Here is a 53,436-nt window from a genome sequence, read left to right as displayed (position 1 = left end):
CTGCCGTCAATCTCAGTCAGAACAAAGGAGAAGGTCTCACTAGAAAAAGACCAAGAAAACAAAAAACAGGGGATGTGGGCTGATATACAAGAGAGAATCATTAATACTTGGTGAGGCCTGTGCTACAAAGCAGGTTCAACACACCCAGGATATCCAAGCTAAAAGAAGTACAGTTGCAAAATGCAGGAAATGTGCTGGCAAAACAAATCGCAGTTGTCTCTGTTGTGGGAGGATATCAGTAATGAAATGGAATCTATAGCTCATATAAAAAAGAATGCTGGGGAAATTCCCTAAACACTCTGCCTTCTGCAGAGGACTGAGTACCACCGCTCGTTAAGCTCCACGGGATATGATATGGTTGGTGATGTCATTATTCACAGAGAATTAATTGGTCAGCAGGTGGTACATTTAATGTATTCTAATCTGTTAGTTACCAGTGATCTAGCCAAGTTAATAAAGAGCCACCTAACCCACTAATCTGGCTTTGTAGTACAGGCTTCAGGTTAGTGAACAGCTGATTGACATCCTGTACCTGTGGTATTCTGTCAAAGGAGCCCAGTTGATCCCCTCGGGGAAACAAAAGAGAGTGATCGCCTTTAGCGTCTTCTCCTCCTCCTCCTTCTGAAATCTTGCCATTCCATCTCTCTGAGGGGTAACACACGCACACGCACACGCACACACACACACACACACACACACACACACACACACACACACACACACACACACACACACACACCGCTCTTATTAAAAACATCTATGTTTTCTTAGATACACGCCACATACAAACAGTTCATCATTTTATGTCTCCTGGTTATTTCTATGAGCAAACACCAATGTTGAAACTATGCAGGTGATGTTAGCAGTGATACTCGATGATGTCAGCTGCAGCTGACTATGATTAATTCAGGTTAACAATGTAACTCCTCCTGTGAAACTTTATTTTCCTGTGTATGTTTTGGTTTGTGTGGATGGTTCCTTTACCAACATACCCTCACATCATTGGGTTCATCACAGTATAATAGAAATTATTGCAAATTTTCATATCTCTATCAAGTGCAGGCAGAAAATAAAGAAATACAAAAAAACACATTATAATCAACAGACTCTGTAACACTGCATGGACTGCCACTAGCTGCAATAACATGAGCATTATCACCAGTTTGTCACCATAAACCTACAAGCTATTGAGTGGAAATAAAAAAAATAAAACATCATTGTTAATTGTTGAAGTTTCAACCACAATTTTCAAACACCAAATTCCTTTACCCAGTGCAGCTGAGAGTAATGTAAACTCGACCAAACACAGCTGTAGTTTTCTGAACGACCAGTCCTTAACTGTAACATGTCTTACACAACAACAACAAAGGTTTATACCTTTGGCTTTCACCATCAGACTGACCTTGGGAAACTGGTAAGTGATCTGGGGTTGATAGTTGTTGCTGTCCTTGGTTTTCTTGAGGCTGACCACAACCAGATACTCAAAGAAGTACTGACCACTGGCGTAGCGATGCTGCTTGGTTGTGTCGTTTGTCGCTGCATTGACCAGCGGCTCTGTAGGTTCAAGGTCTTTGACTCCTACACAAAAAAAACAAAAAAAAACCACAAAATACATCATGCTTCAGTGTGCAGTTACTACTGTGATCCAGATGGAAAGGTTGATATGCCTCAAGATCAGCACTTGGTTTGAGACTTGTGTTGGCTCACATCACTGAAGAACCACGCATTTCATATTGGCTCCCAGCAGACCTGTTTACAGAAGAAAGTCTAACAGCCAATAAATCTCATTAGGGGGAAAGGAAAAAACAAACAAACATGAGATCTAAATGAGCTAGCACAGCTTTGAATGGACTAGACTCTTTAAACATCAAAACTATATCTTCCAACACTTCTAATGGTCACTGATAAAACAAGCTGTATCTTGTTTAATCTGTACACAAACAGAAAAGAAGAACCAACAGTTGGAAATTTTAGAAAAAGTTTAACGTCAGATAGTCTATCTACAATCCCGTTTCCCAAAAAGTTGGGACGCTGTGTAAAATGTAAATAAAACAGAGAATGCAATGATCCTATAGAGGTTGTGTCTGCACCCAGACCACCTATATTAAAAAAAAACTCAAAATTGTTATATTATAAAAATTGATCCTACCAAATTAATGGATAAAAAAAAAATTTGACAATTAAGAGCAGACTATTAAATATCAGATCTCTCTCATCTAAATCTGTTAGTAAATGACTTGATAACTGATCATCAAATTGATTTACTCTGTCTCACAGAGACCTGGCTCCAACAGGAAGAATATGTTAGTATTAATGAAGCAACTCCTCCCAGTCATATTAAATATCATATTCCTAGAGATTCAGGCTGAGGAGGAGGAGTGGCAGCAATCTTTCACTCAAGCTTATCAATTAATCCGAGACCGAAACTTAGTTATAAGTCATTTGAGAGTCTGACTCTTTGTCTCTCACCCCAAACTGGAAAGCAGAGAAACCGATTATATTTGTTGTTGTTTATCGCCCACCTGGTCCTTATTCAGAGTTTCTAACTGAATTCTCTGACTTTTGATCAGATTTAGTGCTGAGTTCAGATAAAGTGATGATAGTGGGAGACTTTAACATTCATATTGACATGGACAACGACAGCTTCAGTTCTACTGTTAGCTCATTATTAGATTCAATAGGCTTTTCTCTGAATGTAAATAAACACCGTCACCGTGGTAACCACACCCTCCATCTGGTTCTGTCGTATGGTATGGAAACTGAAAATGTAATTGTATTTCCTCAAAACCCTGTTTTGTCGGACCACTTCTTATTAACATTTGAAGTTACAATAATGGACTACACAGCATGTGGGAATAAATCCCACGACAGTAGATGTCTATCAGATGATGCCATGGCCAAGTTTAAATAAGCAGTTACATGCTTATCCTCTTCTTATGCCGTGTGTTAAAGCATCTACGTTGATCTTAGTCCCACACAAGTGGATCATCTGGTAGAAAACACTGCAGTATCTCTGCTACAACTCTAGATGATGTCGCCCCTCTGAAGAAGAGAGTAATGAACCAGAGGAAGTTGTCTCCGTGGTACAACTCAGAACTACACTCTGCTCGGCAGGCGACTAGAAAGCTGGAAAGGAAATGGCGTTCCACTAATTTAGAAGAATTTCACCTGCCTGGAAGGATAGTCTAATATTATATAAGAAAGCTCTTCGTAAGGCCAGGACTTTATATTAGTCATCATTAATAGAGGACAACAAGAACAACCCCAGGTTTATTTTCAGCACTGTAGCAGGCTGACAAAGCGTCACAGCTCTGCCGAGCCCTCTATTCCTTCAGCTCTCAGCAGTAATGACTTCATTAACTTCTTTACCAATAAAATTCTCACTATTTGGGAGAGAATCGGGCAGACCCTTCCTGCCACCATCACTGATGTGATGTTACATTACATTACATTTAATTTATGTTAAGCACAGCAGCCCTGAAAGCAACTGTAGGACCAGATGTATACTTGGAAAATGTCTCTCCTGTTGAGCTCTCTGAGTTAACTAGAATTATTTCTTCATCTGGATATTCTAGCTGTCTGTTAGATCCCATCCCAACTAAACTTTTTAAGGAAGTCTTCCCTTTAATTAATACTTCCATATTAGATCAGATCAACCTATCTATTGTAACCGGCTTTTAAAGTGGCTGTAATTAAACATTTACTTAAAAAGCCGACTCTTGATCCAGCTGTTTTAGGAAGCTACAGACCAATTTCCAACCTGACATTTATTTCAAAATTCCTGGAAATAGTTGTTGCAAATCAACTTTTTGATCATTTACAAAGGAATGATCTGTTTGAAGATTTTCAGTCAGGCTTTGGAGTTCATCATAGCACAGAAACAGCTCTGGTGAAAGTTACAAACGATCTTTTATTAGCCTCAGATAATGGACTCGTCTCTGTACTTGTTCTGGACCTCAGTGCTGCTTTTGATACGATTGATCATACAATCTTATTACAGAGATTAGAAGACCTTACGGGGATTAAAGGAACTGCATTAGACTGGTTCAAATCCTACTTATCAGATAGATTCCAGTTTGTCCATGTCAACAATGAGACTTCCAGACAAACAAGAGTTAGTTATGGAGTTCCACAAGGCTCAGTGTTAGGCCCAATACTTTTTACTTTGTACATGCTTCCATTAAGAGATGTCATCAGGAAGCACTGCATAAACTTCTATTGTTATGCAGATGACACTCAGCTATATCTTTCTATAAAACCAGATGAAACTAATCAGTTAGTAAAACTTGAAGCCTGTCTAAAAGACAAAGGCCTGGATGACCAAAAACTTACTGCTTCTAAATTCAGACAAAACGGAAGTTATTTTACTTGGTCTTAAACACCTCAGAAACTCTTTCTCTAACCATTTAGTTACTCTAGATGACATTGTCTTGGCCTCCAGCAAAACTGTGAGGAACCTTGGAGTCATCTTTGATGAGGATTTGTCCTTTAGCCACCATATAAAGCAGGTCTCCACGACTGCCTTCTTTTATTTACGTAATATTAATAAAATCAGGAAAATCCTTCCTCAGCATGATGCAGAAAAACGTATTCATGCGTTTGTTACTTCTAGGTTAGATTATTGTAATTCCTTGTTGTTAGGATGTCCAAATTACTCATTAAAAACCCTTCAGCTGATCCAAAATGCTGCAGCAAAAGTACTGACGGGATTTAGCAAGAGAGATCATATTTCTCCAGTTCTCTTCACTGGCTTCCTGTGAAATCAAGAATAGAATTTAAAATTCTCTTGATGACTTACAAAGCTCTACATGACCAGGCTCCATCATATCGTAGAGATCTTATAGAACCATATAATCCTAGCAGAGCACTTCGCTCTCAGTACGCTGGTCTACTTATGGTTCCTAGAGTTTACAGAAGTAGAATGGGAGGCAGAACGTTCAGTTTTCAGGCTCCTCTCCTGTGGAACCAGCTCCCAGTTTGTGTTCGAGGGGCAGAAACTCTCTCTAGCTTTAATATTAGACTCAAAACGTTCCTTTTTGATAAAGCATAAAGTTAGGGCTGGCTCAGGTAGACCTGAACCAACCCTTAGTTATGCTGTTATAGGCCGAGGCTGCTGGGGGACCTCGTTACACACTGAGCTTCTTTTCTTTCCTCCTACTCTTTAACTGACTCATACCTCACCATCTTTTTCTCTCCCATAGGTTTTTCTTATTGTCTGTTGTCTCTTCATTCAGTTCCCTCGCTCACATAGTTTCTCTTCTTTCTTTTGCAGATGTCCCGTCATGGAGCTGTATGTCTCTGCCCTGCGCTTGTCGTCTCCACCAACAGTTCTTCTCTTGTATCTCTATACTGTCCTTTTCTCTCTCTGCTCTCCTCTCACCCCAACCGGTCGAGGCAGATGGCAGCCCATCTCTGAGCCTGGTTCTGTCGGAGGTTTCTTCCTGTTCAGAGGGAGTTTTTCCTTCCCTCTGTTGAGGTTTTTCTCCCTTAAAGAGGAGTTTTTCCCTCCTAGCTTATGTGGGAATTATTGAATTGTTGGGTTTCTCTGTTTAATGTTGTAAAGTCTTGCTGTAAGAACTTTAATGTGTTAAGTGCCATGAAATAACCTGTGTTGTGATTTGGCGCTATATAAATAAAATTGAAATTAATTGAATGATTTGCAAATCACATAAACACATATTTAATTGAAAATAGACCAAACACAACATATTAAATGTTAAAGCTGACAAATTGTAGTTTTTTTTATTAAAGATATATGCTCATTTTGAATATGATGCTGTCAACGCATTCCCAAAAAGTTGGAACAGGGGCAACAAAAGACTGGAAACGTCGTGTAACGCAAAAAAAAACACCTGGTTGAACATCAAGTGACAATAGGTCAGTAACATGATTGGGTACAAATAGAACATCCCAGAGAGGCAATCTGTCTCTGCAGTGAAGACAGGGAGAGGTCCCCCACTCTGTGAAAGAACGTGTGGTAAAAAAGTGCAACAGTTCAAAAATATTGTTCCTCAGTGTAAAATTACAAAGGACTTTTGGGATTTCATCATCTATGGCAGTGGTCCCCAACCCCCGGGCTGCGGACCGGTACCGGTCCGTGGATCAATTGGTACCGGGCCGCCCAAGAAATAATTAATTATTTCCGTTGTATTTATTATCTGAGTCTGAACAATCTTGCCGCCTGTCTTTGCTTTTAAAAGAGTTCGAGCGCTACTTCCCAACCAAAAAGGACCCACGAACTGCCAAGGAATGGATCCGCGACCCATTTATCAACAAACCAGGGGAATCCAGCATGTCTGTGCAAGAAGAGGATCAACTGCTGGAGATCGCAAACAACGGCGGCTTCAAAAGTATTTTCGAGACAACAACTCTGCCGGTGTTCTGGATTAAAGTAATGGCAGAATACCCGGAGATCGCAACCACAGCACTGAAAACCCTGTTGCCATTTCCGACATCCTATCTGTGTGAAGCGGGTTTTCTGCCGTGACAGCAACCAAAACAAAACAACGGAGTAGACTGGACATCAGCAACACACTTCGGGTGTCAGTCTCTCCCATTACCCCAAGATGGGACCATCTCGTTGCAGAGAAACAAGCTCAGGGCTCATTGATTTAGCGTTATGGTGAGTAAAAATTTTCATGCACTTTAAATTCATTTTTGTGGTGTATCTGTATCTTGTGAAGGCATGTTTAAATGTTACCATAGCGACCAGAGTCCGAGAGCATTAGGGCTGTGGTCGCCAACAGAGGGGGATGAGGGAGAGGGGAGAGGAGACGGTTCAAACTGACAACTTTATTTCAGCTGTTGAAAAATAACATTCATGGAGTGTTTAATAATAAAAATGTGAAATTGCTGGTTCTTCGTATTTTCTATAACGTTGATTATTTTATTATTTGTTTTATTATTATATATATTTCTTCATTATTTATTATCACGTTTATTATATTCGCAATATAAACAATCTACGTACCCCCCCCCCTCTGGTCCGCAGTACAATTGTCAAGCATTGACCGGTCCGTGGTGATAAAAAGGTTGGTCTATGATCTATGGTACATAATAATCATAAAAAGATTCAGAGAATCTGGAGAAATCTCTATATGCATGGGACGAGGCCGAAAACCAATATTAAATGGCTGTGATCATCGGGCCCTCAGGCAACACTGCATTAAAAACAGACACAATTCTTTCCTTTAGGAATGTGAGAGAAGACACGGTCCAGTGTGCTCTCCCCCCTAGTTAAACATTTAACTTGCTGGGAGAGAGTCTTTAGATTGGCAGGATTGAAATCTCCAGCAACAATAAAGACAGCCTTGGGGTATGCATTCTGTTGTTTGTTTATGGCTGTTAGCATGTAGCCAAGTTAGCATCTGGTATATGGCTGTTACTACAACAACAACAACAGCAAAAACAGCAACAACAGAGAACTCCCGTGGTAGGTTAGAAGAGTCTGCACTTTACTGCTACAAACTCCAGGTCAGGTGAGCCGTGCTTATCGATGATGTCATTGTTTATGCCCCCGTCTCCATTGATTTAGACATACAGGCCACGCCCTCGGCTGTTACCGGAGTCCTTGGTCCTGTCGCTTTGGTAGCTTGAGCAGCCTGCTAGCGCAATAGCTGCTTCGGGTACTCCTGAATTAAGCCAAGTTCCTGTGATAATCATCACACGGCTATCCCGAGTGGCTGTCTGGGCGTGCAGTCCAGGCCTGTCACCCCTTTAAAAAAATTTGCCGCATCATGAAACAAAAATTATGGCAAAGGGGACCCTGAACTGTTCTGCCTGGTTCTGTTGGAGGTTTTTTCCTGTTAAGGGGGAATTTTCCCTTCCCTCTGTGGAGGTTATTCTCCCTTAATTGAATTGAATTGAATGATTGAGCAGCTGAAATCCTACATCATGGTAGTATGGGACAATGTTTCCTTTTTAGAATTCCAGCAATTGGTCTTATAAGTTCCCAAACGTTTGACAGGGTGCTGTTCAAAATGATTTTTTTCTTCTTTTTTTCATAAAACAAGATATGTTGTAAAGAGCGATGTCTCAGTTTTTAACATTTGATGTCATCTTTGGTCTATTTGCACTTAAATATGGGTTTATGTGATTTAAAAATCATTGCATTCTGTTTTCTCATTTACATTTTACACAGTGTCCCAACTTTTTTTGGAAACCAGTTTGTATCTGCTCAGCATTTCACAGGCATATTTTTTTTGTTTTGGTTTTATGAGCCAACAATAAACAGATTTAGAAATCTGGGACAGCAACAGCTACTACTCATTGAGTGAATGAGCTCTTTCTTTGCAGGTTGAACCCCAGTGTACTATACAGAAGTGCCCAGTCACACTACATAGGGGGGAGCAGTGAAAGGCTCTCAGTTTCAGTTAAATATTGTTTGATGCAAATACAGAGCTGAAATGGCAGTCAGACCTTTTTATGGTATTAACCCGAAAATGCATATCTTGGGTCATTTTTGACTTTGCAGTGGCAGAGTTGTCTCACTGTTCTGATGCCAGAAGCTTGACACTTTGATACAGAATTGAGTCTGTTTACAGAAAGTGTGTCTGTTTGTAAAAGTAACAGCTGCAGCTGATTATAAGTTTAGATGGGAGGAGCCTTTTCTTTGATATTGAATGGCTTTGATGACAACAGCTCTGCAGATGAAGATGTATGATACAATAAAACTTCTAATCTACCCCATTTAATATGTTGTCTTTGGTATATTTTCAATGAAATATTGGTTTACATGATTTGCAAATCTGTTTTCATTGACATTTTATGGAAACGGGGTTTTATATTTTATGTAGTCATGTCAGCCATTGCCGTCAGCAGCCGTCTGAAGCTCGACACTGCTTGTGAGGCACGTTCAGAACAATTCGCCATCCTCAATACTCTAGTAGCACAGAACAATGGTTGTGTGACCCGTGATCACAACAGAAACACTTTCTTAAAAAAAATTGTTTTCATAAGATAGTACTCACTGTCTCTTTTGCCTTTGCGGAAGGAGGACCACATGGCACTAAACCTCTTGAACGCCCCTTGTCGGCCATCGTCCTCCCCCGATTGGACGGTACCTGTGGGAGTAACAAACACCAGCGGCTGTTGATTCCCGAAAAAGCACACGGAACTTTTTAGCTTCCACACATTTCCACAGCTATTTTAAAGCCCATGCACATCCACCGCAATTCTTTGTAATTCTTTGGCTGATTAAAATTCTGCTCGGGTTGGAGTCAAGTGACATTGGCAGGCCCGGAGTTAAGTCACCGACATCCGTATCCGGCATACAGATCAAACATGGAGTGGATAACGCTGCAAAAATTAGTTCTGTGGTAACTGTGGTAACATTTTGGTCTGATATTCCTTTAAGGCCAATTATACATAAAACAGCATTATTGGATTATGCAAAGTTATATGGTTAAAAAAAAAAAATCCTCTTTACTTACTGTGTTTCCCAGCAACATCAGAGATGAGGTTCCCCTTAGGCTGCTCGCCTGGACAACACAGAAAACAGTGGGGTGAATAAGCAGCTCTGTGTCTTCCTCTTTTCCCGTACAATCCAAGTTTGTCAAATACTCCCACCTGCATCATTCTTGTCACGTTCCTATTTGTGCCAGCTTGTAATAACTAGTTGCAGTTATACTTTACATTTAGAATTTTAGTAAATGGTAAGAATGCAAGACACTTCATTGTTTCCTGTAGTGTACTGAAATAGGAACACTGCTGCAGCATTTAAAAAAAATAAATTGTAATGCCTCCGTACTAGCAGTGGCCATAGCCGGAGGTGTTATGTTTTTAAGTTGTCCGTCCGTCTGTCCATCTGCCCAATTCTTGTGAACAAGATATCTCAAGAACACCTTGAGTGAATTTCTTCAAACTTGGTAAAGAGATCAACTTGTTAACAATGATAAACTGATTGGAATTTTGTGGGTCAAAAGGTCGTGGTCACTGTGACCTCAATTTTTTGAGGCAAATAGAATTTGTTGATCAAAGGTCAGAGGTGAAGGTCAATATTATCTCATGGCCATCCTATCTGCCCGTTCAATTATTGTAAACGCATTATCTCAGGAACGCATTGAGGGGTTTTCTTGAAATTAGGCACAAACACTCATACGGACTCAAAGGCGAACTGTTTTTTGGAGGTCAGAGGTCAAAGTCACAGTCACCTCACACTGACTATGTTCATGAGCGTGTTATCTGGGGAACATCGAGAGGGTAGGTCTTCAAATTTGGCACAAATGCGCCCCAACAATAAAGTGATTACATTTTGGTGGTCAAAGATCGGAGGTCACGGTCACTGTGCCCTCACATTCACAACATCTTGTGAGACCTTCAGCATTGGCACAAATATTCACTTGGGCTGTGTTTGAACTGTACACATGCTCTCTTGTTGGTCTACTATGTGCGTCAGCCATTTTGTGGTGCTGTTCAAAATCTCAACAGAAAGGCCCACTTCTTCCAAACCGGCTCCTCCACTCTCACACATTAAGTGTCGTTCCAAACCAACTGCCCCGAAGTGGGTTAAAAGACCTCAAACATCGAGTGTGCATCAATGAAGGCTTTCAAAACTCTCTCCCTGTGAAGTGCAGCATCGATGTAGAGACCGTGATGAAACGCCAAACACCTACAAATGTTAGTTCCGTGCGGTTATGTCTAAAGGATAACTGACATGACAGAATTAGAGGTTTGTATTTTAAAAATATACATTCCATCGTACCTCAGAAAACTGTTTTAGTTATTTGACTTGATTGTCTGTGCTGTAAAATTTCAAGAACTTGTGTGGAAAACACAAGGATCTGATGAGATTAATAACAGCAAAAGAACAAATTAAAAAAAGAGAGAAACGTGGACAAAGTAGCCTCAGCTACATCTTTATTTAATGATGTTTGGTGAGTAAAATATACGGTATTTATTAAATTACGGTATCTTACTGATACTGATCAATATCTTGGGACTCTTCTGGCATATCTCACCCTGCATCCTCTTGTTTCAGTTGAAGAAAGGAAACTTGTCTGTGTATTTAAACCGTTCCCCCGTGACTCCACACAGAGTCACACTCCATGCCAGAGTGGGAGAGTGTAGGTAGGTAGGTAGGTAGGTAGGTATATACTTTATTAATCCCCGAGGGGAAATTTTTTCGCCACAGCAGCATACATACAGAAGCAATAATAGAAACAATAGAATAAAATAATAGAATAGAATAATATAATAGAAAAGCAATAAAATAGCAGTAAATAGCAGTAAAAAATATAAATATAAAATATAAAATGCACAGTATATACAGTATATATACAGTACATTATATATCTATATATATTATATACAACAAACCAATAAACACAGTCAACATATATATATATATATATATGTATATATATATATACATACAGTACAGTATATATAATATACAAGCAACCAAGAAACACAGTCAACAGTGTTATTGTACTGTGATGGATTTTGCCAGAGGTGAGTTATTGTAAAGTCTTATGGCAGTGGGCAGGAATGATCTCCTGTATCTGTCCTTGTGACAGCGGAGCTGGAGGAACCTTTTAGAGAAAGTGCTCCGCTGTCCCTGCAGCAGGTGGTTGAGGGTGGACAGGATTATCCAAGATGGACAATAGTTTGTTCAGCGTCCTCCTCTCCACCACCTTTTCCAGACTATCTAGTTTGTAGCCGATGATGGAGCCGGCCTTCTTAACCAGTTTGTTAAGTCTGTTGGTGTCACCGGCTCCAATGCTGCTCCCCCAGCAGACCCCAGCGAAGTACAAAGCACTGGCCACAACAGACTGGTAGAACATCTCCAACATCTCGCTGCACACATTGAAGGATCGAAGTTTCCTCAAGAAAAAGAGTCGACTCATCACCTTCTTGTAGACAGCATTGATGTTGGTCTTCCATTTCAGTCTGTTGTCGATGGACACACCCAGGTACTTGTCCTCCTCAACCATGTCCACCTCCTCTCCCAGAACTCTCAGCGGTTGTGGAGCTGTCGTCTTCCTCCTGAAGTCGACCACCATCTCTCTGGTCTTGGCCACGTTCAGGAGCAGGTGATTTCTTCCCGCCCACTCCACAAAGTCCTCCACTACTGCCCTGTACTCCTCCTCCCGTCCATCCCTTATACATCCGACCACTGCAGAGTCATCAGAGAACTTCTGCAGATGGCAGGACTCTGAGTTGTTCTGGAAGTCAGTGGTGTAGAAGGTGAACAGGAAGGGAGACAGAACAGTTCCCTGAGGAGCTCCAGTACCACTGACCACCGTATCAGACAGCACACTGCCCAGACGGACAAACTGTGGTCTGCCTGTCAGGTAGTCATTGATCCAGGAGACGGTGGACGTGTCCACCCCCACCACCCGCAGCTTCTCACTCAGCAGCAGTGGTTGGATGGTGTTGAATGCACTGGAGAAATCAAAGAAGGTGATTCTCACAGAGTCACCGGTTCCATCCAGGTGAGACTGAGCTCGTTGCAGCAGGTAGATGATGGCGTCGTCCACTCCCACACGAGGCTGGTGCGCAAATTGCAGAGGGTCCAGAGAAGATTTCACCAGCGGCCTGAGGTGGGCCAAGACCAGCCTCTCCAGCACCTTCATCACATGAGATGTGAGGGAAACCGGTCGGTAGTCGTTGAGGCCAGATGGAGTCGTCTTCTTGGGGACAGGAACCAGACAGGACGTCTTCCACAGCACCGGGACTTCCTCCTGCTTCAGGCTCAGGTTGAAGAGGTGTTGTAGGACCTCAGCCAGCTGGACGGCGCAGGTCTTCAGGACCACGGGGCTGATGCCGTCAGGTCCTGCAGCCTTGCGCTGGTGGATTCTCTCCAGCTGTCTCCTAACCTGGCCAGTCGTCACAGAGAGGGGGGTGAGGGGTGTGTGTGTGTGGGGGGGTGGGGGGGGGTCGAGGTGTCGATGGAGGAAGAGCCCTTTGAGATTGAGGGCTCTATGCAGTTCACCAGGGGGCGCAGAGGGGGGAGGGGGGGAGGCAGCAGAGGTGTTTGGGAGGTGTGAGGTGTGGAGGAGACAGATGAGAGTGGTGAACTAAACCTGTTGAAGAAACAGTTTAGTTCATTTGACCTCTCCAGGTTCCCCCTGGTCGTCTCTCTCGCCCCTTGAACCCAGTAATCTCCTTCATACCGGTCCACACCTCCCTCACGTTGTTCTGCTGGAGTTTGGCCTCCAGCTTCCTCCTGTAGGAGTCCTTGCACTCCCTCATCTTCTCCTTCAGGTGGCGCTGCACTCTCCTGAGCTCCTCCCTGTCCCCACACCTGAAGGCTGCTTTCTTCTTATTAAGAAGAACTTTCAGGTCACTAGTAGGAAGGGCAGTAGTACTGTATGCATCCATGGCATTAGCATACAGTAAGTCCAGAGTTTTATTGTTCCTTGTGGGGCAGTTCACATACTGGTGCAAAGTTGGCAGTACTTTATCCAGACTGGTTAAAGTCTCCAGTAACTGCCAAAAATGCACCGGGATGCTGAGTCTGTAGTTTAGCCACAGTGGAGTAGATGGTGTCCACTGCTGCCTCTACGTCAGCTGATGGAGGAATGTAAACAACGATAACAATGGCGGACGTGAACTCCCTCGGCAAATAATACGGGCGCATCCCCACGGCTAGAAGTTCAATACAGAAACGTTCCTTCACACACACGTGGTCGGGATTGCACCACCTCTCGTTCACATAGACTGCAATCCCTCCACCTTTCTTCTTACCGCTCCGAACAACGTCTCTGTCCGCCCGAACAGTCCTGAAGCCGGGTACGGCCGCGCTGTGGTCCGGGAGATGTGAGTGCAGCCACGTCTCGGTGAAACACATGATGCTGCACTCCCGGTACTCCCGCTGGGTCTTTACCAGTGCGCCGAGCTCGTCCGTCTTGTTGGCCAACGACCTCACGTTCCCCATTAAGATCTCCGGTACCGCTGGTTTATATTTCCTCCTTTCCGCCTTTAGCTTAGCTCCGGCTCTGCGACCCCGCCGTCTTCTCCGAAGTTCAACGGGGATCTCAGGCCTCGCTCCGGGCAGCAGCAGTCGAGGGCTACTTAGCACGATCAGCTCATCACGCGAGTAAACAATAACAGAGCCCCCATCCAGAAACGTGGAAAAATTACGGTCCATTACGGACCGTTAACTGAACACGAGAGAAAGAAAAAAACAACAACTCCGAAGAGAGGAGAAAGGCTTAAAAAGTACTAATAATACTAATAACAAGGGGAGGGGAGCTGCCGCAACAGGCTGCCGCTAGCGCGGCGCCATCTTGGAAGGGGGCCGGATTGGAAGTGGGCCTAAATTGTGTTCACTATATGGTGCATTGAAAGAATCCCACAATGCACCATGAAAAGTAGCATTCAGTTGATGGGTCACTAACCCAAAAAAACGGAAGTTAGACAGAAAAATGTCGATCTGTTTGTTTTAACGCTTTATTAGCCATGTAATTTGTATGCATGTATGAACGAGTGTGTATTACGGCACAAACAGCTAGCGCTTCAGTCGCTAATGTTTGCTAGCCCTGTTTTGAAGTCACCACCCGCAGCAACGCTGCCGCTATAAAACTAGATGGGCTACAGTTCTATTTCAGTTTTGATTCGGAAAGTTACAATAAAGTGTCACATAAACACTAGACAAACATTGAGTGTCGGTTAATGTTAATCTCCTCAGGGACGGACGACAATGTGGCAAAATGGATTCACCTGAGGAGAGACAACTCTGCTTCTCCTGATAAGAAGTATTTGAATGCCTGAGAACAAACTACAGATTGATATCGGGTGACATTTCCTGTTTTACTGTAAAATCAGCTGTTTTCGGTGGAGTATAGTTTACTTATGATCGCAGGCACGAGACAAATCTAGAAGTGGTGGCGCAAAAATTGAATGTTTAATTTGAGCAGAACTGCGCATCACAATACAGCACACAGTACTTTGTATTAATTCATCTGGGAAAATCTGCTCAGTAATAGGTCATAAATATGTACTTATCAAAAAAAATGCATGCCCGTTTTGATTTATTATCTCATTATGGTTACCAGCTGAGGTAGATCAGCAACGGCAATGACGTAATTAACAGCACAGAGAAATTGACTGGCGTAATGTCTGAAACAGGTTTTTTTTCAGTTGGCCGTAGCGCTCACTATAGAGTGCCCTACATAGAACTCTCCTATACAGGGAGTAGAGAATGAATGTACAATTCAAACACAGCCAAAATCAGACTTCTCTTTTGATTTAACAGAATATTTTAAGAAAGTTAAAATGGCACAGACAGGAATGTTGTTGCACAACCTTTAGAGGCTATCACTGCAAACAAGCAATCTTTGGAGCTGTCAATTGGATTTTTGCATCGGTCAACAGATAGTTTGGCCCACTCTTCCTGAGCAAACTGCTTAAGTGATGATTAAGTGTTTCTCAAACATATACTTTACTTGGGCAGACCGCCGAGATCTGTTTGTCGGAAAACTCTGACCAAGCGGAATGGAAAGCTGTCTGACCTCCTGTTGCAGCACACTGCAGCTGGACACACACACACACACACACACACACACACACACACACACACACACACACACACACACACACACACACACACACACACACACACACACACACACACACACACACACACACACAATCTGTCGAAACACCCAGAAAGTCCGCCACATACAGGTGGAGAAGCAAAGTTTCAGACAAGCTCGAAGTTCATGTGTTCCAGTATATAATCAGCCTGCAGCCATATTGGATCAGTAAGAAATACAAGTCAGAGTAGCAGTCTCATTCAAATCTTAACAATATCCATCTCTGTTCCTCACTTACTGTATATAGAGGAAACTGAAGAAGCAATTTAAATTACCCCCCTCCACCACCTCCCACACACACACACACACACACGTACATACACAAAAATAATCTCAACCTATGGGAAACACTGTGGTAGCAAACTGCAGAGTAAACAGGCTGAATGAGTGATTGCAAGGTTCAGCACACGTGATACTAACTAATAGAAAAACACTTGGTTTTAAATATCGCTATAATCTAATTATTTACTATTTTTCTGCAGGTACCAATAAATCTCTCCAGGACATTTTTTTGCTCACTTTGCTGTTACTCTGACCCACCAAATGTCAAGCAGGTATAGATGAGAAAAATTACTTTTCATTCTATCACTTTTCAGGAGCAAATGTAGCCGTTTAAGGGTACCAACAAATTCGTCCATCTCTGTAACAGAAACTATAATTATTTGTGGGAACTAGTCCATGAAACGTGAAAAGAGGCAATTTAGAATCGTCTTGACACCGTGCCGTCGCCAGTTTAATATAAAAGGAACCACGCAGATCAGTCGAGTAAGGGAAAACACAAAACTGAACATCAGTCAGATCCAGTTTAATCAATCGGTATGAACTGAACTGGTTAAGCAAAGTTTGCCACACCGAGACTGGAGCTTTAATCCCAAGTCAATCAATTTAACCCAAAACTCCTTCCCATATATTGCATTCTCGCTGGTTTGCAGTTGTCCCTGCAATGTTTGGTTTGCTGTCTAACATGATCGCACATGTATCACTCATTTAATATATACGTGTTACAATAAAAATGCAGAGCAAGCACATACGGCATAAGAATGTGACCTTTACCGACTCTACAACATACAACTTCTGGCAGGACAAGGTAATTGCTCTGTGTTGTCTGTGTCAATAGTAATGGCAATGCTTCCCCATCCAACGCCTTTCAGTTGCACAACTTTTGCACTCATCTAGCCACAGAAAAACATAACGAATATAGAGCAAGGCTCTAGGTTGTACTTTATGTGCCTTTTACAACAGAACAAGTTTTCCTCGAGCCTGCATGCCGTTGCTGACTTGTGCTACTGCTTTTCAGCTATGATGTGGGTGTAAATAATAGTTCTGGGTAACACCCTCAGGCCCCAAGGGCTACCGAACATGTTTCAACATTGTGCCGTCCATTCTCTGAGTAAAGCAAGGAGTCAACTAAGGCCTAAGTAAAGCTGACTGAATCCTGTATATATTCTCCTCAACGTTCTTCTTCATTCTTGCAATATGTGGCTTTCAAATGTAAATCTGTCCACTCATCATCTTATCCATTTGCCCAGTTATATCCAAAATATATCAATTTTCAGGCTTTAAATTCAAAATTCATGATCACCTTTTCTGTGTCAACAGACTGGCTGTAGCCAGTCACAGAAGAACCCTGACCCTGGGCTAGCTGTGGAGGGGTGTTCTTTGTTTACCAAAAGTGGCTAAAAACAGTGTTTCACACTAATAATAAAAGCCTATGAGGCAATTCAATTTAATCTGTTAAGTAGGCCAAGCCTGGACATGATTAAGCAACTCAATACATTATAAGGATTTTAAATTAGACAAAATGCCTCATTGTAGAAGCTTATGTGCACTTGTCACAGGCAAAGGTGCAGTTTGAGATTGATACAAGGAACCCGCAATACCCGCTTGCCCTGAAGCAACACCACATTTCATTACGTCATAAATAAATGTAGCGCTACCGTCCCAGTATGGCATAACTCCCGAAAGTACAGAGGTCCGAGTCCAATGGTCCACTTGGGCTTCTCATATTTACCCACGGTGCACTTTATTTGTGTACATTTTCTACTACAAAAAAAAACTATAGCAACAATGAAGGCCTCACATTAACGAGCAATGTAAACTTGTACCATTATGTGCTACTGATATTTGGATAAACCTGCTTGAAACAAATCAACGGTGTCCGTTGAGTCAGGTAGCATCTGTCCGATACAATCAACACCGTTTAACGAGCAAACCGAGGTTGACATAGCCGCATATCATGCTCCTTCGCGGGGTTTTAAAAGCTGACTATTAGTATTGCGTAGCATAAACGGTCGACTTTATGTAGACTCCCGACAGTCTAAATAAACGACGGTGAAGAGCGTCCAGTAGTCTATACTCACTCCATCTGCTCTTAAAGTTCGTCAGTCCGCGTCCTTTTCTTCTCCTCGTTACCGTCTCACTCATTGCTGGTAAACTCCGCAAACGCAGCGTAGTCCTCTTAGCGATTATTATATGCGAATGTAACGACACCGCAGCGGCAATTTAACGCCTCCATTCCCGCAAGTGCATCGATTTGATCCGGGTTGCGCGTTCGCCTGCCGTCCGCGTACATAGCAGGCTCCAGCCGTCCTGCTGGGCTTCGGCTGTGTGCTGTGTTTAAGTAATGTGCGAAAAAATGAGAAGCAATGTATTTCCCTGCGGTTGATAACTCTTTATAGTCAGTTTCGTCAGGGGGGAGGAATCTGGTTCTCTTCACCTGCCGGGAGCTATTGAGCCACACATGAACTTAAAACCAAGCAAACGGGAAAAACTAACGTAGCCTACATCACGACATTGTTTTGAAATAGGAGATACCAGCCCACTTTCAACAGACCCGGCTTTCCCAAACTCAGCACTCCAGCCCTGGTTGTTTACATGCTGTCTGATCAAGGTGAACTATAGGAGCCCGGAAGAATAGCTCATGGCTTCAACCCACGGCTGTTATAACGTGAAACTTTTAACATGAACGTGCATTTCTTTCACATTATAACAGCCTAGCATATGATTTGAAAAGTTGGTGTCGGGCGGATTATGTGGACGTGTGGCCGTCTGGCCGCGGGAGCACACGCAGCCCGTTAAAGCTGTATTGCCCAGTATAAATGTGCCCTATTTGGATTAAACAATTCGATTGTGCAAATACACTTAACTTTATATCCCCGATGGTCTAGCACAGGTGGCTATACTACTAAACCATATGAGTAGATTTTGAATTCAGAGTTTCAAAATGTAGTTAACCTGAGTTGCCTTTTATATTTTATGGATAAAATCGATTACTGCGTCATAACGCGCGGCAACTGCCTGACTCACATCCACTTCAGTACAGGAGTCAGTTAATTTTTTTTATATGATTAACTGAATCAGAAAGTTACACACAAAAAATATATTGTTTTAATTAATTATGTAAGTGGGATTTAAAAGGTAGGACAGTCACCAAACCTGCCTGTGTCTGTACTCCGTTCCAGGAGTTAGACCTAGTATGAGCTGGCAGAGGCTAGGCGCAAGTTCAGCTCAAACTTGCCACTAAAATTGCGCTGCACCATCTCGTTTTGCCCATCTTGGTTCGCTCTGGTCTACAAAAATTGCAACAAGGCCCACTGTGATTGAGTAAATCTCTTCAAATGTGGCATAAACATTCAGTAGTGACATACTTCCCGTAGTACCCTAACAACTAGTGCTCTTCCATGTTAGGACTCGTACTTGTGTAGTGCAGGGATTTTTGACAAAGTATACACCACTGGCTTGGCTAACTATAACTCTGTTAACTAAGGACAGGTTTAATGCAAGGGATGCAAAGGGTTATTGTTAGTAAAAGGCAATAATGATGACATTGAGAGCTTGTGGATTATATTGTTGGCAGTATGCTAACTTTGAGGATGCTTTTAACTATGATAGTTTGTCAACTGACACTTGAGGCAGGTGCAGTGCACTTCATGCTGAAAGGAGAAAGTCTGTTGTGCTGTGCTGTCTCTCTCTATATAAACGTATCTTGTGCGCGCAATTTAATATCTCATGGCCTCGATTTAATAATCCGTGCACACCGTAAAAAAGAAAGTTCACCCTATGGCTATTCCTGGGCTGCGTAGTATTGACTGAGTCCTAATTTTAGTATGCTTGGTATGCTATGAGTGTTAATTTACTTAACATCAGAGTACAATGTGTCTGCCATGAGGATAACTTGAGGAATGCAAGCATTTAAAAAAAAAAAGTGAATCGGACACACACAGAGACATGTGCTTCACTGGGAGAAAATCCATGTGAAGGGATGAGATCAAATGGGATAAAATGCTTTAATAGGAATGCTTGACAGTTCTACTTCAGTTGTTCCAGAGACAGCTCAGTTCATGCTAACTGATGTTCAATAAACCTACATTACACCAGACTCAGGATATTCTGTGTTTGTTTAAGGAGACTGACAAATAGCTGGACCCAAACCATTCTGGCCCTGGTGATAAATTTCTCCACCACATGCTTAAGTACAATACCACTTATTTTGGAATGGGTCCAAAAAGGCTCTGGCCCCAATAGATTTCCATTCAAAATACATCAACTTCTGATTAGTGTTGTGGTGATCCTTCTGAAAATAATTCAATAATTTATTTGATATTATGCTTCAAAGAGAGATGTGTTTGGGGGCAGGTTTCTGGTATAGGTGGGCGTGCATAGCGTCTTTGGCATGTCAGTCAGATTCACCCCTCGCTCCTTCCTAGCTCCACCGTCTTGTCCCAATATACTCACCTCTCTGGCTCAAAAAAAAAAAAAACAATATGATGACTGCCAGAAAATGCCAGAATCAAACCTTAAAATCGGCAGTTCACAAACCCATTGGTTAGGTCATGGTTTCAACACTTGGTTCATACCATACGTTGAACAGAGGTTCACTGGAGACTTTCAGGGTAAGGACAATAAATTGATGAAGACAATGTTGGCCAAAACATAGCCTTGGGTGAAAGAAATACTCGTTCAGTGGTTATGTGCTACCTCAGACCTGCTGGTTGCCCACTAATCTAAAGGTTGGCGTCTTGATCCTCAGCTCCTCCTGTTTACATGTGTACATAAGTGCCCTTGGACAAGACACTGAACCCCAAATTGCTCCCATTTGTGTGTGTGAGTGTATTCTTGATGGCGAGCAACTTGCATTGCAGCTCAGTCTCATTAGAGTCCGAATGTGTGTGAGTGGGAGACCGCTAAGGTCATAAAGTCCTTTATAAGTGCAGACCATTTACCATTTACATTTATCGAACTAACGGACATCCATGTAAAAAGTGGCCAATTTTTTCATCATGCTTGTGTTATCTTCACACATACCTGTATTCTTCACCTGGTCCTGAGCACTGTGCACCTGTAAGGTGCCATCCTCACCTGGAACTGACTCTAGAATTAAAAATGAAAAACAACTTGAGTTGTGGGTTCTTCTTTGCATAATAAACTGCGACCACTTGATGTTCTTTGGAAATGTACACGTAATGTCATATAAGGTGCTTTCCTCCCAAAATCCACCTAATGTCCATAAACATTTAACAAAACATAAATGTTCCTTTTGCTCTTTGTCATCTGCATTCCCCCCACGGTCTAAAGCCCCACACTACAAAACTATAACATTTTAAAATACTTTCTCATAATATGTTTTTATTTCAAATGCCCACACTACATAAATTTTTCCATAAACAATCCAAGGGCTTCGTCATCACCCCATCTATCAGCCGATTTCCTCTGTAGCTCTATGCTGTTGTCTTAAAGCACGAGCAAAAAAATTGCAATACATTTGTTTGCAGCTGCGGTTTTGTTGTAGCGAATGCTAGAGTATTCAAACAAGCCGCAGTGTTTAACACTACAAGTTCCACCCCATGAGTCCTTGTACTGTTGTAAAGTACTAATCCCTTAGCAGGGACATTTTGTGGGATAAACAGTGAAAAGCTGGCTTATTGTGCAGATGGTCACACGTTTCACTATCTGGATAGCAATGCTTTGTTTGAAGATTTAGAGATCATTATAGCAGAGAAATAGCACCGTTGAAAGTTACTATCTTCTCGTCTTTTCAGATAATTAACTTCTCTATACACTTACCCTGCAAGATCTTAGTGCTGCGTTTGACACCATTGGTCACAACATTTAATTACAGAGACTGGAACATGCAATTGGCACCACTAGGCTGGTTTAAATTATATTTATTAGCTTGATTCCAATTTGTTCATGTTAATGATGACTCTTCTGTGCAAACAAAAGTTAGTTATGGTTTTCTGTTAGGATTCCTGTCTGCTCCTACTGTTTGCTCCTCTGTTTTGTCCCCAATCACCTCTCCTCATGTGTGCTGTCTTTCCCCTATCTGTTTGTTATTGTGTCCCCATGTGTTCTGTGTCCTCCTGTCACCTCCCATGGCCACACCCCTCACCAGTCTCAGCAGCTGCCACCACTCTCCCCAAATCACCACCTGCAGGTGGCTCATTCCAGTAATTACCTCCCCGGACTATATCTACCCTGCCCCTGCAGTCATCGAGTGTTGGCCCATACTGCCAGTCCCCCTGCCAGTCCCCCTGCAACTGCCACGTGTCAGTGCTCCCAATCTTGGCTGATCTCCGAAGCTAAGCAGGGTCGGGCCTGGTTAGTACTTGGATGGGAGACCGCCTGGGAATACCAGTCAGAGCTTATCAGTCAGCCCGGTGACTCCAGTACCCAGTCTGCTACCGCTCGCTGTGGAGGACCTCGGGATTCCCCCAGCGCAGTCTTGCCCCCAGTGAGAGTCGGTAGTGTTTCCCTCTCGACTCGGGAGTAGAGTGAAGACTTTAGGTCCCTGACATGTACAAAGTAAAGACTGTTTTTGAACTTATACCTGAGTCTGTGTGTCTGCGTTTGGGTCCAGATACACTCCACCATACAACAGGGGGGGATAGCCTGGTTTTACTATCTTGTGAAATAAACTGATGGGGAGAAGCTGGGTGATTCATGCAGACAGTCCACATAAAAATATGCATTCAGCCTTACACTATATTCTCACTGAAAGTGTTTAGCTAAGTAAAGGTATCTTATGGAGGACACTTTCACACACAGGGAAAAAAAGTTGGAGACCCCTGGCTTAGAAACTCACTATCTACTCATAGAGTTACTCTGGATGGGATTGTCTTGGCTTCCAGCACAACTGAGGAACCCTGGTGTTATCTTTGAGCAGAATATGTTCTTTAACTCACACATAAAGTAAGTCTGTGGAACTGCCTCCTGTCACCTATGCAATATTGCCAAAACTAATGTGTCATGTGAGGGACACTAAAAAACCTGACCATGCATTTGTTGCTTCCAGGCTGGACTATCGTAATTTCTTATTATCAGGGTGTCCCAATACCTTAAAAGCCTAAAGTTGATCCAAAATACTGCAGCAAGAATACTGATGGAATTAGGCAAAAAGAGATCACATTTCACCCATTATAGATTTTCCTCAATGGGTTATGGGAATATTCAGTGATTATTATATCAGCTTTAAGATACAGCCATTTTCAAAATAGCAAGACAAGTTGAGTAACTAGGAATTACGAAAGTATAATATTTACCATTTCTCGATGCTTCTCGGAGTGATGAGAAAAACCGCACCCCTCTCCGCCATTTAAATCCATCCTCTTCCTGCCTTTCTGGAGAATTTTTACATGGACAGAATGAGTTATCACTAAATTGAATCGGAAATCTTTACATCACTGTGAATTTGTATTGTATGAGTTACTATCTTACTTTTAACACGGAGAGACGAGAAGCAGAAACTCCTCCTTGTGTTTGGAGACACTTTTGGCTCCATACTCTGGGTAAATAGAAAATACAAACATAGTTAAATGAAATCTAGAACTCTGAAGTAAATTACCAAACATCAAGTATTATATACTGTATATATAAGTATATAATGTAGAATAGTATAATTTTGTTTCTTGAAATGTAGATAAACATTTCAGTCAATCTATAAAAGTTGGTGAACAGTGCACAGTCAGAGGATGATTCCTAATAATTTAGTGACCCTTTTGATCTTTCTGTTATGGTGTTAATTTTCCACTCGTGTTTCTACCTTGCTTAAAAGCTAGTTACATTTTTATTTTTTTTACGTTCATTTCTGGTCCCCAGCAGATGAACCCGTTTCATTTTGACAACTCCAACTTCATACATGAGATTATTTTCAATTTGCTGTGGCTATTCAACACAGTGGATGAATCGTAATGTTTTTACGTTTTTTTTTTTTTTATGCCCAACATTTCACTATTCTCCAAATTAAACTACTAAATTTGTAATTAGCTTTAAGACCAGCAAATCAAAATCAGCAAAAATTACATTGGTTATTTGTTCCTACCAAAACCTTTACAAATCACTGCTGAAACATGATTATAGTTTGGTACACTTTGGTTAGTCTTAGGCACAAACACAACTTAATTACGTTTTGAAAACGCACATGGTTTGGGTTAAAATTAGTTAATAATCTTTGTGCTCAAGGTGGAGCAGATTTGTATATTATTTTTAGCATAATATTAATAATTATCATAGATAACCTCATCATAGATAATTATTAATCATGAAATTATTAAAATGTATTAACAATTACGGGGCACCACCCTGGTAACAGGGACCAATAATCAAACTCTAAATTCTGTCTCATCAAGGTGTGTTCACCTTCAAGCAAACAGTGAAGGAATAAATCTGAGGACTAATTTAGCAATATATTAATAGAAATATGGCCAAATTGTGGCATTAATGGACTTCCATACAAAGTGGACTAACACCATTTGAGTGGCAAATGTAGCTGTGTAGGCTTGTTGGTTTGTAAAAGAGAGAGAAAAAAGAGGAAGTGGGTAGCCCGGAAAAAAGGCTCTACAGTGGCTGTTGGGTTTTAGTGCTGCAAAAGCCCGGCTTGAAGTGGGGCCACTTGCTAACCCAATGTAGTGTAAACTAGGGACGAGTGAGTACACCATTATCTGTATCTGTTAAACCAACAAAATGATCTGTATCCATCCTCAGTGGGGCATGATGTAACCCGGAAGTGGGTGGTGTTAGACCGGATGTTTGCAGGAAATAACCTAAAGTTGTTCATTCAAGCCTGAAATCGATATGGGTTGATCAGAAATTGCTAATTTATTATTTATTAGAAAACTATTTACAGAACAGCCCCAGAATTTAGCTTCAGGGCAATGTTTTTGATCACAAGAGTAAGAGAACTACTTATAGAACAAGGTTTTTTTTTAAATATATATTTATATAAAAGTTGCTGTATTCATTGTTATTGTTGAACTATAGTCAGAAAAAAGTGTCAGGCTGGTCATATAAAAAATCTGATAAAAAATAATAATATTCTATACTTTGTACGTTGTTCAGCAAATAATGTCTATGTCTGTGTGTGTCTGTCTGTCTGTGTGTGTGAGTGTGGGTGTGCGGGGGAGGGAGGAGTGGATCGTTATCCTGGTTTTATTATTTTATTAGATGAACTGATAGTGGGAAGCTGGGTGATTTATACAGACACAGTCCACATTGAAATATGCATTCAGCCTTGCACTATATTCTCTCTGAAAGTGCTCAGCTGAGTGAAGATATCTTAAGGAGGTAGGAGCGGGCCGATGGAAAACAAGGAAAACAAACAGGCAAAGGCAGTCGTCTGGTCAGAGCAAAGTTCTCTGAGTAACCCGACAGAAGATATTTTGTACGAACCTAATTGAAACGAGCTGATGCCAAAAATAACCCAGGAGAGTTGTGAGTTGTTGTTAATTCCTGGGGACACTGAACACTGACTCTGTGTGTAGCTGCCTCGGTGTGTGTGCACACAGTGGGTGTCTGTTAGAAGCCTTGATCAACATAATAGTAAACATAGACAGGGAGCATTTTACTGCACAGTGTACTTTTACTTGTCATACTTTAAGTATATTTTGCTGATAATACTTTCATACTTTTACTGAAGTGAGGTTTTAAAAGCAGGACCTTTCCTTGTGACAGGGTATTTTTTTGTGTGTGTGGTAGTAGCTACATTGAGCTTAAGTAAAATATTTGAATATTTTTTCCACCACTGAAAATAACCCTGATATGACTTTAATATTATAACATATCTTTTTCATGAATCAGCAGCGATTGAGTACATAGACAGGCTTTAAGCCTTATGGTCTTTCTACAGCAGGTGTGCCCAATAGGTCGATCACAAGGGGTATGCTTTAGTCTGGTCATTCATGAAAAACCTAAGCCATTAAATTTATTTTCAAATTTCGTCCTGCCTCAACAAAGCCACTTGATTGGCGGTGATGTGGATAATCATGCTATGCATTAACCATATGGACTGGGGTGATCCTGTACCGCCAACATGTTTTGTCCACCTGTCAGTGGCAAGGCTCAAAAAACTGCATAATAATTTTTTATGTGAACAGGATCTATCAGAGGAACCGTTGGATAGACCTTGGTATGCAGTCTCACACTGTCTCGACTCTATATATAGCTGTGTGAAACTATTACTTTGCCACCTGTAAGTTACTGTTTTTGCTTTGTTGTGTTGGCAGCAGCCTTTATGGTGAGTTGGCCTACTGAACCTTATTTAAGTACTCAACTGGAGGCTCATACAGTACGACATATGAGTATCATTGGTTTTGCACAGGAAGACACGACCAACTATTTATAGGAAACCAAAATGACAGGACATGATGATGCCATATGGGAAAACTCTCCAGCAAGATAAACCACCAGAGGACAAGTGAAATGCATGAAGGCAGGGTGAGAGGAGCATAACATTGAGTAAAGTATTAATGTTTGTTATAGCGAAATATTGTTTTTTTTTTGGTGGCTGACATTAGTAGATTTTCCATTTTTCCCTTTTGAAAGCTCTAATGTTTGCTATTTGGTTAGTTATTGTTCATTCCGGGGAAAAATCCTAGGGCGCAAGAAGTGCTGAATTTTATGTTTCTGGTCTGTTTTGAATTTTTACAGAGCATGAGTTGAATGGAAATTGGGACATTAAGGGCCTGGTTTATGCATGTATAAAATCACGTGCAAACTTCACATCACCCGCAAAAAAATGTCAAAGCTGATTTACTAAAACGACGTGCAGTGAGGATTGCGTCTTTCAAATGTGCAATTTACCACACGTTGTCCATTTTGCGGGTTTGCCTGCATGCATATGTAATATTGGGCGTTTCTACTTGAATGTGCAAAATACTGAGGGGAAATGCAAATATAAAAATGTATCACTCGCAATGATGCTTACTGAAAGTAGAAATAAGAGAACTGATTGCGTGTGTATTTTAATATGACTGAAAAGCATGTATTAATCAGATGCGTACATTAGGAAAGACGGCTACTCTTATGGATGGAAACTAAAGAATACGTAGAGAACGTGGTTTTACACCTGTGTAACATTTCTGAGATGCAAGAGGCAGAAATTATTCAGACATGTCGCATTTCCAAAGATGAAGAGTTATTGAATGAACTGAATGATGATTGACAGCCAACATCAAGGAGGAGCCACGAAATAGGCTACCAGCAATTCGTAAACTTCTTACGACTCAGCATTTTCTTGCCTCTGGGTCATTCCAGCACATCGCTGCAGTGCCGTTATTCCGGTGTGCTGTCCCAGGTACTAAATGCAATGTCCCACAGAATTCACAAGTAGCTTCATAAGGCTCCCAAACACTTGCAAGGCACTGAATGAAACTAATTCACCTGCTCATCAAAGAAAGAGCTGGACCTGCTGCTCAGTGTTTGTTTGAGGCATCTCATCCATCATCCCTCCTCTTTTAGTTGCCGATGTTTTATTATATGCCATTTTTTGTATTATAATATCTTGCTATTTTCTTATAATGTCATCTATTGATCTTTTTGTTATTCCCACAGCATTGACTTCCTCAGTGATAATCTCCCACAGAGCATTTTGTTCTTGTTATATTTAAGGGCTATTTATTCATTTCAATAGGATCAAATTTCCTTGGAATCACTTTAACACATGCAAATACCTAATTTAAATAGAACGATTTACACCTGATATCAAAGACGCAATTACTCTTAGTAAATCACCTGCAAAACGGGTGCAAAATGAATGTGCAAATTTTTTTAATAAACACTCAATTTAGTATCCTTTATGAGACCTTAGTAAATCAGGCCCTAAGTGTCCTGAGGTATTAAAGGTATGAAATAGGGAAAAGTGAGTACACTCTGTATCTGTATCTGTTAAATGAACTAAATTATCTGTATCAGTATCCGTACTCGGGCGGGGCTAAACCCGGAAGTGGGTGGGAAGCAACCGGAAGTTGTTCATTAAAGCCTGAGATTGGAATAGGTTGATCAGAAATTGCTAAGTTTACAGAACAGCCCCAGAATTGAGCTTCAGAGCAATATTTTTGATCACAATAGGAAGAGAACTACTTACAAAACAAGTATTTTTTTCAATAAAAGTTGCTATATTTATCGTCATTGTTGAGCTATAGTGACAAAAATGTCAGGCTAGTCATATAAAACAATTTAATAAAAGTAATAATGTACTTTACTTCGTATTTTGTACAGCAAATAATGTCTCTTTCTCTGTGTGTGTGTATTGTGTGTGTGTGTGTGTGTGTGTGTGTGTGTGTGTGTGTGTGTGTGTGTGTGTGTGTGTGTGTGTGTGTGTGTGTGTTGAGGGGGGGTAGATCATTACCCTGGTTTTATTATTTTATTAAATAAACTGACATTGGGAAGCTGGGTGGTTTATGCAGACAAAGTGCACATCGAAATATGTATTCAGTAGTGCACTATATTCTTGCTTAAAGCGCTCAGCTATTACTACTAAACCAGCTCTATTCTTTTTGTTTTAGTACATTAAATAATGGTGGGTGAAGTGGTGATGTTTGGCAGCTTAACTGTTTCTCTCTCAAGTCCAAAGATAGACATAGAAAGAGCTCCACAGCTTACTGATCAACACACAGGCCTGGACTGGCCATCGGGCGTGCCAGGCATTTTTGGCCCAATACAATTGTATGTATAAAAGCAGACATCATCTGGACTGTCTGCCATGAGCATTAAACATTATTGTATCAAACACATGATAAGCACTCTAACCTTGACATAGGCAAATACGAGCGGTGGTAAAAAAAAGGAGCGAGACTGCTCCTGTTGGGCACAAATGGAGTGCAGCACTGTGATGTGCTCAGAGCAGAGAGAAGCTATGACGTTTTTGAGTAAGTATTCCAGGTTACACTGCTTGATGCCAGTGATCATAATAGTATGTATAATGTGGTATATAATCCTATAACAGTAATCATAATAAAAGTTTGATCAAGGGGTAATTAAAATTGAAATACACTTATAAGGGACCATAAACTATTTTATTTTTAATGTGACTTCTCTGAGATCCTGACATAATTCTAAATTAAAAGGCTCACTCAGATCCACAGTTATAAAATAATGAAGCGTCTATACAAGTACAACGTAATTAAAAAGTGCCTCTTATAGTGTCCAAGGAATGCGTTAATGAGTGTTCTGCGGTACCAAAAATGAGGTTTGTAGTCAGAACAATGGTGGGGAATCTTCAAGAGGTAATTAAATAGACTCTGATACAAGGGTCAGCATGACTGCAGATTCTGTAAACAATGGTGGAAATCCTTAGAAATTAACCAATTAAAAATATAGGCGGTGGTTAATTTAAGCATAAAAGTTAGGTCCCACAGAGATTGTGTCAGAAGTACTTTCCATGGAAACCAACAGATTTCTGCATTGATTTTTGATATGTATAAATCATACATTGCTCTGAACTCTGCGCAGCCACATTGTATTTTTGTCTCACTTTATTTGATTTGTTAAAAATCTCTACCAATTGCTAAAGACTAGATACGTCTGATAGACTACTGGCCCAACTGAAGACTTTTTTGACACAACAGTAACTCAGAGTCTCCAAGGGTACACAAGCTTTTGCCACCGTTGGCATGTAACTTTTGCAATTTCACCAAGAACCTGAAAATTGAGCAAGGAGCACACACATCAAATTCTTTATCAAATTTTAGGACAACAGAAACTAGTAACAGGCAGCCAAATCTGGTGAGTAGGGTGGTGGGTGGGGTGCAGTATTGCTGAGGGCGATGAATTTTTCAATACACAGTGAGAGCGTGTATTCACATTTTGAACAACCCAAGTGCCATTGCACCATAATTTAGGTCATTCGCACTGAATATTTTCCATCAGTCGCCTCAGAACATCACAATTGAAGTCAGTGTTGACAATCTGACCCTGAGTAATAAATTAAATGTAGACAATCCTGCGAACTTGAAAGAAAACCCACCTGGTAGCCCTCATGATCTGATGCACCTTTCGGTTTTGATTCTGTCCCTGTTAAATGCCACAGCCACTCCTTGATTATCTCTCAACATCTAACCTCCTGGTCTTTCAGGTAGGACCAGAAATGTATCCTCCTCTGAGACTGTGTAAATTATACAAAATGATTATAAAGGACCAAAAACAGAGCCAACTTCGTCTGTCGGCTACAGCACAACAAAGTAGAAAACAATAACAATTAACAAAAAATTGCCAAAAAGAGAATACATTTATCAATGTAGCCTCCTTCAAAGAAAAATGACCAAAACAGCAAGTCAACAAAATATTGGTAGACAAAACGGTTTGCTTCTGAAACATTGGTGTGGGGGTGGGGGTAGGAGTCGATGGAACAGAACAGCCTTCCACATCCAGTTCCACAGAGGAATCCAGGGGTTAGAATGATTGAATGTAAGTATATTTCCCAAAATGTTCTACAATTCCTTTAAAGCCACTAGCTACACTCCTTTGGGCCTCCCAGTGCTCTAGTACATGTATAAAACACACTTTGGCAAATTTAACATGCTCTGTTAATCCCTCCTTTATGCAATTAGAATACAGTACTGTGGTCCCATTATAATTCCTCACATAGAAGTTTTCGATGAACTGAAATTTTTATTTTGGCGTTCATCGAAACCAAAAATTTTCATGTTATTTTTTACCTCTGTCAGGTGGTTATTGAGTCGCTCTTTGATCTAAATACATAGCACTTCCTCTGGCTTATCATTCACTTGAAAAAACAGATGGCTTCCGGTTGCAAGATCAACCACGCCTGTGGGTACACAAAAAATTACATGGGTTGTGCACTAAATCCATCCATCAATTTATGAATTGCCATGTTATCTCAGCTGCAATAAAGTAAAGTAGTACCAAAAAAAGGTTCCAGGTTCAAACCCGCCACTACACTGTGGCCTTTTCTGTGTTAATTGCATGTCCTCTCCTTTGCCTGTTTGGATTTTCTCCTGGTTCTTCAGCTTCCTCCCACAATCCAAAGACACTCGTGCTATTGGTGATTTTAAATTGGCCATCGGTGTCAATGCGAGTGGGAATGGTTGTCTGTCTTTCTCTGTGTAAAATAAATGTTAATATTAAAATTGAATGTAAAACATGTTTTCACATATTTTGAACATGAAAATCATACTTTTGAGTTCAATTTAAACATTAATTCTCTAAGGCAAATTTTAGAATTTAGAATGTCAAAAATCTCCCAATTTAACTGGAGTTTTGGGTGAATTTAAAGATTATGTTAAAGAGTCTCAAACTGATTAATACTAAGAGAAGTAACAAAACTGTCCAACTGTATGATGAAATTCTTGAAGAGGAATAATATGCTATTTTTATTTATGAAACTTTTTCTCCTATGATATTTTTGCATCAAGGAAATGTATGTTTTCAAATCCATCTGTATTTATTTATTTTTGATTTGATTTAAAAAAAAAGTTTTAGCTTTTGTTATTTGTTATTCTACTGTCCTATTATTTCCACATTGCAACCTTTCTGTATGAAATAACGAGTACTTGTCTACATTGTTTGTAAATGTACAGTATATCTTGTTCAATAAAGTTCTCTGTTTGTCCCGTTTGAACAGTGACGGTATGATGAACACACTAGATTAAAGTAGGGCCTGGTAAAATGACTTCACATTGCATTCAAATTATATTTGAGCAGGTATTCACAAAAAAAGAAATAATAAAATAAAGTTATAGAAAAACTTTTACCATGGTGGTTGGGTGTGCAGGAAGTTACAAAAGATTGCAATTGAGGTTACCAGTATTCTGCAGGTAATCATGTATAGAGATGTGTATATTATATCTGTACACATGATTACCCTCAAGTAAAAAAAAAAAAAAAGAACTCCCTTCCTCTAGATTAAGCATGAAAATGGTCTGCAATTGTAATGAATGTAATTCTTACTACGGAAAGGGAACGGGAAAGTGAAGTTGTCAAAATCAAAGTTCTGTATTCCTGCTGTCAAGGTATCCAATGCTTTCCTGATAATGTCCTTAAATCTCTGATTTTGTGGTCTGATTTCACAACCAGAACCAGATTTGACTGGAATATTCTGCCTCAAACTCTGCTGTTATTCATTTGTAAGATGAGCATTAAATACAGCAGGTTAAAGCACAGATATCCAAAAAAGTAGTGCAGCCTTGAACACAAAAAGCTTTTGAAAGGAACATACTCACCACTTCTGCCTGCTGTGACGTCTTGTCCATTGGTCTTGGCAGGGCTGATGAGAGCAATGTATTGATCCACTGGATCTTGGAATAATGTTATGGCTTTGGCATAAGTTTGAATTTGCCAAATAAACACCAGTTTAAAATGGTTCCCTCCATGCAGCAGTGTGTCTTGACGGTATTGACGCAGCAAGTGCACATGTAATGAGGAAGTAATGCTGTCGCAATGTGCGGTTGGCAAACTTCAGTCTCAGGCAGCGATTTCCTCTTTCAGTGTCAAAGTGCAGCGAAGCAGGCGACACGCTGCAGGTGTGTGTTTGTGTGCATTGTGGAGTGAAACCTGTTCATCAAGTTTCAAAACCAGTTAGTCTTTAAATGACTGTGTAATAAAGCTATCCATGGAAAGACTAACAATGCTACCAGCTGCTACTTACACGGAAAACGTTTATATTTCCAGACACTAAAATTCAAAGAGTTATTACTCAGGAATACTTTACATTACACTTGTTTTGTTTACATATATTCTGAATCGTCAACTTCCGACCTTTTCCAAAATGGCGGCTGCAGATCACATTTTAACGAGTTACTCCGCATGATCCCAGTAACCGGGACCGCTCTGGTTTATGTGGGCAGTGTTCTGAGGGCTTTGCAGGGCAACAGTTCCAGACAGTGTGCAAAAAGTGAGAGGCAATTCAAAGCAAGATCCTGAACTTTTTACAACTTTACATTAATGCACAAGCATTTTTGTTTTTGTTAGACATACCTCAGTCCTGTCTGATGAAGTCCAGTCCTATCTGACAGCCATCATTGTCTTGGTTATTAGGGACGAGCAAGTATAGTCTTATCTTTTTCTGTATCTGTCATGCAGTATATTAAGTATACAATTTATCACTGATACATGCAGTGTGCTTAAATGAATTATATTTGTACATGATCATCTCAGTTTTATGTGAATTACATGAAAAAATTAAGTTACTGTGACATTATTGAACAGAAATATGAGATCATTATTCACAAAAGTCCAAAGAAATGCAAATTACTTTGTTTCTGAAAACTTTACATTTCTAAGAACTTGCAGAAATCCGCTGTTAAGGAAATGTATTTATTTTAAGATAAATCATGGTCCCATCAAACGATAATCTTTTAGGCCACTGCCAATTCATCCAGATTTAAAAAAAACCCACTAATATCATTTAATTTCAAAAATTCATATGAATTCCTGTGTACATGTATAATTGGCCTGTTGAACATCCTTATACATCAATGACCATTTTACATTGTGGAAAAAAGTTATGAATGAGACAGGTCGATCTGCACTAAATGATGGCCTTCTCAAAGATGGGCAAACATCTTTGATGTGTTTCCTACTTTGGCACCCAATATTTTGCAAACTGGATATTTGTGCTTGTGGACAACATCATGTTCATTTTTGGAATATTCAAATTATCGCATGCTGATTTGAATTACTTTATCTGGGGTGCACATTCAGTTTCGCTTGTCTGTCTGAAAGGCAGCCAAGGAGGACAACAGGCGAGAACCTTCCTTCGTTGCATTTCTTTTTAAAATACCGGTAACATGGTAAGACAATTTACCATGCATAATTATGAAACTGGTAGGCGGCGGCAACCTTAGTCAATAACAACACTCTTGGAGCAGGCATGTCAAGTTACACATTACGAGACAAAAGTTTTTCCATAATACATTTACAAAGTGGCTTTGTGAAAAAAAAAAGAAGTATAACAAGAATTAAAAGAATCTGTTACAAAAAGTGACTATGTTTAAGATTAGATTATTTAAAAGTGCTAATCCAGAAGATTACATCTGACTGCTGTGTTTAAAAGAAACACCCACTATATACACATTTCATAAATGCTTCTAAATACATGTAGGTCATAGTCGTGCGGTTGAATACACTCATATTATTCACAGAGTGATGTATTAGTACACAAGATTATATTCAATCACAATATGTTGTCACATTTGACTTTTATTTCACTTGCTTTTAATCATTTGGATAACAGTATTTTGTAAGATACAGCAATGTAATAATTTCATTACAATTGAGCACCATTCCAAGTCAATAAACAATCAATAATATTTGTCGATGTTCAGGACATGTATGCATTTTTTTTAATTTTTTTACTGCTGGTCCATTAATTCAAACTAATATTAATATTAATATTCAAAAATTAAGTAAGGTTACTGCAAAGCATTCGTAAAATATAATTTCTCCCTGATCTTTTTAATGCCCTCTTGTCCTGTCAGTAAAAAAAAAAAAAAGCTATTTGTTGTTGCCTTCATCAGAAGGTGGAAACAAGGTGAGGTGGTTGGTCCCTTTAAAAAAAAAAAAAAAAGCCATTATTTTGCAGTAACATTACAGTCAACAAAGTGTAGTTAGGCTGTTATATAGTAAGAAAATAAACTTTCTCTACAGTGTACTTTATGATTACCCTGCATTATAATCATTTCCAAAACAAATTATGTTTGTCATTGGTAGCTGATTTTACTTATGTGTACATTATATGTACTTATTTTTGAAAAGTGACAGCCACGCAAACTAACAGCCAACAACTTAATGGTCTCATTTTATAAAATAGGAGTTTTTGGTAAAAAAAAAAAAAAAAGTTCACATGATCCTGTTGGATTATGTTTAAAACAAATGGCAGTCCATTATTAGTATAATCTATGGTGTAAATAGTAATTAAACAGATTTGGTGCAATCCACCAAACAATATTCAGGATTAACACTGTAAATTTCAAAGACAGGAAGACAATTGAAATTAGGGCTCAGCAATATGGACCAAAAATTATTTCAATAATTTCTAGGCTTCATGGTGATTAATATAATAAGGAGCTAAATGTTAATTTGCATGTTAAAGTGCGTAACAAGCACTTTTCATTCAAACAGATGGTTTGTTGTTCTGCCTCGTTGAGTGATAATGGTACATGTAGTAAATGTGGTTTACACCGCCCCCCAGCATGATTTAAATCATTTGAATTTAACATATTTGTATCTACTCTACCGTCCCTAAATTAAGACAATCGCGTCAAATCGCCACGATCTCTGCAGAACTCACACTCAACTCACACATGCTCACAATCTTGTTTTACCATCTCGTGGCAAACTACAGTCTATTCTGCAAAAAAGAGGTCAAAGCTCACATTACTCCCGATATGACAATGAGACAACAGCGAAAACATGTAAAGCAGTTTGAGCTTGTAAACCCTATAAGTGGTACCAGTCTAACGGCTAATAATGGCACATTAGATATTCTGTGTCAAACCTCCACATTCATCCAGGTGCATATAGTTGAAACATTTCTTAAAATATATATTAAAAAAAAAAGGTCATATTTGCATAGATTTGGTTCGCATTCCTTTTAGGTGTGACAGCATTTCACTCTACAATACTATAATATTGATTGTCCATACTTTTACACTTGTACATTCGTACACTTGCCATCTACTGTAATACCCCGAAGGCATATTTGTAATTTGGGCTGTATAAGTCAAATTTGCTTTGACTTTATTGTTGAGCAAAACTCCAAATCACTAAATCTAAAAAAAAAACTTTTGTGGTTTAGACTCATCAAAAAAAAAAAAAAAAAAATTTAATACAAGCTGAATCCTTTTATTGTTCAAGTAAAACATCACATTTGAGCCAGGTAGTGGTTTCCAAATGGTTTGAATGCTGGACTCTAAATTTAAAAAATAACTGACTTTGACAGTTTCCAACTGTGATGGTTAATGTGGTCAAATGAAAGCAGTCTACAGTGAAATGACTACATCCTCAGAGCTCAGCAATGAAGCCAGTGAATAAAACATGATTCAAGTAATGACCATGGTTAGAAAGGACACATTCCCTACTTCAGAGGGCCCATGAAAAAGCGTTGAAAATGACAACCACCAAAACCACCCCAATCAACTGAAAATTCACTGTGGGTATGACAATATGATGCTGAGTGCGGTGAAAATGTAGACCTCAGTTGACACAGTAGCTGACATTGGAATAAATGCATTCATCACTGGTCTACAAGAATCGGTCAAAAAAGTGATGTGCACAGGGCAAAACGAAACTGTAACCTTTGTGATTAAGTGAGGTGAGTTTTGTTTTACACTTGTTTTTCATCAGGGTTCTGGTCCAGCGCATTTGCGATTTTACAATGCACCAGAAACTAGAGCGCACGTCAAAGTTTGTGTCAAAGTTTTGGAGAACAGAAAAAAAAAGTGGCAGGGTTACTACATTTCAGATCGTTGACGCAAAATAAATTTTCCTCAGACGCCTCAGAAAACAACAGTTCGAATTTGACCATGACAATCTGGCCCTGTCAATGTCAAAGAAAATCCACCCAGTTGCGCTCCTGATCTAATGTGCCCGTAGCTGACGCTGCTGAGAGCCGGGCATGTACACGTTTCTATGACAACACCGGAAGTTAACCTACACGAGTTTCCTCGCTTTTATTTTGTATTGTTGAGTATTTTTCTCTTTGACGTGGTTAAAATACATTTTGCTTGGTGTCATTTCGGGTTAGCAAAGTAAACTCATTGTTATGTTGCCTTGTTAAATTCAGAAAGTTGAAAAAAATTGTATCGTAATTCACGTAACGATACGATCCGGAAGTTTTCTACAAAGTGCCAGAAAGTGCGAGACGGCAGGCAAAACAGCACGACTTTTATTATCCCATCCGATATTCTACTGCTGGTCTACCAGGCGAACACGGTAATTAAGTTACCTCATTAAGTACTGTTATACTAAGATTAACAGGAAATTGTGTTTGTTTCTATGCTGTTTGAGGCTTTGTGTTTTAACGCTGCTCTCATTTATTTCCTAGTTTTCCTGGTGTTCAATGTTACCCTCAGCAATACAACTTGAATATGGACATCTGTACGAAGCGTGGACTCTTTCATGACCATAGCCTACAGTGCCTTGTTTCGGTTCTGGACAGGGACATTCACCTCTCTGAGCTCCATTACCTCATTGCTGGAAGCTTTTCTGCATTATTTTAGGGATTTCTGTTGTGGATTTTCCTAATTTCACCCAAAATTTGTCATGTACGCAGAGAAATCGAAGACGCAACTGGACCACCGCTCACAAAAAAAACATTTGCAGCTCAGGTGCTGAGGTTTTATCAAGCAACGAAACTTCACCTTATTGAAAAAGTTATAGCTTCTCCATGGTCTGGGCCCGTCACGGTAATAACAGCAGTCTCTGAATTTTTTTTTTATCCAATCTCATATGCAAATACTAGCAACTGGAAGATGGGGCAATTTGCTACAGTTTACCAATTTAAGAACTTCAGAAAATCACAAAAGTGGCCATGTTGGTGAGTATTTTGTTTCAGCTACAGGTGAGACTATCATACAATTAAGTAAACAGATCCATGACTTTGAAGGTTTCTTTGACGCAAGACCACTGTTAAACTGTTTATTATATGTCTGAAGACGAAACTCAATACTCTTGAAATTGATCTTGGTTACAATCATGTGAACCGTTTTTGCTTGAGCCCTCTGCTTTTAGCAGTGTCAACACTAGGCCGCAGAGTTGAGGGTAAAATTGTCTCTTTCACATTGGGTACACAGTGGCGGGTGACAGCTTAAGAATCGTTTACTTTATCTAGCTCAGTATAGTCGGCTCTCCTGACAAATCTGCTGTAATTGCATGAAATGTACTGAACTTTTTATTTATTTATGTTTGAGAGTGTTACTAAGCAACACAGCTAAATGAATATCTGAATATAGACAGATGAATAATTCTTTCTCTGTTATCAGTGTAAACAGACCTGATTTCTATAACGCATCTAGTCCGTTATATGGACTAGTGACCTCCACTGATGGCACCCAGATCTGACATACATGGAGTATTTGAAATACAGGGATTGACAAACTGACAGTACCAATAAAGCACAGAGAGAGAAAGGTCCTGAGAGAAAAGAGAAACAATTACTTAAAGGCAGACTTTAGTTCTTTGAAAGCAGCTTGTCTCTGTTTCTGCTCTTCAGCTTGCTTCTTCTTTGCCTCCTGCTCCTGGCGGATCTCTGCTTCGAACCGACTGGACTCGTTGATGGCATGGACCTGTCCAACAGGAAAACGCATAACTGTTAGGTCGCGTCACAGCAGAGCTCCTCAGCCAAAAATATAAAAGGAATTTCCTCCAATCCTATAACTTGTAAGGGCTTGCAGAAGGTTTCATAAGGATTTTACAACATTGCTTTTTGAAATAATTGTGTGAAGATATTTGCTAAAAAGTTAGAAAATCTGACAATAATAGTATAATTAATTACATTTTATTGAATGTAGGAGCACTTTATATAGCAACGTCAAGACTCCAAATATCACAACTAACAATTAAGCATTTCTCATCGTTTTTTTTTTTTTTGCCTCTATGCCTACAGGGATTTAATACATAGAAAAAAAAAACGTGACTCTAAATAAATTACCCATGAACCTTTGACATTAGCTCTAAATTACCAGCAGACACAGAATATAACTTCAGTGTAAGATGTCACATATTAGTGCAATAGGTGAAGGAGTTAAATCTACTTAGTAAATACAATTGTATTCACCAGCAACATAAAAAAAAATTGCTTTTATTTGTTGATAAAAAAAAAAAAAAACTAATACAGTGGTAACACTTCCACCTATCTTACTCCTCCACTGCTGTTTGGTTTAAGATCCCCTGTTGGGTTTATTATCTCGTAGCGATGGCACATCGTTAAGGTCTGGGATATACTGTATATAAACAGGCAGTGAAAAGTCAGTTCTATTCATGAATTTGTTGGATGTGGCGGTGATTCACTTGTAAACACCAGAGAAACAATGACAAGACTAGGATACTCCTGATCAGTGGGGGTAAGTTTAAGTACTTACAGACAGAAAGCAGTCTGAGGAGGGACAATCGCAAACACGCAACAGGGTGTTGGGCACTGAGGTCATTGATGTGCAAGGGCAATGAAGGCTATCCTATCTAGTCTGATCTGACAGAAGGGCTACCATGGCGCAAGTTGCAAAAATAACTTTGAATGATGCATACGGGAGGAATCTGTTATCACACCCTGCTGGCTGTTGTCAGTGTAAACTACCAGGTAAAGGAAGAGGAAGAACATGATAAGTAAGTCAGTAAAGTTTATATGTTTAGCATCTTTCGGGATAAAATCCCAAACTGCTTCACATAAATTAAACAGTAAGATTTTTGAACTGTTAAAATTACAACCACAGTTAAAATAACTTAAAATCACAATTGCAAGAAATAAACAAGGACACTAGTGGAGAGAAAAGACAGTAAAACGGTAATATATAAAGAAGCTATATAAACAGGCTAACTAAATTAAAAAAAAAAAAGTTTTGAACTGTCTTTTAAAAATGTCGCAGGAGTTGAGAGATTGCAGTGACAGGGGCTGCGAGCGTTCCACAACTTCACCGGTCACCACGGGTTTTAAAATGGGTTCAAGGGATGGCCAGTAATTCATTAGTGGACCTAAGCGTGCGATCCGGTGTGAAAGGAAGAAGGAGATCCAAAATGTTTGACCGTGGAGAGCTCTAAAAGAAGAGTGGGGATAGAATTGGAGTGACATGCAATCTCTTGTTGTGACCAGTTAAAACACGAGCAGCTGCATTTTGGACATTTTGAAGCTAGTTCAAAGAGGCCTAATACGAGTTAAAAGTCACTCAATCAGTATTAAATATATATGGACAGATAAGGAATTTTATTGCCAAGTGCGCACCCAAAGGAGAACGTTAGAATATAAAAGTCTTCGGCAATAGGACCCCCATTGTGTCTGTCGTCCTCTTATTCAAAAGAAGGGTGAGGGTGAACATTAAAAAGGAAATCCCCGTGTGGTCTAGACACTGGTGGTGGTGATGGGAAAAAAAAAAGGATGCTAAAAGATCATGACGAGATGAGGAGTAGATTCTGAAGGGCTCGGCCTAAGAAGACTGGAGATTAATGGGGTGGAGGAGGGTCGCAGCAACACTCAAATATTGGAAGCCTTAACTTTTCCAGGGATCTTCCCTGCAACAACAGCAGAGTTTAAAATTAGATTATTTATTAAATGATATATGCATAGAAAAATGAAATGGTATAATTAAAGATTATAATGTGCTACGTGAACACCATGGAATGAAAAAGACAGCATTAACTGAGCAAGAGATGGTAGAATAAATTGTGAGATTGTAGCCTAAAATGGAGCGAGTTCCCGGGGTAAGCAAAAGCTAGACTATTTTCCGACAAATTTAAGAATTTGGTGAGTTCTGCAATCATCAACCTGTGAGTCAGAGCAACCCAGAGAAGTTTTAGTGATGTTTCAGTTGTCACAGTGAGCCACGGGTCAGGACACGGGTCTGAAAAGTTGAGTAGGGGTGGGCGCAGCAATCCTGCGGAATCAATACTTCCAATACTCACAAGCTACTCATCTGGTATCACATCCTTTTCAAAATATAGTGATAAGTACAAAACGTGGGTGGCTGTGTCACTTCAAAATATTTATTTTAGTCTTTGTAGGTTTGCCACATTTGTGCAAAAAACAGCCCGAACATATTTCGCTGGTCCGTGTCACATGACCGGTGGGAACCAATGAGACACGAGGACAAAGCGGACGAGCACTCACTGCGCAGCCTAACACTTCCTTTCCGCATATTTAGTTAACTTGACGTGAGGCGTGGAGAGACTGGAGAATGGCAGAAAGGAAACGCAGTGCGGTGTGGTGCTACTTTTCAGCTGTTGACAAAAATATAAAAAAGATGCACTACCCATGACGAAAAAAGCACCTCTTCAAGCATTTAAAAAAGAACACACCCTGAACGTTTCAAAGAGGCAGAACAGAAACAAGAAGAAACTAAAATGGCAAGCGATTATAAAGGTGTCCAAGCCCCCCCTTGCCTCCCCCCGGGAAAAAGAAAATCAGACCTGAAGCTACACCCACGCAAGAGAAGCACCCTGCTGTCTTTTGAAACTCCAACTTCACCGAACACAGTGAAAAAGGCCAAAAGCATGCTAGTAGGATTTTAACCAGTCGATTGATAAATGATTGGCATGATTGGCTGCATCTAGAAAGAAAGTAAACATCTTTTCAACTTCTTTAATGTCACTTCTTTCTCACCACCCTTTGACATTTTCCTTTTCTGTCCTCGGAAAATCTAAGATTTGAACTCCTGTCATCTGTGTGCAACCCAATGCTTGCCGCAGTGAGCTAAACCTGAAGACGAAGATCTTCAGGGAACTCCCTGGATACACACCAAAAATTGTTGACCAACTCTTAACCTCATACTTGACAGAGGTTTCAAATCTCAAGCAAATTGGGGGGATTGTCTGGGGAACCTAAAGTCTTTTATCCCAAAATGTCCCTCTCTTTCAAATTTTCACATCATTTTTCAGATAATCTTTTGACAACGAGTTAAAAAACAAACAAACACAGACTACTCTAAAAAAAGGAGGTTTTGCATGTATTGTAATTTTCCAGAAAAAATCAAGTCAAAGTGGGCGTAGCCTTTATAAGCAGATGCAGCTCAATTTGTGATGTGTACGGTTAATGAGTTATTTGACAAAAGGCAATTGTATTTACTTTAGCACCCTCTCCTGGTTCATGCAAATTTTCTCCAAAGTAAACTTTGAGGGCCTCCGATATTTACAAAGCAATATTTATTCATACAAATATTTATTCATAAAAAGACATGCATTTTGGTGCAATAAAAAAACATGGATATTTAAAGATTTGCTGAGGCGTCATTATGTGGCTGATTTGCATAAAATGTATATCGATATAAAGCATTTGAATGTGTTGTAATGGTCACCTAAGTTTGCCATTTATACATTGTGATGGAGGGACATGTAATTTGTTAATTTTTTTGCTATCATGTCAGACTAAATTATTTATTGTCAGTGGCCAGTTGCATCTGCACAGTAAATGAACATGGGCCTTTATGTTTCTTTTTTTTATTTATTACCGGACTCTATAAATAAAGGAAATTACTTCCCTGTGGGAGAGCGCTCGGGCAGGTGGGGAAGTCTGCGTCCAGAGAACAATACCTGGCAGCGAGTCCAGGGATCTTTCTAAGGGAACCACATCGTTCTGGACTAATATCCTTTGGATTATCCCAACACATGGACATTTACTGTGAGAGGGAGTTCAAACTTCTGGACGAACAGCGATGGGGAGATCTGCGGCTTTGTTTGGCGGTATTAAGCCGCGGCAGCTCGCCACGCTTCACCTGGTATCAGACCTTTTGTGTTTGGAGACTGTTCTTAAAGACAGTGAAGACCATTTCAGTTTGCGCACGCGGGGACAGTGGGACTTTGTTTTTTGGGGGGGATATTCGGTGTGTATTAATTGTGTGTTGGGGTTGGCCTTTGTATGTTACAGCCACCGGCCCTTTGTTTGTTAATTGTCGTCCAGGTGGGACGTGTCCTAATTTAAAACTTTTCGTTAATATATTGCGCAGTGATAACCAACTTATGTCACTGTCGTTAATATATATTTTCGTTTGACATTATAGGAAGGTAATGGGTAGGTTATTAGGTTCAGTTCTTGTGTTTTTGAGTTAATAAGGAGATCAGCTGAAAAAAACATTTTCTCAAAAAATTTAACCCAGATATACATTTTTAAGATTATATCCCTCACATATAATTAACAATATTTAAATATTTTTGTAAATAATTATTGACAAGGATGTTCCGAGAATCTTTTGACATTCTATTAGTGACTCTGAGTGAAAAAAAAAGACTAGTTTGAAAGAGTGGGTTTCAAATTTTTTGGTGATTTTGCAGAAAAATAAAAAAGTATAAAAGGAAATGGTCATGGCCTATACCAGCAGATGCAGCATCATGCAAGAAACGCATTGATATAAACCATTTGAATTAGACTTATAGTTACGGAGTTATTCAATAAAAAGTGTTGACCAAGTTGTACCGCCGCCTAATGGTTGACATGTCTCATTTCTTATAAGAAGAGAATTTTCAGAGCTCACTATATTCCATAAAAATGTAATGGTGGCCAGCAGATGGTTCAATGCCGTTTTAGCATTTTGGTTTCTGTCGTATCAGTGTGCAGCGCGGCCTGGTAGCGACATGGCCTCCTCTGGAATCGGAGGGATTAGCAACGTTTCCGTGATAATAATAGTGCAGCAGTTCCGAATGTTTGTCTGTGTTGATATTGTAGATTCTAGCTCCTCCATTTTGTAGGCTGGTGACCTAAAATTCCTGACTATCGCTGTACGATATGTTGGCCGATGAGCACGTAGCATTCAATAATAAAGACACTAAGCAAGACAAAACAATCAAAGAGCATCGATGAGATGAGCACTGAGATGCTGCAACTACAAGCACTGCCATCTCGCCAAGTTTACACTGCACTACATGCATGAAGGCTTTCTGAAGGTCTTTTGCCATATGACCAGCGCCAGTTCCTTCAAAGTGACAGTTTAAACAGTTTGTTCAAAGAAAAGCGTGCAATTTGTCCACTCCAGTACAACTGGGAAGATTTCAGCATACCAATCAGCTGAGTGACCCATTCGGCCGGTTCCCATTGCCAGGCAACGACACAATGCCTCAGGGGGAGATGCCTCAAGTCAACCGTGTAGAAGTTTCCAGCTTCCGCAGACGTGAAATGTTTTTTTGTTCTGACCATTGGGGCTTGAGAAACGGCTGAACCAATCTTAAAGTAGGCAGGCTATCTTTATAACTTGCTTAGGATACAGGTTGATGTCTAGTGGAGTTGTTTTCACTGTACCTATGTGCTGTGAATTTAGGATCAGGGTCTTTTCCAAGTGGAAAGTTCACCGAGATATCTAGATAAAGGTTTTGAGTAAAACCTGGAACCTCAATGAAATTGCAACCAGAGGCATGTAAAAAAAAAAAGCCCGTTTTGGGATTGACACTTATGTCACTGTTCAGTTGACAATTGATTTTGTTTTTAAAAATGTTACCTTTCATTTTAAAACGTGTCTATAGACAGTTTTACTGTTAATTTTTTTTTTTAAGTCTATCATCTCACACTAACAAAACTAACTAACTATCCCATTAGTTTTGTTTTCAGTAGGAATATCCTCACTTTCCCACCTAACTCCAGGCGTGAAAAGCACAGAGTGTGAGAGACTCATTCCCATAGCAGTCCTCCTCATTTTAGGTCTTACCTGGCAGCTTTGCATTTCAATGAAAACTCTGTGTGAACTTACAAGACAGGACTGTAGAAGAACTGCAGTTTTAAATCAAATTTCTCGACCCCAAGAGAGGGGTAGTGTTGTGTCAATTGTGAGGATTAAATACTACGATTTAAAAAATTCTCACTTGCCAGATTCAGGTTTTCAGTTTTGCAACACCAGGGTGTTGAAAGTGGACAAAATTTCTAATTGCAGTTATTTTAGTAACAATTTGTCAACCGATGAGACTATATGAATTACTCAAACTATACGCCATATACTCCTATGTTTAGAACACATCCATGAGCTTATGGACCTTCTCTTTAGTGAGGTCATCCATTAACCTTGCATCTTTTGTGGCTGAGCTGGAAGCAAAGGCTGTTCCTGCATTCCTGTGCTCACAGTATGAGTGACCTTCTGAAGCAATGTCACATGTCTAACCCCACAATCCCATTCCTAATGAGCTGCTTTCTGCCAGCAATTGAGTCACCATCTCCACCGTGCAATTGTGATTCTCACTCAAAATGTTGGACATTAATTAAGTATATACACATTATTCCAATGGTATTACCTGCGTATTTCACAAAGTAAGCAGTGCATTAATATTTTTAGAAAAACAGACACTACACCGATGAATCATAATGTTTAGGAAAAAGACCGGTTTGTAATAGGTCTCTCAACAATGGCCAAAACTCTATTCCTTCTTAAGGTCTTGTTTTATTTTTCATTACAACTGCACACATCGCAACTTCAAACAGGAAAAAACAATAGTTTTCCCCATGTGCAGTGGTCAGTGTCTTGCTCCAGCATACTTGCCTGCCTTATTGCTCTTGTGGCTGACCTCCTGCCTCAGGCCATCTTCTGTATCACAGCCCAACAATACACAATTCCAAAAAAGTAAGTTGTGGCATACATAAACATGTCATTACTTAAAATCTGGTCATCAGCTTTCCAAGATTGGAATTAAGCAATATTATTGGCACGACAGTGGTGTCATATTGCAATTGTACAAGAAGTTACCATCTAAATAAAATATATAATCAAAATGTATTCATATTGTGGGGCATGAAGATATCTGATGAAAAAAGATTTCAATGGAGTCATGTATTTTTAAGATTTTAGCACAATGGTAAAACATAACTGGTCAAGCTAGCCGTTGCCGGGATCTTAAGTTTGAGACTATCTGTGGTGTTATGGTATAAGCAACAAAAAAGGACCAAAAGAGACCCAATTTTGCCAAATGGGTCACATTTAATTGACCTATAGAAAGTAAAAACATTATATTGCATATTATATGAAATTCAATTCCAATCATATATTCCCATTGAGAAGGCGGAGTGATATTTCTAGTGATGAGGAGGGTGTGCTGTTATGCTGATTTGAGCACTTTTCAAATGTACAGTTGACCAATCTGATCGCTGGGTCAGAATTACTGGTTGTATAATGTAGTTTTTCTGGAAAGGTATTGAATAGATAAATAATTGTGACCATAATCCAGGTCATTACAAGATTCGATTCAATTTTATTATCATACCACCACAATTACAATTCAAGGCAATAAATGTAGTAAAGCCCTTAAAAAAGATCCATACAACATTATATAAAGAAAACTAACAATTCAACAATTCCCACAAGTGACAGCTGGGAGGGGGAAAAAAACAACCTCCTGTTTAACAGGAAGAAACACATCAGACAGTTAAAAGGAAAAACTTCATTTTAACAGGGAAAAACCTCCAGCAGAACTCACTGGGGTGAGAGGAGAGGAAAAATTAAAAGCACTGAATTTGAAGAAAATAAACTGTTTGTGGGGCCGGTAATCGCAGACAGGAGACATGAAGTTCCAGGGTACCTGCAAAAAAAAGGTAAACAATTAAGAGAGCCATGGGAACTCCATAGTAAGACAACACACAATAAACAAAACTATGGGAGAGAAGAGGCATAAAGGTAATGAGATGTAATGGTGTTATATCAATGCATATAGAGAGAGTTTTGGGCAGGGTTAAAGCTCAACAGATATACTGTAGAAAGGATTTATTTTTAGCTGTAGTTCAAACTGACAACACACCTTGTGCTAAATCTTATTATGGTCTCAATAACAATGATAATAGCAGGTGTTCTTTTTCCTATAAATGTTAAAATATGCAACAAAATTCAAATCTGGTTACAAGGTTCATTTATTTAAAAATCTACAACAAAATGGTACGCATAGAAAAAAATATATATTAATGGCTAAATAATTCATAATATAAACTTGTGTTTAAGTGTGGGGCGTGACTGCTAATTGGATCTGTCACCATACCATCAAAACTATATGGAAAATACGAAAATAGGTTCTGTTTATTGACAGCCTGAGTCGATTAAGCTCGGCTGTGCTAGTCAGTCATGTGGCTAACTTGAATGAATGTGAGAAAAATATTACCATCACACTGTTGATCTTCTTGTCGGTCAGCGTCCTCCTGTTCAGAAGTAAATTCCGTCTACGGTGGCCGAAGAAGTCCTTTAAAACAGCTGGATGAAGCATCCGTTTTCCACGTCATAGATACTTCAGAGGCGGTGTGGTCCCCACGACCAGGCTCATTTTCAGCGGATTCGCCCGCAGCATTCGAGAGCACCGTTTATTTTGTCACAATTTCAAACCTACTTTCATGTAATTGTCTATGTTTTTAAATCATTCAAATTCGGCCCGGGTGGTCAATGACACATTTTTCAGTGGTGTGAAGAAACTAAAACTCTTTTTTTTTTTTTTTTTATCTTACACGGACTTAAAGCTAGTGTCTCTACTGTAATGAAATATTGACTGTGTTTTGCTGTAGAAGTTTAGACTCAACTTACTTTAGCTTCAAAAAACGTCTTGGCTCCTTTGACCCCCTCCGTGGAGACATCAATTTCAGAGAGGCGAGCAAGAACACTGAGGCCACTGTCTTCCGCCAGCTCTCCTGCTGCTGCCTTCCTAAAGATCAGCAGGAACTTTGGAGAACAGGAAGAAAAGATAGACATGGATGTATTGAAAAGGAACGTCACATCCTATTAAGGAATTTGAAGAAGGTTTTCTTTTTCTTCTCACTTCTCTGAAACTGAGCTTGTTGTCCAAGTCCTCATCCACCTCCTTAATCATGTTTTTCAGGCCGAGGTGTGTCTGTGGCGCTCCGAGCTTCTCCATCATCAGCTTCAGCTCCATCAGGTCAATGTAGTTGTCTTTTCCCGCATCGTACCTTGACATAATCAAGAAGAAAACCGGTTTGTTACAGCTAGGCTAGGCTAACCATCTAACCTCAATGTGTTTTAGGATATCAGATTTGTGTGTCTGGTGGTGATGTTATCAATGTAAAAAAAAAAAAAAAAAAAAAAAAATGTCAAAGTGTTGGGGCTGGTCATCTGTATGAAAGAACATATGATCTGTGGATCTTTAAAATAAATAGACAGTTTGAGATAAGTATAGTGGCACTGAGATACAAAAACAAAAAGAAAACACCACAACAAAAACAAAGCACAAACACACAAAGAAAATGCAAAAACTACCACAAAAAGCTGTGTTCCTGAGGTGCAAATCAGAAATAAAAGAGGAAAACAGCAACTAAATAGAGCAGTCCCAAAGTGCAAAACGAACAAAAAAAAGCAACAACAACAAAAACCTCTAAGACTAAAAAATGCATACACGTCATGAGAATACATCTAATAATAAATACATCTAATGATATATGCGCACATGTATTTAGTCAGTTTATGGTGAGCTGATATGAGGCTTTCAACGTGGGTTACACATTCACACAGTCTGCAATGTTTTTGCACATCCTCCCATCATTTAGCAGCTGCAGCTGTGCTGCTTTTAATCTGGATCGTGTCTTTAACTTCATTATAATTTTGGTTTAAATTATAGTTTGCTTGTCCTTTGTAAAAAATATATCACTCTGCTATCAGTAAACTTGTCCATGTTTGTGATTGGTCAGATGCTGCAAACACCTCCTCTTTTATGTAAACTCACTCAGAGCCTAAAACAGAAAGCCAGAGTTCACAAAGCTGCAGGAAGCACAAGTCATTCCTAGGAGTGCATTTTGGGTAATGTAGTTTTCAAACGTTTGAAGAAAACAGGCTACCAGAGCCTGCAGCTTTAACAAAGAAACCGTAGGTGGTGCAAAGGTGAAATTTTAAACAAAGATAGTGAGCACTGAAAATTCTCCTCTGAAAAGAAATGACACGTCAAGCCTTATGGGACAAATAAAAGAAAGAATATGTAGTCTGTGGTCAACACAGAATTTGTTCGTTCAATAATCTACTATCTACCAATATTTCAACATGAATACAATAATAGTTTAGTTTTGGGTTCAGTTTTCTAATGAAAAACAATATAAAATACTGTATTATTCATCCATAACATCTCTTTAATATGGTGGCACTGGGATGCAAAACATAAAAACAACAAGAAACACTTGCAATTTGGCCATTTTGCATCAAATTTAAAATTCTGGTTTTGGGTTATACATGGTACAAGCATAGCAAAAAGGTTGAAATTTGATTAAGGCTATGTGTATCTATTTAAAATCCGTTTGAGGGCGCACCCTTGGGGTGTATTTACACCCAAGTTTGTATGCTGAATCACAAACTCAATTTGAAAACTGTGTTGAAGCTCATTAAATTTTGCATTTGGGGGTAATGTAGTTTCCTAACTCTTGAAGAAAATGGGCTACCACAGCCTTAACGTTTGGCCCTTTTTGTATCAAATTTTAATTTCTGGTTCTGGAACGGATGTGAAACCATATCGAAAATGGAAAGAGTTCGAGCATAGCTACAAGTAGCTACTCAAAAGAAAAAACACATGTAAGGGTGTTCCTAGGGTTGTATTTACACCAAGTTATGAATATTGAATTGCAAACTCATCCTTGTGTTCAATTCCATGCAATTTGGAGTTCATCATGAGAAGCTAAAGATTTGTATTTGAACATTTCACCCAGCCATCAATTTCGGAGATCATATTAACATAAAATAACGATATCTAAAATGTGTTTCATAATTATTGACATGGAGGTTCCAGAGAATCTTCCGACATCTTATTAGCTACTCTGAGTGAAAAAAGAAACTAGTTTGAAAAAGCGGGTGATTTTATGAAATAAAAAAAGTAAAAAAAAGTATAGGCAGAAATGGGCATGCCTTTATATCAGCAGATGCAGCACCATTTAAGGAACACGTGGATATAAATCATTTGAATGTGTGACTTACAGTTAAGGAGTTATTTAATAAAGGGCGTTGACCATTATTATAGCAACCCCTACAGTTGACCTGTCAAATCTTTTCAGAAAATAATGTTTGGGGCCCACTACTTTCCAATGAAATTTTACCTTTGCACAGCCTACAGTTTGGGCTCACTATTTGTGTCTTTGTTCAAATCCAGAAAGTAATTCATTGGACTGCATTCTGGGAAATGTAGTTTTTATAACTTTTTTTTAACACAACAGGCAATCAGAGCCTCAGTGTTTGGCCGATTTGCATCAAATTTTAGATTCTGGTTTTGGAACACAAGTTGCATGAACACAGCAAATATGGGGAAATTTGAGCAAACCTATAACTACCAATTAAAAAGAAACGTTTGCAGGCACCCCCCAGGAAGGTACACGCCAAACGTTTTCTATCAAATCACAAGCTAGTTCTTGACAACTGTGTGTAATCTCTTGCAATTTGAAGTTCATTTTAAGTAGGTAAAAAAATGTATTCTGAAAATGTCACTACCTATAAATTTTGAGAATCATATTTCTCGCGTATAATTAACAAAACCTAAACTTTTTCTTGATAATTATTGACAAGAAGGTTCCAAAGAATTGTATGACACCCTTTCTGGAACTAAAAAAACAGGAACTAGTTCAAAAAAGCGGATTCCGCATTTTGTCTCAAAAAATGAAATGCAGACATGTGCGGTGCCTAAACAAGCAGATGCATCAGTATTACAGGAACACATTGACATACAGCATTTGAAGGAGTATGAAGTTAGTTATCATTTCAAATGATGTTTCAATGTTAACAGAGGATGGAAAAATGATGGAGAATAAACATCAGAGCTCAACGTTGATTCAATTTAATTAATGGTTACGGCATAACATTTATTTAACACAGTTTCAATGATTGTTTGCTAACTGGGTTGCAAAACACTTCCTGGACTGGGAACACTACGCATTTTTTTTTTTTTTTTTTACTCAATAAGAGCCTGTTATTTAATTGACCGTGCAATCACTCAAGGTTCAGGAACCCCTGGATACATTAGATTTAACATATAGTATCCTACAGCTGCAGTGCTGATTATTTGCTTTATTAATCTATGAGCCTATCATCACATTTAAGTGTAACACCCATTATCAGTGATCAAAGCCCCAACTGCTGTGACAAATGCAACACTATTTCTCAATGACTCAATGAACCCATTTAGATTTAAACTCGTGTTATTCTACATGTTGCCTCTTACTTGTGTATGCCAAATAGTGGAAATTATTCAACAATTGCAGTTTTGTGTATTTAAAATGTGACATTTACCAACAACCTGACAACCCAACTTCCTTGATCAATCTTTACCACCCACTGACTCATGACTTCAAAAAAAGAAAAAAAAAGAAAAGAGGAACACCTTATTTGAGGAAGATCATAAAAAGCATTGGAAATTCGCTCAGGGTTTTTATCCAGACAACACTCACATTTTGAACATTCCTTCCATGTCTTTGATCTGCTTTCGGGAGAACTCTTTGAACTCGGTGTAAGGGTTGCAGACCTTCATGCTGGGCTGGACGTGCTCACCCTGCCCCTCGTTCAGCTCTCCTCGCCGCATCAGCTTCGCGCCCAGTTCCGAGTCCGCGTTGGCCGTACTCGGCTTCTCGTCCGACCGATCCTGCGGTTCGGGTACGTCGACGGCGACGGGATCCTCGGATCCTTCTTCTATCTGCAGCCGACGGCTAAGTTTGGACGAGAGCTCTTCTGTGGCCATTTTTCAAACTCAAACGATAATAATCTAGAGTCGACGTCAGCCCACAGACACAGAGACGGCAGTCTTGACGCTCATTTCGCCACGCCCCCCACGTTATACGCCATATAAGGGCATTTCGTCAAATATTCTGACCTGTTTGGTGTTTTATATTAATTTTCAGGAGTCCGCGCTCCCTACCTCAAATACTAGTGATGGTGAGATGAAGCCTCAGGAGGCATCGAACCACTTCAGCTAGTTGGTTCTAGAAAGGGTTCATTACTCGGAGCTTCATGTGCACACCAAACCACCTACTGGCCAAGTGTATAATGACAGGCAGCTGGATCTGAACCACATGTGATGCATTGAATGTTTGTGTCTGTTATGGCTGTTGGGAATGACTATGAATTACAAAAATGTATGACCAAATAATTTCTGTACATAAATTATCACATATGTGCATAATAAAATATCTTTTGAATGTATTCTGTGTGTGTAAATTTTCCCAAAATGGTAGTATCATATGATATGGCAGGTTGTGTAATCATGTTTTTCTGTCACTTTAGGAAAATGTCATGGGCTTAAGCAGGCAGAGGACAGTGGAAGTGTTTGTGGAACTAGGAAGAGGGGACTGAATATGCTTGTGTAACTTGGACAATGATGTACAGGACAGGGGACATTTTATTCATTTTTATTCAGAAATAACAGTTTCTCAACAGTTTTTGGTTTTGTGGATGTCCACATGTCAGAAGTAAGGCTAACAGCAGCCACCTTTTCCACTTTAGCCTTAGCCTTCTCCTTAGCTGACTCATACTTGGCCTCCACCGTGGCCTTCAGAGCCTCAAGGAAAAAATACATAGTGCTGAACTGTGAGACACAATAAAGTACTCATTTGTTTCATGCATGCACCCATACATACCTGCCCTGTAGGGAGGACATAATTAGGATCCAGTTTGGACACAAATGCCCTGAATCCAACATCATCCACAATACTGAAGGGCTGTGTGTCCTTCACTATCATGGAGACGAGGGCTTCATCCACCTCTGGTTTTCTGGTGGCTGGTTAAAAGAGAATAAATACAGTGTTTGTTATCTGTCTTTATTTGAACAATAAACAAAAGTGAACAGGGAAAACTTGTGATGGTGCATTTGTAATATTGTAATGACTTACCTTGGCTGGGTGAAGCTCCAGTTTCCTCCTTATTCTCATGCAAGGCACGGTAACGCCTCAGCATGGATGAGGTGTTGTTATTGTACCCCAACTCCTTGGAGCACAATAAACATCTCACCTTTGAATAAAATAAGAAACTGAAAAATACAGTTCTTGATAAGCAAACCTAATGTGTCTGAAATAGAGTTAGATTTAGCTTACCTTATTAGGAGTTATCAAATCAAAGTGTTCCCACGCAGGGGAAATCCTCCTCTTCCCAGCTGGCTCCATCTTATCACCTCCTTCTCTCCTCACTCTCCTAAATCTCCAAACTATCTCTCTTTCTCTCTCTCTCTCTCTAAACTATCCAAACTATCCAAACTCTCAACTGACCGCAACTCTCCATCAACAACTCACATTTTGAATGGAGCCCGGCAAACCTCCCGGCAAAATCTGAACCACTTCCCGAAGCAGTCACGTGGTACAGCCAACGCCTCGGACGTCATCATTTTTGGCTCCTCCCCTAAATGAAGCAAGCCTCGACACGCGCTTCGAGGAAACGCCCCCTCCGTTACTCGACACACGCTTCGAGGAAACGCCCCCTCCGTTACTCGACACACGCTTCGAAGCGTCGGCACACCTCGTAACATCACTATCAAATACATACTCCGACCCAAGGATGTTGTATGTTGGCTGGTCGACTATTTAGCATTCCAAACTGTCATACTGTCACTACACCTTTTAGACGAGGACAGTCGACATGGTCAATCTCAATACCCACATTTGAATTTGTTCTCACACCGTCATTGTCAAACTTTGTGTTCCATGTCGGAAAAGTGGAAACTCATTTAACCTGCAGCCTCCTGCGCATGTAGCCTGTGAGGCATCAAAGCAGAATTCAGTGCTGAAAAAAAAAAGAAAGAAAGAAATCTGCATGCATACGCAGACATACACATTTTGAACAACAGGACATATCCTCTTATGTATGAGTTATGTATATTTGAGTTTCAAATATTGGTTTTACACATTTAACATGGTCATTGCATACATGAAGCAGAAAATTTGTCATAGAAAGTGAGATATTTGTGCATACCTTAATTCCATTATTTACTTTCCAAATGGTGAACTTTAAAAGGTAAATATGCCACATACATACAAATGTATTTTCTATCTTAGCTTACTATCTATACCGATGGATGTGCATTTGTTGCGATTTGGACACATTTTATATTAATTAGC

At 39.8% G+C, this 53,436-nt stretch overlaps 1 protein-coding gene across 2 annotated transcripts; it reads right to left on the bottom strand.

The window, feature by feature from the left end:
• Positions 1 to 33,950: 33,950 nt before the first annotated feature.
• On the bottom strand, positions 33,951 to 51,116 carry efhd2 (EF-hand domain family, member D2). Of its 2 annotated transcripts, none has more exons than XM_069694137.1 (4): positions 50,785 to 51,115; positions 47,175 to 47,322; positions 46,943 to 47,077; positions 33,951 to 38,053 (listed from the first exon to the last, which is right to left on the bottom strand). In XM_069694137.1, exons 1-4 carry the CDS (start codon positions 51,069 to 51,071, stop codon positions 37,922 to 37,924), a joined length of 702 nt encoding a protein of 233 aa, XP_069550238.1. In that variant the 5' UTR covers positions 51,072 to 51,115; the 3' UTR covers positions 33,951 to 37,921. The 2 variants fall into 2 exon arrangements, 1 of the variants encoding a protein (XP_069550238.1); XR_011310724.1 differs by lacking the exon at positions 33,951 to 38,053 and adding an exon at positions 45,161 to 45,959 and having other exon boundaries at positions 46,530 to 47,077; positions 50,785 to 51,116.
• Positions 51,117 to 53,436: the final 2,320 nt, after the last annotated feature.

The sequence above is a fragment of the Brachyistius frenatus genome, unplaced genomic scaffold (assembly GCF_029030835.1).
Source record: "Brachyistius frenatus isolate BFR_SWC_R1_liver_20210118 unplaced genomic scaffold, ASM2903083v1 Contig_16, whole genome shotgun sequence".
Taxonomy (NCBI): domain Eukaryota; kingdom Metazoa; phylum Chordata; class Actinopteri; family Embiotocidae; genus Brachyistius; species Brachyistius frenatus.
The sequence above is the reverse complement of the archived record's forward strand: the minus strand, read 5'-3'. Positions and strand labels throughout refer to the sequence as shown.

Coding starts and splice junctions, on each gene's coding strand:
- efhd2 (XM_069694137.1), bottom strand. CDS start 51,071: ATGGCCACAGAAGAGCTCTCGTCCAAACTTAGCCGTCGGCTGCAGATA. Junction 47,323..50,784: donor ATGGAAGGAATGTTCAAAAT/GTGAGTGTTGTC, acceptor GATTATGTCAAG/GTACGATGCGGGAAAAGACA. Junction 47,078..47,174: donor ACAAGCTCAGTTTCAGAGAA/GTGAGAAGAAAA, acceptor TGTTCTCCAAAG/TTCCTGCTGATCTTTAGGAA.